A 51,261-nucleotide genomic window follows, 5' to 3' on the forward strand; every position below is an offset into this window, starting at 1 on the left:
AACCCTATATATTCAAGTCTCTTCACTCAAAACGGCCGTTCTACAAGCTAACGAGTCGCGTGCAACGTTTGTGGGCTTGTAGGTCGACTATTTAGGATGACTGGTCACCCCTGGAATAATAGGGATGTGAGTGTTCAAGTGGTGATGAACTGAGATGGTAGTTTCTGGTTGAAATAAACACCTGCTTACTTTTAGCTAACCATGACACATATCCAGTCCATCACATCCCACAGGAACACTTCCAGAACCTCTCAGGCATACAGCAGGCTGCTGTCTGCTCTCTGGTGTGTATGACATTTTTGACGTGCAAAATACTGCACATGAGTACTTACAGTTGTCATCTACTATGAGTTAAAACAGTGGTTCTCAAAGTGAGGTCCGGGGACCCCCAGGTGTGCATGAGGAGGTTCTAGGCAGGGGGTCACCAATAAATTAGTTTATATAGCATCACAATTAGTTTAACCATGTTAAACCTATATCAATCAATAAAGCTCAAACTGCGTCGCATCGCGCTTGTAGATCTGCTATTCTAAAAAAGCCTTGTCACAGGGCAGCCCGTGCCCTATAGACAATAGTAGAGACATTGCACACAACTTACAGCTGCTTCCATTTGATGATCATCATCATGCCGGCCGGCTTGGAAGTGTCTGTTTGGGTGTAGCTGTTTGCAATATTATTATAAAGTGTAGTTGGTATATTATGTGCATTATTGGTATCTAAAGTCTAAAATATGATATATATGTGGTGTACAAGTTTTAGGTATAATGGTATTGCTGTTTTATAGGATATCAGATATATAGAGATTAGTTAATTGACAGTAAATTGCTAATCAGTGTTCTGGGTGTGGCTCGCCCGTTATAAAAGGGAGGCTTCAGGTGAGGAGTCTCAGTTGTGACTTGGAGCTGACTAGTACAACACTAAGGGAGAGCTGCCAGGGCCTTCATGTGTAAGGTTTAGCCTGTTTACACAGTTTCTCAAGTTCTTAGTTTGTTGTGTTTATTTAGTTTAGCTTTTCAAGTGTTCATTTAAAAGTTTGAAGTTATTCAAAGTTATTTTTGGCCAGCCTTATTCGTATTATTGTCATTGTCTGCCTAGGCCTACTGTGTATAATATATGCTGCACTGCTATTTATTAGGTGTTTGTGGAGGGAAATAAACATAAAAAGCCGTGGATTTCTAGACTTTGAACTGTTCTTATTTGAACATAATTATTTTGAGATGTCCCATCCAAATGCATATTTATTTTATTTGGGGGTACTTTTGACATGAAAAGGTACCACTGAGAACCAGTGAGTTAAAGCTATCGTTCCATGCTAACGTACAGACAGTAGTTTAATTAGTTGAAGTTAATGTAAATAGTTTATAACTATTCGATTACCACGGCACCATGTGGTGAAGCAGATTCCATGTGTCAACCTCATCTATGGCAGTAAAGCATCTCGAATTGTGTGAATCCTCCTCAGAGCAGTAAAATCTTCTGAGGGTTTATGGGAGTCCCCCCCCCCCCCCCCCCCTTCGGCACACGTGAGGTGGATTTATGTTTGCCAGCATCTGCGATGAAGATTTTATTCTGTCATAAATCCCTCTTGTGTGTGTGTGTGTGTGTGTGTGTGTGTGTGTGTGTGTGTGTGTGTGTGTGTGTGTGTGTGTGTGTGTGTGTGTGTAGGAGTGCAAGTACAAGTTCCGTGAGTGAAGGTGCAGTGTGTGTGTACTGTATGTGATTTAGTGTGTGGTGGTCATGCAATAGGGAGCCGTATGGGTGGGGGCCGGGGGGGGTTAATCTCATCGACCCAGGCTTATCTAGTCTCATATTGTGGCTTGTTTCAATAAGAATGGTGAATATCCAGTAACACAGATCAGTCCACATCCCACCAACACTTTCATCCAGGTGTGTCGCCTTGACCATGTATTTCAACTGGGGAAAACTGTGCATGCGCATGTGTGTGCGTGCGCATGTGTGTGCGTGCGTACGTGCGTGTGCTATTTAGACATACTCCGGTCAAGCTGTACAGATTGCTTGACCACAAATGCTAAGAATGTTATTTAGATAATGTGTTGTTTAGACAGATGCTAGGTTTAGTTACTTTGAAGCACAAAATTATTTTCTTTGAACTATATGTGACTATTTGCCTATTTTCCCTGTTGTTTGTTGACTAGGATTCATGTCATTATTGTGTGTGTGTGAAGCCGGGTCTTGAATCCACAAACAGCATAAGCCATGGATCTGTTGTGCTGCTCATTATTAACTTAACATTAAATTGTTTCGATCTCTGCTGTTCCAGAGGGGCCACTTAAACACCAACTGTACACAGACTGGTGACCTCTATTTACATTAAACATTCGGATTGATGTGAAAATTGCAGTTTGTGCATTATGGAAATGCTGCATCGTAAACAGCATCTATTAGCCATATTAAACCTCTAGAACAGGTTTGCACAATTTAAAATGTTATGTAAGCGTTGGCTGGGTACACTGTGAGGTACGTCACTCAAAACTCAGTATTCCCCATTACCCTGACTTATTTTAGTGAACATCTTCATGTTAACTTTGTGTCTCATTACTTTAGAAGAGTTGACAGAGATTAAACGAAAGCGTTGAATGAAGTGGTTGTTTGTATTGATGATTATAACCTGTTTTCCTTGCTTATTTCTTTCTTGAAAATAGAAATGGTGGAGCTAATTTACCTAGAGAATGTTACCTACTTTTATACCTGTAAACCTGTGATGTGACAATAAAGTAGAATCTTGGTTCAGGATATCTTGATAGCATACTGACCTCTCTCTCTCTCTCTCTCTCTCTCTCTCTCTCTCTCTCTCTCTCTCTCTCTCTCTCTCTGTCTAGGTCCACATTGGAGCTGCTCACATTCTGACTGGATGTTGTGAGCTCTCTCCTCTTTGACGCTGTATTCAGTGACATAGAGAGGTTCAGTCATGGCCAGGACTATTCCCAGAAGAGTGTCATCCCCTCCGGAGGAGTGATCAACGCACAGAGATCTGACTCCCACACTTCAAAAAGTGAGGGTACCAGTTGAGTCAAAGAAGGTTCCTCAAATGAGATGATGACATTTTGAAGCCCTGCCAATAAGACTCTTTATATTATCTGCCCCTGTTGTCTGGGGTCTCCTTTTTACCTCCACTTGTCCTCAGTAGCCTGTCAACATGCGTCCGTCTCTGGCCACCGCGGTCCTTCCAGCCAGGACGCGCTCCCACAACACCCCTAACCTGTCGGTGGGGAGCCGCGATCACCTGTCGGCCCCTCGCCGACGCAGCCCCCACCTGCGACACACCCTCAGCCCCGACAACCTGCGCAGCCTGGCGGAGAGGGGCGGGGCGTCCTCGGACACCACCTCCGTCATGAGCGCCCCCATCGGCCTGTCGAGGGCCAACAGCGACACGGACCTCGTGACGTCACAGGGTCGCTCGTCTCTGACGGCCAACACACTGGAGTTTACGATGAACCGCGGCCAGAACCTGGTCATCTCGTGGGACATCAAGGAGGAGGTGGACGCCACAGACTGGATTGGCCTGTACCACATCGGTGAGCCTAAAATGTAAAGATAGACAGATGAAAATCGCTGGGAAGTTGTCGCTATTTCTCAGTCATGTTATGAACGTGGAATGTATTTTAGCTTGTTTATATGGATGACGTGTCGTATGCACACAGACTGAATGTCGGTTACACAGCGGTGTCCCAAAGATCGCCAGCACGCTGCTGTGGTTGAATTTGCATTATAAAACATTGAACATTGATTAGTATTGCATTTGTCCCCCAAAGGCGACAATTATTCAAGGTTTAATTAGACCTAGTGTGTTATGAGTAATGATTGCGATTATGGTTGTGATGAGGATTGGGAAATTCATTAAACAGCATTTCGATTAAAATAGTAATTGTGTTTGGAAAAATACAAAGTAGTGTTAAAAGCATTGTTGACTACATGAATCCCAGCAGCTCTATTCTGTGAACATCTTAAAAGCAAAACATTCTGCAAAAATAGAAGAACATTTGGCAAAAATAGAAGAACCTGAACCTTAGGCGAAAATACAAGAACAATTGGCAAAAACAGGAAATGGCCACTCAGAGGAAAATAGCTGATTTTTACAAGCTTATTACGAACTTGTAGATCGTCTATTGTCGCTATTTGGCATTTAACAAATCATAATGGTTTAAGTGGGTAAGTTGGGACTTAAAAGAATATCTAACAATTACAATGTGCCTCAAGCTCAGACATCATACTCGTACATTACAACATAGAGAAAAACTTAAAACACAGACCTTTAGCTTTGAAATTGCAGGCGTTCATTCAGGACCTGAGCTGACCTGACACTAGTCCTGTTTTAAATGGTTTAGAGACAACCAGCTGATCCTGGTGTTTTAATTTGAGAGCAGAGGATAGTCAGGATCCTCCAATGCAGTAGTCAATACTGAAACACAAGCTCTGCACTGAGGCTGAAGGCTGAGTCAACGGCGTGTACGATAACACACACACCATCACAAAACTACACACGCCTCCCCGTGCTAGCCGGGTCTCCAATAATGCCTGCTGATCCTGCTTAGGGACAGTTATTTGACAGGAAGGAAATAAATTGACCCACGTGCTGAAGAGTGCTGTCGCACTCCAACAAATGTGTCCATCCCGGTGAAAAACAATATGCCAATTGTGTACAGCCGGCATTATTTGTTGACACAGATTTACTTTTTACTTTTTAAGTCAAGTTGGGTCAAATCAAACTTTAACCCTATACACATCATTCACCACTGTCCAGGGACGTGGTGGGCCCATAATTCAGCCCGGGAAGTGGAGTTGCGGAGGCCCTCTATAGGCGCGCGGACAAAATTAATTTTATTAATACAAAAAAAAAAACGGCTGGCTCAGACCGGCCTGGACTGGACCGGCCGTTCGGGAGTTGTCCCGAATTTCCCCATGGCCAGCACGTCCCTGCCACTGTCCCCCAGGGGTCACTCACAACGCATCCTACTGTGAGCGAGCTCTTCTATTTTTGAGGGGAGCTAGCCCCCCAGCGTTGTGTGCTTGTGTGTACCCCATAGCGATGATTTGATTGACTGAGCACCCCTTAGCGATGATTTGATTGGCTGAGCAAAGTACGAATTGAGGATAAAAAGTGAGGACAGAAAAACGCAAATTGTGATTGTCCGGAATGAGATGATGTATTTTTTTTACTGAATGTTTGCCTATTATGACATGAGCAGAATTGTGACACTGGGGTTCATGTGGTTAACTGACTACACAAATCATCACATACAGTATGCAGAGATGCAAAGTAAATCCACAAACATAATTAAGATTTCCATGCAAATGAGAAGCTTTCTGGATGAGTGTTGTTTCTTAAGACAGAACTAGATTAAGCCGTCCTTGATCTCCCCTCATCAGGTAATCAATGCATCAATTAAACCCACATTGACCTCTAGGTTTTTTACGGTTTGGATCTGATGGCTCGTTAACCTCTACAGTGTGTGTGTGTGTGTGGGGGAGGGGGAGGGGGGGGGGGGGGGGGGGGGTTGTGACATGGCGCCGGATCTCAGAATATTGATCAGGATGCCAGTAGCACTTCATTACCTTGCCCAGGGTCCTATCCACTGGGGGCTTCACTGCACACATGCAATGATAAGCGCACAAACATGCATGCACACACACACACACACACATACTCTATTTTACTTTATTTCTCTCTCTCTCTCTCTCTCTCTCTTTCTCACACGCACGCACGCACGCATGCGCGCGCGCGCACATACACATGCGTACAGACACCTGCATGTGTGCTGACACAAACTCGATGCATACACCCAAAAGCACACATGCACATACAGTACCTGTATGCGAATACATACACACAGTAGCACTCAGGCCTGCATGGCACCTGTCCATGTGCATGCACGCACGCACGCACACACACACACACACACACACACACACACACACACACACACACACACACACACACACACTGGCAGGTCATCTCAGTCGGGTGCTTCATTACTCTGCAGGGTGTAAAACTGCTACGTGCAGCGGAATTCCCCCTATAACGTCCCCCCCTCCCCCTCCCCCGTACTCTCCGTGAGTTTGGTGTTTTTGTCCTTTGTAGTTTGGAGGTTGTGGGGAAGTTATTTTGGGAGCAGATTTCACTGATTCCAGGAAAACTCAAAGAGGATAACACACTGCGTTTTTTGGGAGACAAGCTCAGCAGAGTAAAGACACTGAGAACAGATGCTGCTCAGTTACAGTACAGCAAAGACGTTAAGTCAATTTGAATTCAGGTCAAATTATGTCGCCTTGTGACACGTGATCTTCGAGGAAAAGTGGAGCTGAACAAGTATAGACCCCTGAATAATAACTCTTCACAGACCATTGGGCATGGGCAGTAATGTCATGTAAATTGGGCAGTGGCCAGACTGGCCACATAAGTTATCAGACATACCGGTAAGTAAAGTGGCCGCTTGGGAATTTAGAAAGTTCCCGGTTCAATCCTTGGCTCTCCCTAGGTTAGTGTCGGAGTGTTCTTGAGCAAGACCCTGAAAGTGAACCCCTAACTGTTCCCAATGAGCAGGTTGGTGCCTTGCATGGGTAGCTGTCGGTGTGTGAATGAGTGAAGGTAATGCACATTGTAAAGCACTTTCCATCCCATCCCAGCGCCTCCATCCCAAGTTGGGATGGAGGCGCAATTTAAATGCTACATTGTACCATTTAGATATTATGTAGAAACCACTTCACAGAGTGTGTACTATGGGTGTCTTGTTTATGGTGAATGACGGGTGGGGGTGAGATCTTACTAAGTTACTATCTAATTTTATTTTGTTAAGAACTAAATCATGTTTTTGACTTTGTTATTATTGCTATTCAAACTGTGTGCGTGCACAAGTGTGTAAACACAAGTTAACACACGCACACGCGCGCGCGCGTGTGCGTGTGTTACACACACACACACACACACACACACACACACACACACACACACACACACACACACACACACACACACATTAGACAGCTACACGTGTTCCTACCTACTGTACACACAGCCGTAACAGATTGTATCTCATCGTTCCTAGATGAAACCAGTCCGTCCAACGTGTGGGATTGTAAGAACCGAGGTGTGAACGGAACCCAGAGGGGACAGATTGTCTGGAGACTAGAACCTGGTCCCTACTTTATGGAACGTAAGTAAACAAACGCATACAATGGGTGGTTTCTTAAATAAGGTCTGAGGGAGAGCTTCCCGGCTCGAAGTGTGACCAGTAAAATACCCACGACGGGAGCAGCATTCTGGTGTGCAGATTGTATTGTTGATGTTTTGACCCCGCACCCTGCCCAGCAGGACATGATGTGCATGTTTTTTATCACTTTGTGACACCTTTTTCATTGGTTTCTTAAATATGACATTTGGAACAATATGAGATTACATTTGGCTGATAGAGCATAATAGACATATTGTCGCTGTTGGACAAGATAATTGTCAATATTATATTTCATCTTCTTATGTTTGCCCTATTTTATATTTCACACAAAAGAAGCAGAAATAGCCTATCTACAAGAGCTTATAGCTTGTCTATTTTCACTTTCTTCTTCTTATGTTTTCCCTCGCCTATAGTTATGCCACCAGTTAAGACTGTCTGTCGATTATATAAATATTTAACCAATGAAAAAAATTTAGCCTGTGACTAAATAATAACCGCATTGACTACACAGATTGTTTTTCCATTTATTGAAAAGTAATAGTTATACGATGAATCATTTCATGACAAAGCAATTTGTGCCCCTTTTGTCTTTAGGATTGGTATTGGATTAGTTCCGTTATGTCTCTACCTGTATGTCATGTGAACTATTATGATTTTAACACATTGTTATATACAGTATATATATATATATATATATATATATATATATATATATACATACATACATACACACACTACGCGGTATACTGTAGTCCTTAGCATACAGCAGTATCCCAGGTTGTCCCAGACATAGTCATAATTCGGTGTAAATTATTTAGAATCCATTGTGCTGATGTACAGAAGTAGTACACTGGTGACAGGTTATGATGTATGATGCTATTCTCATCCCTGTATGTTGGGCTCTTTCTACAGTATATTCTATTTTTGGATGCTGAAATGACCCCATTTAAAGTCTGATCTATTTTTGAAAGAGTCTCACTGCAAGGCTTATTAAAAGGAAATGTACTCTGCTACAGAATATTTATAGATATGAAAAAGGATGTGCCATGTAAGTATATTTATAAAAAGAAAGAATGAAAGGTTACAGTATATTTATAATCGTTGAAAAGAGAGATAACTGTACTGGCCCAAAAGTTATGCTGATGATGACTGTGTTTCTTTGTCTCGTCTGTCTGTCTGTCTGTCTGTCTGTCTGTCTGTCTGTCTGTCTGTCTGTCTGTCTGTCTGTCTGTCTGTCTGTCTGTCTGTCTGTCTGTCTGTCTGTCTGTCTGTCTGTCTGTCTCTGTCTCTGTCTCTGTCTCTGTCTCTGTGTCTGTTTGCAGCAGAGACTAAGATCAGTTTTAAGTACTACCATGGAGTGAGTGGAGCACTGAGAGCCACCACCCCCTGCATCACCGTTAAGAACCCTGGAGCCCTGGTGCGTGCACATGCATGTGTATAGGCATGTATTTGCGAATACAATGCATGCATGACAATGTGCTGAAGCTTATGTTGGGTATGTGTGGATGATGTGTACAAATATGTACAGTACAAGTGTTTTTAAGTGTGTGTGTGTGTGTGTGTCTGTGTGTGTGCGTGTGCGGGGGCGTGCGTGTGCGCGTGCGTGCGTGCGTGCGTGCACAACCCGGCCAGTGGGGCCATGACAAATTGAGGAGGACGCAGGCAGTGTAATACTTTAACAATAATTTATTAACAAAATATAACTTAAAATTATGCAAACAAAACTATTCAAACAAAAGAGTGTGGGATGTGTAAGTCAGTGTGTACGTATGTGTGATAAATGGGAAAGCAAAAGTAGGGTGCTGTCATCAGGAGAGGAAGATATAGAATGGCTGCCGCACACACTTTTATAGGACTCCATGGAGCATTGATCAGGTGCTCCCAATGCACCTAATTGGGAAGATTGGGAACCTCATTGGCCGAAGCCTACAAAGATCGGTAGGGGAAACACCAGGGGAGTACCTACCGCTACACTAGACAGACACAGACAACACAGGCCTGTGCGTGTGCGTGTGCGTGTGCGCGTGTGTGTGTGTGTGTGTGTGTGTGTGTGTACAGTGTATGCATGTGCTTGCTTGCTTGTATGTATGTATGTATAATTCTGATGTAATAAATAGAGACATAATATTCCATTATTGGTGATGTATGTCTGAATTGATGGATTATGTGTGTCTTCTTCAGGTGGAGGGCGTGTCAGAACAGGTGGGCACAGACCACCCGAGAAAACTAATCAGCTTCACTTTAACAGGTGAGTTCAGAACTGTGTGTGTGTGTGTGTGTGTGTGTGTGTGTGTGTGTGTGTGTGTGTGTGTGTGTGTGTGTGTGTGTGTGTGTGTGTGTGTGTGTGTGTGTGTGTGTGTGTGTGTGTGTGTGTGTGTGTGTGTGTGTGTGTGTGTTAATGAGAGTGTGACATGTCATTGTTAATTGTAATTGTTTACTGTAAATACATGTATGGTACAGTGCAGTACTGAGTAGTACAGTATGGAGTAGTACAGTACAGAGAACAGTACAGTACAGTACATACGCGGCATGTGGCCCTCATGTGCAGAAGCGTAGCTGATCAAAGCCAGAGCGCCCACGTCTGAAACGGCCTTAACCGTTTCCGCGCCATTGCCATAGATCTCCGTCAATTAAAGCCTTATTATTTAATGCTACCCTTAATGCCATTGACGTAGCCCTACGGCAATTGCCCCTTTATAGCGCTTTTGATTGATCAAGCCATAATGCTACTCACGTTAGCATCGGGTTGCTAGCTGTTGTTGTCATAACACTGGGTCGCGCCATCTTAGATCGTGGGGAACAGGAGGTGCATAGGAAATTATCTATTCAGCTGTCTTCAAGATATTTTGTTAAAATGTGTGCAAGTGGACTGAAATATTGACTTTTACAGCACTGATTTTAAAGAATACTTCCTATTTATTCAGTTGATCGAGGTCCCCAGGTCTCTATTCAAATTCATATCCTCTTTAACCAAACCCTATAACCATATTGTTTAAAATAGCTGTTCTGCAAGCTCACTTGTACGTAGATGTGCTATTTTCAACGAATGTTTGTCCCCAGAATAGGGACTCTAGGGATCTATACTGCACTATAGTGGTTAAAATGTCACTGGGTATACAGGGATAAAATAAATAGTATTAAAGGCGTTAGACTTTTGCAGAGCAGTTTGTCAGAGTGAGCAGCTTCTTCAGGTTTGATTTCATAGAGCGTTTGGCATAGCTGAGACAGCACCTCTCTCCTTTCCGAGAGGGAGCAGTGTTTCAGAGTGACGAGGGCAGAGGAGTAATGTTGATAGCTATAGCCCAGTACAATGCGGCATGGTCTTGTTTTGGACTTTCTCCAAACTCCGGTGAGACTTGGTCAAGGATGAGTGAATGCCAGACAGGTGTAGCCTACAATATTCCAGAGAGGGTCAAATGCAGGTGTGTCAAACCGTCCCGTGGGATGATTTCGGCTACTTTTCATTGGTTCAATATTTTCGAAACAACACACAGACGTAGTAATCAAAAACCTCAAATTTAGATTTCCTCCTGACAGCAACAAAATATTCACATCCTTATTTATTACAAATCTATTACCATAATTATGTACAGTATCTTACTGCTCTTGCCACTATATCTCCTTAGCCCTGCCTGCAGCCGGCCCAGTATGTACATACAGTAGTACAAGAATAGACTGCAGTTAACCAGCCGGCACCGCTATGTGTGACTCGTCAACCCTCTGTCTGTCTTTGTTACACATGGACGTTCTATATTATGTATTATATGTATACATATTACTGGTTGAGCCAAAAGCGTAGATCTGCTCCAACATTTCACTGCTTTGCTTGGCAGATCTTCGAGCCATTGGGCTGAAGAAGGGCATGTTCTTCAACCCTGACCCCTACCTGAAGATGTCCATCCACCCTGGCAAGAGGAGTGTCTTCCCGACATTCAGCCACCATGGCCAGGAGAGACGCTCCGCCATCATCGCTAACACCACCAACCCCGTCTGGCACGGAGAGGTGAGGACGTCAGGGATCTGTACTAGTGTCTTTTCTGTTTTCTGTTATGGTCACAATGTGTCGCAGCCCGACATGTTGTGCGAAAGCCTTCCCCCACAATTAACAGTTTGACTGCAGAATTAATTAATCACAATGCCCCGTTGACTGCCTAGAATTTACTAGCCTCGATACCCAGGCTTTCATTTCGTCTGCGCGAAAAATTAAAGCCTGGATTTACGCATGGGCTGCACTGGCCTAAACGTGGGAGTCAACCCTTCCGCGTAGGCGTCGCTTCAAATGATGTGACGTCAGGGCTCTGAGCGGTGTGCACCAAAATAACACCGTGAGGAAATCATTACCAGTGGAACTTCAAACGAGGGGTTGGGGGAGAGAGACCGGGGCTGACGGACAGATCGGTGAACCAATCAGGGTGTGCGCAAATCTGAGCCGCGGCCCTCCCATCTAGGCCAGAAATGTCTAGCGTTAGCTCAGGCTAAGAATTTACTAACCTTTGAAGAACCACCGCGCCGACGTCATTGTTCCTTTTCATGAAAATCCACTTTAATCTTAAAACGTATTAAAAATGCAAATTAAACAATGAAAACGTAACTCGTGTAACCCGTTATTGGGAGGGAAGCTGTTCTACAATCAATTAACTTGTGAAACTCGTGAATGGGAGGGACAGTGTTAAGGATGCTGGGTTTAAGTGGTTAGGTAGTTAAATTGTGATATTATTACTGCACACGCATGCATTGCACGCACACACATACAGCTGTAGAAATGTAGTGTACAATGACAATGTACTGACTGTACTACTTCACTGTATCTTCCTCTTTCCACAGAAATATACATTTGTAGCTCTAATGACGGACATCTTGTACATTGAGGTAAAGGACAAGTTTGCCAAAAGTCGACCGATCATCAAACGCTTCCTGGGGCAGCTAACCATCCCTGTGCAGAGGCTTATAGAAAAAATACCTGGGTAGGTAATACTGTGTGTGCAGACACGCACACATGCACATGAACACCCACAACCACATGCGCACGCACGCACGCACGCACACACGCACACACCCACACCATTATGTTTTTGGGCCTGTCCTTTTCGGTCCGTCCATCCGTCTGTGGTTTTGTCTGTTAATAATTCATCTCGGACACCGCTTGACCGAGTGGCACACTCCCAGTAGGCCACGGAATAACCTCTGACCCAAATCTTTCAAATTGGCCTCATAGTGGCACTGTTACAGTCACGTAATAACTACCCATGAACCTTAGATCGTACAGTAAAAAATCCTCTGGATTCCTTGGATTGTGACTTAACTCAGACATTAAACACCCCCCACAGCCCAAATGGAATAATCCATGTTTTATGTTATGCAATCAGACTGATCAAACTGATTCGACTAACAATCTCTCAGTCGAACCATTATTATTTGAATGATTCGACTACCAGTCGACTATAGGCAACATTTGGCCAATCAGATTCGATTCTATACATTCTTAGTCGGGGACAGGCCTAGTTGAAAGTTAATTGATCATATTTTGTTTTCTGCAGCATTCAACCAGTGAGCTTCTCTTTGTGTCGCCGCCTGCCCACGGAGCATGTGAGTGGTCAGATGACATTCAAGGTGGAGCTTACCTCAACGGGGCCAGATGGTGAGAGTTCTCTACATGAATAATAATGTCTCCATCTTTTTATTCTCTTCTTACTTCTGCTGCTATTTTTTTTATTCTTTATTTAGGGACATCCACAATCATATTATACAACCATTTTTCAAATAGTATTTCTTTGTCCACAGTTTTTCTTTCTTTCTTTTTTTTCTTTTTTAATAATAAAATAAAATAATAATAATAAAATAAAGCATATGGGAGACATGGATGATGTGTACAGAAATGTTAAAGTACAATACAATATAATAAATACTCATAGGAAACAACAAAACCAAAAGAGAGAGACATGAGTAAGACAGAATCATTCAATCCTTGCCGCTACAAAATCTGGTCGCAAAGGAATAATATATTCCACCCAGTTAGACCAAAACTTTATACATTTCTCCTTCTGCAGTCTGAGAGAGAAAGTGATCTGTTCCATATTATAAATATAATTTACTATATCTATCCATTCTTTTATGGTGGGGGCCTCAGGAAGCAAGTAAATACTTTTCTACATGCAGATATCAGAATACCGAATAGGTATTCATCAGATCTTCCAGTCTGAAAATGTGCATGTCCCAAAAATAATGTAGTAAACTCTAAGGGCAAATTTGCACCAAATATTGTATTTAATGATCTCTGAAATTCTGTCCAGAAGGTTCTAATCACTGGGAACCCCCAGAAAATATGCCAATGGTTAGCCTCCCAAGACCCACACTGTCTCCAGCATGTTGCCTCCCCATTCGAAAAATGTGCCTTCTGTTTCGGCTTAATGAAGAAACGGACAAGTCATTTCCACCCAAATTCCCTCCATACATTTCCATCGGAATTGACATATCTCAGACCACTCATCGTTTGATATAATGTTACCTTCTGTTTGATAACAATCTTTAATCTTGAATGTTCTTTCCAGGTGCTTCTCCTGAGTCCATCATCGGCCTTTCATCACTGAACGGAGCTCCGGGGACTCCCTCTGATGATGAGGACCTTCCCCACCCCCTGCCAGGGGTGGTGATCCACTCCCCCACCGGCTCCCACTGTTCCAGGAGTATATGGGCAGGCGGGGCCATGGGCCATTCCTACCCGGAGAAGGATCCATGCGGAGCCGAGGGTGGAATCATGGGGTACCAAGTGTCGTCGTGTCCCGAATCGCTCCAGAGGTCGCTCAGCGAAGGCCTCGATGCCATTGAGGCCCCCAAGGGCCCCGGGGACCGGCCGTTTGGTGCCGCCACCCCAAAATTACACTCCAGCTTCCCGACACACACGCGGCTCAGCGCCATGCTCCACATCGACTCCGACGAGGACGAGGAGAGGTCGGTGATCCTGGACCTGCCGCCGATGCCGGGGTCACCACTGCTGCTGCTGAATGGGAACCCACCAGACATCCTCGAGGAAGAAGACCCTTTCCCTGATCTCCAGCAGGAGATGGACTCCTCTGTGATGACCTCCTCCATCACAGAGGAGCAGGGTGGAGGAGGAAGAGCGGCTGGAGACCACCCTGAAACACGGGTACTTATCAAGCCTGCAACAGTACTGGTTGAGTATCACAATACTATTGGTCATAATTAGAGCCCAACTAATGCCAGACTTTTGAGCCCGATGCCGATCCCGATTCTTTTAAAAGTCTTAGACCACAAATTACTGATGTTTTTAGTACCGAATAACCAAAATAATCATTTGAACTGGGGACCCCCCCCCCTCACCCTGACATGCACTTGTAGGAGTTGAGGTGTTACATTTAGTTTGACCTGGTTCCACAGATAAATATTGTGAATAGACTCACAAGATAGTAGATCAGCTTTCACAATCTTTGTTTCCTAGGTAATATTTCACAATTTGGGCAATGTTTGACCATTTCTTATTGTATACTGTAGTTTACAGTTAAAGCCCACTCGACACAAAATCATTTTCACTTCCTTCTTCTGTAACTGACATTCTAGGTGGCTCCTAACGTTGCGGTGGCGCCGGCCTTGGAGGAGGTCTCAGAAGAGCCAGAGGTGTTCTCTGAAGTGGAAGAAGCGCCGTTCACAGAGGCCGTGTCCCACGCTGCTCTGCCAGAGGGAGCGGAGGTGCGCGAGGAGGGGAGGGGCCAGGCCGAAGACGCCTCGTCAGAGATGGACACCTGCTCCATGGCGACGGCCCCACAGACAGCGTTCTCCTCGTCGGAGAGCTGTCCAATCACCATGACAACCGCCGTGGTGAGATCACATAATGGCCTCATGTGTATTCTAGAGACAATTACACATGTTACTCGTTGTATTTTCAATGTGTACATTTCTTTGATCAAGTATATTACATTTCAAAATGCGAAAAGAACATTTATCTTTAGTCATACAATGAACAAGAAAATATGTAAATATATTGTGAGCTCACAGATCTGCTATTTCTGAAACATTTTTGGAAACCTTCGCCTATTATATTAAAAGAAATCACAGCCGTGTGAAGTGAGGGGAGCTCTTATCATCGTACATCATCATGTCGATTTGCTCAGACACATATGACGTAAATTCTCCATTCATTGTCAATGGGAATTTAGGTTTGTGTAAGACGAAAGTCTACACCAATAGCTGAACGGCCCTCAAAAATGGCTAATGGAACCACGTCAATCTGACTCGGACATATCCATAAACAAACCTGATATGCCCATATATAGGCATATTATGGAGTTTCAGTTGCACAGAGCCACAGATCCGACCGATATGCCCATGCAAAAAACTACTTTCTGCATGGCCATGACAGCCCATGCATCCAAACAAAAAAGTCTGATTGCATTAAACAACGTTAAACAACGTTAAACTCACTTTGCCACTCGAATTGCCACTCACTTTATGCATGCGCATGCCCTCTATTGTAGTTTGTGTATGCGGTTGTCCAGAAACGTCGATCCAACCAATATGTCCATATTTACTCATATATAGATGTGCAGTTGTCCAGAACCGCCGATCTGTGTTGGGAGCCCTCGAAAACGAGATGGTACATCTCAAGGGGTCTTTTTCCTAATAAAGAAACTTGAATCATCAATATATGGGCATACTGACGACACATCAGGGATCTCCTCCATATGGGCATGAACAAAGCCCCAGAAACTATGACTCAGACATGGTCGTAACGGCAGTGATGTAGGTGTGAGGGCCACACAGCGTCCCGAACCTCTAGTACTGTAAATATGTCTAAAGCTGTGATGCCACCAGACACATCGGCTGCATAATTGTAGATAGATAGATTGTAGATAGATAGAAAGGAACAATAAGGTAAAAATCAAATAATGACCTACATATCTGCATGCTTGACTCATATGGATCACATTCTCATTGGCAGTGAGTGGGAGTATGGCTTCTTTGTAGACCAGCGGTCATGCATAATCAATATCGTTACACTTACAGAATCCACAAAGTATTAGTTCCTTATAAGTTCCATTTCAAACTCAAATTTAAGCTTGAAGTGGGCTTTTAACGAGAGAGGGAGTTACAGCTGACATTGACAAAGATGTTCCGTTTATTGAATATGGACAAAACATAAACACAATATCTCAAACATTATTTAAAAGGTGAAGGTTTATGTAAACTGTATGACTGAGGAAAATGATATGTGTTAACACTGGTATGGTACTTTAAACAAATATTATCCTCCTGTTTCACTTGTGATTTGGGTTTCTTTTATTTGTTTCACAGGAAGGAGAGGAGGGGGCGGAGACTGTGATCGACCCAGGAGGAAAGGCCATCACTGACATCCCACCAACCAATCAGGATGTAGCTGATGAAGGGGGCGGGCAAGCCACGACTAACGAAGACGAACGAGAGGCTCTGCCGTCCAATGGGCAGGAGCCAGGGGAGGCGCTAGCTGAGAGGAGGCACAGTTTGCAAGCAGCGGGAGGCGTGGCTGAGGACCAGGAAGGGGAGGGGTCAAAGCGACTGGAGGCAGCCGCAGCCGGGTCAGGGGATTCAGAGGCCGGTGCTACCACGGAGACAGATGGAGAAGAAGGTATGCAACGTGAAGAAGGCTTGAGTGTTACTAGCCCAATGGCCACCAGGATCTATTTATCTATTTATCGCGCAGGTTTTCCGCTTGCAACCCTTATTTTGAAGAGCCAAATATCCGTAACCGATGTTACGATGACATAATGCTGTGTGGTGTCTTGACCGTTTTTTGTTCTCTCGCTCGGTGCAGAAAAAAACCTATTGTGAATTGACAAAAATGTTATAACTTTTTTTTATTTATTCATTAAAATGTCCTCTTGGCCTGTGTAACCTGTGTTAATAGACTAGCCATGTGCTCTATGTACACAGGGTCCCAGGTTAACGGCCACACAGTGCGCTCGCTGCCCACTGTGCGTCATGACATCCACAGATACCAGCGGGTCGATGAGCCACTTCCTCCCAGTGAGTGTGTGTGTCTGCATGATCTGTACCGTTTGTATCCATCCATTAGGTTTATCTGCATGATCTGTACCGTTTGGATGCATCCTTGGTGTTTAAGTGTGTTTGTGTATCAGTCATAGAGCCAGACTGATGCCACATTCCTGGGTCCGATGCCGTTCCCGATTTTGGAGAATGCAGCACTGTCTGGGTGGGGTGCACACAAAAGTATGACTAGATGTTAAATTGAACCCCAAGGTGTTTTCAAGTGAAATACTCCTTTAAGCCCTATTCAGAAATAGCAGATTTACAAGCTCACAACATTTTTGAAAATATTCGCCTACAATGACATGCCCAAAATAGGACACATCGGCTGCATAATTGCACATACTGATGTTGTCAAAATAATGACAGATATTTTGGCCAGAGTGATATAAATCTGCGGGGCTCTAAACAGTTGCCTACTGTGCCAGCTAATAGCTCTTAGCATATTAATCAAACTGAAACTTTCTGTCCGTCCGCTGCCCACAGACTGGGAGGCTCGTATCGACAGCCATGGGCGGATCTTCTTCGTGGACCATGTGAACAGAACCACCACCTGGCAGCGTCCCACTGGGCCCCCGGCCCCCCAGGGCCTCACTCGCTCCAGCTCCATTCAGCAGATGGAGCAGCTGAACCGCAGGTATATGTCCCCGATGGCAGAGGTCTGACAGGTCGGACAGGTTCCCTGTATGGAATTTGGGACCAGTGTTGGTTTGAATCCCGTGGATCAGCAGGGAATGTCTGGATAGAACAGAAGTGATAATAATACACGCTATTTGTACAGTGTCTTTTCATAGCCTAAGGATGCTTAAGAGAGTAAAAAAAGTTAAAATTATTTGGAAGACTACTCAAGTGCAAATAATACTCCAGTAATTGTTTTTACATTTCTATACTTAGACACACCTACGTACACAACTTAAAAAACGTATAAAAGTGAAGGAGAATTGCTCTCCCCTCCCTTAACACTTAGAAAGCCTGAGACGGAGGTCTCCGCCTTATTAATGAATGAATTACGTCAGATGCCCTGGATGGAGATGAATCAAAAGACGGAACATTAATCATTCCATAACCGAGCGCACCGCTCTACAGGCTGGGAGCGTGTCTATTGGGCAACATTCAATGTCATTTCCGGTTGGGACATCCATCCCCCTCCATTTTAATGGATGGGATCGAAAATCTTAAAACGTGAATAACTCTTTGATCTAAATCAATGCTTCCAATTCTAAACAAAGTGTGTTTTTGATGGCCCATTTCGGTCCGGTCGCTAGTCGCGTTAGAAGTAATCATACCTACGTTGGTTGCTGATCCTCCAACGGATCTTTTGGCTACATCTAGCACCTTCCAAGATGGCTGCGTGCCACCTTGAAATGGGCTCTGAAGCTGCAAATCGCTGGGCGCACTGATTTACTGGTTCCAACTACATCCGGGCATTCAAGGTGTTTTTAACAACTGTTCTGGAGGTACCCTTGAGCAAGGCACATTTGTACACTTTCATAGTAACTTACATTAACGGGGTTTTTGCTGTGCAGCTCCATGTAGATGTCTCAGATGTAACTGTGCTTCTCTTTCCAGGTACCAGAGTATCAGGAGAACCATAACTAACACTGAACGCACAGAGGAGACCCCTCCCGTGGACATCCCCGTTGACCCAGATGCTGACCTGCAGCTGCCCCACGCCATCCCTGGTCAGATATTTGTCTCATTTTGTGCAATAATGTTAAAATAGGATGATGAAGTGTTTTTTTCAAAATGACTATGCATTGTAGAGCCCGACCCATATATCGGTCTATAATATCGACCATTATTGGAAGTTTTGGTTACATTGGTATGTGCAATTATGCAGCCAATGAGTCCTGATCTTTAACCACTTTCAGCCTGTCATCGCTATTTTTTTGACATGTCGGTATAGTAGATGAACAAGCTTCAATTACACACAAAGCGTACCGTAGTGAGCTTGTAGATCAGCTATCTTTGAAAAGGTTTGAATAGGCTTTAAGTGCTTGAATAAAATCAAATTCAATTTATGTTTATAGTTTTTACACCGAGCTTGGCAAATAAAAGCTGTCAATAAACAGACACTTGAGCTAGTCGTCACTTTCGTCACCTTTCTCCCTATTGGAAAAAGGCCAGTCAATGAGGGGTCCCCAATGGCTTCCCATACTCTGAATGGATAGTCCACAATGTCCTCCCATACTCTAAAGGGCAGAGCTCCAGTGCCATATTTTGTGCTATCATAAAATGAGCTTATTTTAATGATATTTAGGACACAAGGGGTTTGTACATTATGTGTGTAATATTTTTGAGTGGTGTAAAACACTCCAACAACTGGCTTTGTTAGTTTACGTGTCCATGTGTCCACGTGTTTGTTCCTACCAAAAAAATGAGCATGGTTGCTATGGTCACTCAGTTCACACGGGTGTGATTTCATTACGTCAGACATTACGTCAGACCACAGCTGATCAGGCTATATAATACCTTACACCACTCAGTTCACACGGGTGTGATTTTTTTTTAATATATTTTAGTCACGGCATGTTCATGACCAAAAACCTGTCATGGAAATTTGGTTTCACTTTCTTCCTGGACTACAAAGTCACACCTCCATGCAGCCTTGGATCAGGGGAACCAACTATATTAATGTTATAATATTATCAATAAAATCCTGTCAATTATTTGGGGTTAGGGTTTGCAATATCCTCATGGCCTATACCAGTGGACCCCACCCCTCAGGCTGAGAGCCGGTGTGTTACACATCATCCTTCCAGTAAAATGAAAAAACATAAGCTTGTATTATTAGTAGTACGTTTGTTTGGTGGTTCATAGATGAGGCAGCGTATTTTGTTAACGCTCGGTACAGATAAAATGCGATAAGATCAGATAGAACTTTATTGATCACTGAGGGGAAATTCAGTACTGTGTTGTAACGTGTGTGTGTGTGTGTGTGTGTGTGTGTGTGTGTGTGTGTGTGTGTGTGTGTGTGTGTGTGTGTGTGTGTGTGTGTGTGTGTGTGTGTGTGTGTGTGTGTGTGTGTGTGTGTGTGTGTGTGTGTGTGTGTGTGTGTGTGTGTGTGTGTGTGTGTGTGTGTGTGTGTGTGTGTTGCAGAGTTCCGCAGAGAGTCGCGTCTCACATCTCGCACACGTCTCTCCGTGCTGCTTCAGTCACCCAGCGCCAAGTTCCTGTGCAGCCCAGATTTCTTCACAGTGCTGCATTCTAACCCTGTGAGTTTCAGCCCCGAAAATTGGAAAGAACGGGAAGGTAGGCATCGGGGGGTGCAGGGTAAACGCCCTGCCCACCACTGTGGACTGGGGTTCGAATCCTCTATTGGCCGGAGACTCCCAACGAACACAATTGGTCGTGTTTGTGGGTAGAATGGCAGGCGGGAAGGTCAAAGTCATAGTCAAAGTCATAAGATTTTTGTCACACACGTTACCGCAGTGAAATTTGTTCTCCGCATTTGACCCATCTCTTGGAGCGGTGAGCCGCAGCGTGCGCCACGCTCGGGAATCATTTGATTAGTAGATTTGACCCCCAATCCAACCATTTGATGCTGAGTGTCAAGCAGGGAGGCATTGGGTCCCATTTGTACAGTCTTTGGTATGACCCGGCCGGGGGTCGAACCCCCGACCTCCCAGTTTCAGGGCGGACACTCTAACCACAAGGCCACTGAGCTGGTCAAGGTTGATGACTTTTGCTGCACTATCGATTCCTACCAGTTAGTCAGGAATCAGGATGCCTGTTCAGTGTTCAGCAGGGAGCTGAACTGTGATGAATAGCATGTTCCTCTGCACTGTCAGTTGAAAAGAAGCTGCTGGTGACATCATGCGTATCAGAGGAGACTGTAGGAGTCAGCAATGACAGGGACTCTGAAGGGGAATTGGCATAATCATGACTAATTTGGAAGGCAAGAGAAACAACACATTTAGATTGGATCACTTGTAACAACATAGAGTCAACAACACTATGTAGTGACTTAAAGGAACCTCCTCAACTGTTTTTAAACATATCTCCATGTCTTTATAGGAAGGAATAATCCATGGTATTACGTCCATCAATGCTCTCTGTATCGCTAAAACAGGAAATCCAAGACACCACCACGGTATATGGGATAGTGCAGACTGTAGAAAAACTACAGTCATTATCCCCTCTGCCAGTATAGGGCATGGGATAACACATTATTTTAACCAATCTGTATGATAGAACCCCTGTTTAGACGTTTATTACATAGAAATGAAGCTAGTCTCAAACCTGGCCACTTCAATTGGGCACATGCTTGTGTTCTCCATGCCAGCTGTGGAAACAAGACAGCAATTCAAGGTGTGAGTGGTCAGTTCAGCTCCACCATCATACCAGATAGGCTACTACGTCTCAGCATCAATGGGGCTAAACAAACGTAATTTTTGTTTATGCATTTTATTGTATGTACAGTAACCTCACTCATATAGGCTAATTATATAACATTAGCAGGAGTCACATGAATTTTCCCTCTTTGTTTTTGCCTCTGAGGGCACCACGTCCTTTTTTGTGTAGAAACAGGAACTCGTTTTGGCTCCGCCCGTTTCTTAGTCCACTTCCTCCCGGGTGCTTCTGTTTATTCCTACTAACAATAATACAACATGTTTTTAGGGCAGTGGTGCTGACAGATTCTGCTGTCAGCAGAATCTGTCTTGAGAGATTAAGAGATTCCTAATAATGACAACATTATGGAACACTGAAGTGGACAATTACAGTATACTGTTGACTCTCAGGATTAGATGTACTACTGACCCCAGCCTCCTCATATTTTTGAGTGGTGCAACCACTCCCTTACGGAGCTATGTGTGTGGCTGGCTGGGTGGGTCTGAGCACGAAAACAGCATGGTTGTTTTTCACCATTTGTGCGCAACCTAACACACACACAAACACACACGCACATATTAACTGTATATATGATGATTTTGGGTGTGCCAGTACAGTACAGTGACAGTGCAGTACGGTACAGTAGATGGTACAGTAGAGGGACCCCCACACGGTAACTCTGTCATTTCTCAACCGTTTCGGACGCGGGGCGGCACGGCGGAACCGGCCCGGCCCCCTGGGCGCGTTCCTGGATGTTCCGGGGACCCCCCGGGGATCCCCACACGGAGTTGCACCAATCACTTCACACAGGTAATTTTAGTATTACAATAATCAGTAAGATTATTGTAATACTAAAATTACCCGTGTGACAGAGTATTGGAAATGCAATTTCCAATACAAGCACAATAATAGTTTTAAAAATATATATTAATAATTCACAATTTTGTTACAATAAGCTACATACAATTCAATAATTGTATTATTGTAACAATACAATAATACTACGTATATCTTCATAGTTTTAAATGCAAATCAAACATAAAAAACGCAAACAAGGGCTCATCCGTCGCCCGTCACTTTCCGATGACCTTGTCCTTTTGCCCCGCCCCCTTACAGAGTGCCTACCGCATGTTTACGAGCAACACCTGCCTGAAGCACATGATCAGCAAGGTGCGTCGCGACACCCATCACTTTGAACGCTACCAGCACAACCGAGACCTGGTCACCTTTCTCAACCTGTTCTCCAACAAGCAGCTGGAGCTACCCCGTGGCTGGGAGATGAAACACGACCACACTGGGAAGGTAGGGTTGCGTGTGTGTTTGTGTTTGTGTGTGTGTGCGTGTGCGTGTGTGTGCGCGTGTGTTGAACTCATGGAGAGTTGTATGAGAGTTGGTTTACTTTCTCTTTGCTTTGTCTCTGGTAGGATACTCAAAGAGCCTTAAAGACAAAGACCCTCATTTATCAATGGAACGTACAAACCAGCTTATATTTGAGCCCAGGAATGAGCTTATGCCCACGTCCAAGTGGGATTTATCAAGAAATCGTATACAGCCAATCCTACCGTACATTTGGTCTCACCTTTATAATCTCATGGCTGAAACTGACCGTCATTTAAATAACCCGCATTCTCGAAACGGCCCGATTTTACGACATGAAAAACCAGAATACGACTAAACAACGTATAGAAAGCCAATAAGAAAGAGTTCCCCCCGCCCACCTCACTACCTCACATCCGACTACATACACACACACACACACACACACCTACTTGCAAGCCCAACTGTAAGCAACTGTCTATGCTCTCGCATACCAGTACATTCTTGTATAGCCTAGGTCTGATCCAGATCTGCAATATCTGCAAAATCTTATCTGAATGACTGTTAAAGCACTTGTTCAAATGAGTGAATGATTAAGCACCTAACTTATAACATTGCATATAGGCTGTTAGATTGTTTCCATATCTCTTGATTTTAATTGCTTGTCATTTTCACTTGGAAATAAAATGGAAGTGTATGTCCATGCATGCCTTTAGAAAATGTTATATTTTCACAGTGTGTTAGAGTGTGTTAGATATACATTTTGGATGCCTGTCAAATTGTCAAGACAATGCTTCTCCGCATGACTACGATGAAACAAACAGGTGTATTTTTTAAGTAAAGCCATTATTATTACAATTTGGGAACCCATTCGGTAAAAAAGCAATACGAGATGTTTGCCTCTGGGTGCACCACCTCATTTTAGCCTACATGTTTAGGGCAGTGGTGCTGACAGATTTGAGAGATTATTATTATTTTATAGGTTTTGGCTCAAATAGCCTTCATTAAGATCCACTGAATATGACAGCTAACACATCATTATATAGCGACCTCAGTCTGTCAATCATCATCAGATCACAATAGATCAATTAAAAAAAACAAGTATACAGTACACCATATTGACACCATAGTAGACCGTTTTGTTGTCCAATAAACATTACATCTCAGAATACATACATACATTGGGTTTATGTATGCCCAATGAAGAGCCCAAGTATTGACATTGGCGTCTTATCACACTATTATCTCAGTCTATGCCAGATGTTTTTCATACCGTTCTGAAAGAATCCAGTGGCTTCCTGATACTATGCTCCACAGCCTTTTTTTGTGGATCACAACTGTCGCTCCACCACCTTCATCGACCCCCGCCTACCCCTCCAGAGTTCACGCTCCACTGGCCTCCTGGCTCACCGCCAACACCTCAGCCGCCAACGTAGCCACAGCGCCGGGGAGGTGAGAGAGAGACACACACACACAAGGGCCTTTCTCGGCCCCACCTCTCTCCCTGTGTTTTAGGATCCAAGATGGCCGCAGCACCAGGAGGGGGTGGGGCAGAGGTGAGCGGGCGGCGTCGACATATGCCCTTAGTGGGCTGCATTCAAGACACTTGCCTTGTGTCTGTCACCTGACTTGTGTCTGAACACAGCTTTGATGGATGTGTTCTGCCCCCCTCCCCCCCATCAAACAAAATGTTTGGTCAAACCATATGGGGTTCCATTGGAAATGCATTGGAGTGGCCATTAAACACAGACACAAGACAAACGCAAGACAGGTGTCTTGAATTTGTGAGCGCAGCCTAGTAAGGCCACCCCCTCCTGGTGCTGCGGCCATCTTGGATCCTAAAACACAGGGAGAGAGGTGGGGCCGAGAAAGGCCCTTATTCTACAAATACCTTCTAAATCAGTTCTCAAACTTGTTCGTGTCAAGGACCCGCAAATCGACGGGATATGGGGATATGGCCGCAGACCCCCCATCGATTGATGAGGGTCTGCGGCCATATCCCGGGCCCCCCATCTGAAAATGTTTGCACCAGGGACCCCCAGAAGAGAAGACTTCAAAATGTTCCAAACATTTTCCAATGTTCTAAATCCTAAGAGTTTTCTGAAAGATGTATGATCCTATATGTGAATATCTAAAATGACACAGCTGCTTTCCTGGCATTAATGAGTTCAGTTAATAAAGATAAGCTGTTCCTATAGTTTAAGTGGTTAACCTTCAGAGAATTGGTGTCACAACGACCAGGATTCCACCTGACCATTAGGCCCCGCCTTGTTGCAGGTGGTTGATGACTCTCGGCAGAATAACCCTCCCGTGCCCCGCCCCTCCAGCACGTTTAGCGGATCCAGTCGAAACCAGTACCAGGACCTGGTACCTGTGGGTGAGTGACATGCATGCACGCGTGTACTGTAGGCAGGCATGCACGCACACACACACACATCACTACAACTAATGAAATAACGAATACTAGAATTGACAAAACATCTTAACCCAACCCAACCCAAGCCATCCAGGAGATATCTCGAGGAAAGCTATTATTACCATCTGGGCCATCCACGAGAAACACGAGATTTGATTAAAAAATGAAAAAATATATTATTGGTAACTTTTTTTCACTTCCGCACAGGCCTCCCATTGTAGAAACAGCCTACATGATAATCTGTGGTGCACGCGCGGGCAATTATTATTGTTTTTTCTGCTCAAAATGGGATAAAGTACCATGTTTGGGACCGTATAAAACATTAATCCAGCTCGCGCTAAGAAAATGTATTGTCCGTCAGCCTAGAGTGAGGCTAGATTATATGGAGGGCTATCACTTCTGGGTCGGGCGGATGTGGCTCTTCTTCTTTGCTTATGTTGGTAACAGCATTGAATCGGTTAATACAAAATATAAACAAGGCTTTACAAAAAACTGAAACTGTACTGTGTGTGTACAAAACTAACTTAACTAACTAAAATCATGCACGCATGCATGCATGCACGCACGCACGCACACACACACACACACACACACACACACACACACACACACACACACACACACACACACACACACACACACACACACACACACACACACACAGAGAGAGGCTTCCATATGTTGATTTGTCTTCATTTCCGTGTCTTCTCCAGCCTATAATGACAAGATAGTGGCGTTTCTACGGCAACCAAACATCATTGACATCCTACAAGAGAAACAGCCTGAGCTCATCAGGAACCACGCCCTGAAGTACGTGTCTGTCTGTCTGTCTGTCTGTCTGTCTGTCTCTGACTGTGTGTCCGCCCGTCCCTCTCTCCTCTCTCTATCCTTGTACTCTATCAACTCTATTCCCATCACCATCAGTCATCTTAAACACACAGTTAACCTTTCATCCTAATGGATCTCCTCAGATAACCCCTGACTGTGTGTGTGTGTGTGTGTGTGTGTGTGTGTGTGTGTGTGTGTGTGTGTGTGTGTGTGTGTGTGTGTGTGTGTGTGTGTGTGTGTGTGTGTGTGTGTGTGTGTGTGTGTGTGTGTGTGTGTGTGTGTGTGTGTGTGTGTGTGTGTGCGCGCGTGCGCGTATTTCAGGGAGAAAGTACAGTTTATTCGCAGTGAGGGCGTCTCTGGACTGGCTCGTCTCTCCAGTGATGCTGATTTGGTCATGCTACTCAGGTGTGTGTGTGCGTGTGCGTGCATGCATGCGTGTGCATCCATGAACATTCTCACATGAAAATGTCTCAGGTGTTCATGTTTGCTTGTTTTTTCCACAGCTTGTTTGAGGAAGAAGTGATGTCATTTGTGCCTCCTCATGCCTTACTCCATCCAGGATACGCGCTCTCTTCTCCTCAGAGCTCACCTGGTGAGTGTGTCTGTGTGTCTGTCTGTCTGTCTGTCTGTCTGTCTGTCTGTCTGTCTGTCTGTCTGTCTGTCTGTGTCTATCCATCTATCCCTCTCCCTCCATCTCTCTCTTTCTGTCTGTCTGTGTCTCATACAGGCACACAGAGGGCTAATGCTCGGGCTCCAGCTCCATATAAACGTGATTTTGAGGCCAAACTGAGGAACTTCTACAGAAAGCTGGAGACCAAGGGATACGGCCAGGGACCAGGGAAAGTAAAGTATGTTGCTGTTTACAGTATGTTATTCTGAGCTTCATTTCTGGTTATATAAATCATGCATGTATAATTGACATCTGGGAGACATGGATGTAAAAACTCCTGACTCACCATCGCAGAGACGCAGGTGTTATTCATGGCTCTATTTTATTTGCTAATTAACTGCTCTGCACTCAACCTCAAGCTCCTGCCACCCATAAACACACACTACTCCAATGAGACACATAGAGACGCACGCTATGCTAATGTCAGGGGGACAGTAAAAAACTAAAGGCACTAGGTCTGGCTTTCCCTGTGAATTATGAGGGCAATGGCAAGAGAGCGGTGGATCAAACCGTGTGCTGCATCTATTGCATCAAGAGTGTGTTACGTAAATGGAAGTATTTCAAACATTGTGTGTGTGTGTGTGTGTGTGTGTGTGTGTGTGTGTGTGTGTGTGTGTGTGTGTGTGTGTGTGTGTGTGTGTGTGTGTGTGTGTGTGTGTGTGTGTGTGTGTGTGTGTGTGTGTGTGTGTGTGTGTGTGTGTGCGCGCGTGTGTGTCTCTCTCTTTCAGACTGATCATCCGTAGAGATCACCTGTTGGAAGATGCATTTAATCAGATCATGTGTTACTCGCGTAAAGATCTGCAACGCAGCAAACTGTACATCAGCTTCGTAGGAGAGGAGGGGTGAGGAACACCTTTTATATATCTGTTACAACTCATTTATAGGAGAGGAGGGGTGAGGAACACCTTTTATACTCTGTTACAACTCATTTATTGGAGAGGAGGGGTGAGGAACACCTTTTATATTCTGTTACAACTTATTTATTGGAGAGGAGTGGTGAGGAACACCTTTTATATATCTGTTACAACTCATTTATTGGAGAGGAGTGGTGAGGAACACCTTTTATATTCTGTTACAACTCATTTATTGGAGAGGAGGGGTGAGGAACACCTTTTATATTGTTACAACTCATTTATTGCTATTCATTTAAACAAAGAACACTGCTTTGTAATGCAATGCAGGAAACACTGTTCTTGAAGCAATGTGTGTACTGTACTGTAATATCTTTACAATTTGTATTAGGGATGCACCGATATGGAAATTCTTGGCCGATACCGATGTTAAAATAACAATTTAGCCAATAGCCGATACCCGATACTAATACCGATATATGTTTATTTAGTTTTTGTTGCTTTTATTTCCCCCTTTTGAGCCAGAGAAACAAATACATATTCAATACAAGAAATAAATGTTCAGAATCTACAGCTTGGTAGACTACAGATTTGTAAACTTTATTTTTACATTTCTTCACATGACAATACACATGTATGCAAGAAAACACAAAAACACACAAACATATACAAACCCCCCCCTCCCTCCCCCCTCCCCCCTAGGCTAAAAAAAACAAAAAACAAAACAAAGTGGTGGGACAAAGCAGCGGACAATCATAGATCAAAAAGAGTCAAGACAGGGACAGTCGGACACAGTCCGGATTACAGTTCACTGAAATGGAAAGTCCTCAACAAACTCCACAAAGGCACTCCAAGCCAGGACAAAGTTTTTTTGGGCTCTGTCCACTCTATACCTGAGCTTCTCCAGAGGCAGGAATGATAGAACTTCTTTCAGCCATTGTTGAAAGGAAGGTGCCTTATCCGACTTCCAATTGAGGAGGATTAGTCTACGGGCTAATAGGGATGCAAATGCCAAGGCATTTGCTTGCGGAGATGTGAGTGTACAGTTTGGGGGGACTATGCCAAAAATGGCGGTGTGGAAAGAAGGTGTTACCACTGTTCCACACATATGAGAGAATACGTCAAATATCCGCTTCCAGTAGGTAGTGAGGGAAGGACACGTCCAAAACATGTGGCCTAACGAGGCTGGGGGGTAGACTACAGATAACCAACACACCAACATAGTCAATGCAAAATGTATGCCTCAACAATCGGCTTAATGGCAGTTTTATTTGCCGATACCGATATTGACCGATAACGGCAATATCGGCCGATACCGATTATGTGGCCAATACATCGGTGCATCACTAGCACTTTTCAAGCAATGTATTGATATATATATATATAAATAATTATATACAGTATATATATACAGTATATATATACAGTATATATATATATATATATATATATGAAGAATACTTTGAGTATTTTACTTATTTTACTGAGTATATACTCCACCAATGACTGTATATGTATTGTGTATGTAATGTTTTAGGTTGGACTACAGTGGTCCGTCCAGAGAGTTCTTCTTCCTGGTGTCCAGAGAACTGTTCAATCCATACTACGGCCTGTTTGAATACTCGGCCAATGACACCTACACTGTCCAGATCAGCCCCATGTCTGCCTTTGTGGACAACCACCATGAATGGTGAGACTTGAGAGCATCTGTCAGCCCCCCCCCCCCCGTCTGTCTGTCTGTCTGTCTGTCTGTCTGTCTGTCTGTCAGCCCCCACGTCTGTCTGTCTGTCTGTCTGTCTGTATGTCTGTCTGTCTGTCCTTCTGTCTGTCAGCCCCCCCTCTGTCTGTCTGTCAGCCCCCCCTCTGTCTGTCTGTCTGTCTGTCTGTCTGTCAGCCCCCCCTCTGTCTGTCTGTCAGCCCCCCCTCTGTCTGTCTGTCTGTCTGTCAGCCCCCCCTCTGTCTGTCTGTCTGTCTGTCTGTCTGTCTGTCTGTCTGTCTGTCTGTCCTTCTGTCTGTCAGCCCCCCCTCTGTCTGTCTGTCAGCCCCCCCTCTGTCTGTCTGTCTGTCTGTCTGTCTGTCTGTCTGTCTACCACATAGTTGCATACACACATACTGTACGTGTGTATGCAACTATGCATCCATAACCACAGTTAACCACAGTACATGCTGTTCTGTGGGTGATGTTATGAGGTTATCTCCTGAACATCCATTCTGTTCAACTCTGATGTGTCTGTTCGGTGCCGTACCCAAAATAGAAGGGCTATTTGGAGGAGATGGAATGTGAAAATTTGGCTCAACAAATCAACTGGCTCATCAGTCAATTTGGCCTCAATGGATCTGACACTGATGCATGGATGTATCATGGATGGATGTATGGATGGATGGATGGAAGGATGACATTAAAATAGATGAACGAATATACAGGACTCTACAGTAGTAAAGATTTATGCGCAATGAATAGAGGCCGGGTTAACCCTGATTGGCTGTAAACGCTGGAGAGTTGGTTAAGAGGCCAAGAGATTTGTTAACAAAACACTCTCTCTCTTTCTGTCTCTTTCTCTCTCAGGTTCCGTTTCAGTGGTCGTATCCTGGGATTGGCTCTCATTCATCAATACCTGTTGGACGCCTTCTTCACTCGGCCGTTCTACAAAGGTCTTCTTCGCATGTGAGTCACCTCAACTTGCCCTCTCCCTCCCTGTATGGTGTTCTGAAACACCTTGCTGAGAGGACAAGTATGTCATCCAGGTCCTCTCAGCCAGCAGCTGGCAGGGTTTACTGTCAGCGGGGGCAACTCTTAAATTAATTACTTTGTTCAGGCAACCTAACATCCTCCTAAATGTCTGAATGCACCAGTAATTTAGAACGTTTAGGGCACGGTTTGTTAAGAGGCGGGGTGTTAAAATGTGCCTCAGCTCGGCAGACTTTAATTTGCGATTAGATTAGACTTTATTGTCCCAGCGTGAGACTTCTTTTTCAACACAGAAACACAGGGCAATAAACACAGTAGCACAGAGGCAAGGCAATACACACAGTAGCACAGAGGCAAGGCAATACACACAGTAGCACAGAGGTAAAGGCAATACACACAGTAGCACAGAGGTAAAGGCAATACACACAGTAGCACAGAGGTAAGGGTAATACACACAGTAGCACAGAGGTAAAGCCTAAAGGTAATACACACAGTAGCACAGAGGTAAAGGCAATACACACAGTAGCACAGAGGTAAAGCCTAAAGGTAATACACACAGTAGCACAGAGGTAAGGGTAATACACACAGTAGCACAGAGGTAAAGGCAATACACACAGTAGCACAGAGGTAAAGCCTAAAGGTAATACACACAGTAGCACAGAGGTAAGGGTAATACACACAGTAGCACAGAGGTAAGGGTAATACACACAGTAGCACAGAGGTAAAGGCAATACACACAGTAGCACAGAGGTAAAGCCTAAAGGTAATACACACAGTAGCACAGAGGTAAGGGTAATACACACAGTAGCACAGAGGTAAAGGCAATACACACAGTAGCACAGAGGTAAAGCCTAAAGGTAATACACACAGTAGCACAGAGGTAAAGCCTAAAGGTAATACACACAGTAGCACAGAGGTAAAGGCAATACACACAGTAGCACAGAGGTAAAGGCAATACACACAGTAGCACAGAGGTAAGGGTAATACACACAGTAGCACAGAGGTAAAGGCAATACACACAGTAGCACAGAGGTAAAGGTAATACACACAGTAGCACAGAGGTAAAGGCAATACACACAGTAGCACAGAGGTAAAGGCAATACACACAGTAGCACAGAGGTAAGGGTAATACACACAGTAAAATATGTATATATACATCCAGGAAACAGCCGTCCACTCCACATCATGTCAAAGTGATGATTGATGTCATGCCGTGTTGTCATGGAGCCTAGGTGCCTGGACTGAAAAGCAAGCGGTCCTGGCCCAAAACACACTTTTTGATGATGACATTTAACCTTTATTGGATTGTGATCCCACTGATTGTGAACATTTTCTTTTCATATCATAGTAAGCTACGATTTGACACAATTAGCACCAACCTGACAAACACACAAATGACCTGCCTGTGACCTTTGCCCCCTGTGTAGCTCATGTGACCTGAGTGACCTGGAGTTCCTGGACGAGGAGTTCCATCAGAGCCTCCAGTGGATGAAGGACAACGACATCGAAGACATGCTGGACCTGACCTTCACTGTTAACGAGGAGGTGTTTGGACAGGTGTGTTTGTGTGCCCAGGAGTACAGTTTAGGCAGGTTAACCGAACATTGATATATTATTAATTACTAGTATTAAAATGTTATTATCTTTTTTATGTCCAATGTATTTGTATTTAGTTCAGAAAGTTAACATAACTATAACCTTTCAGGATTCCAATTAAAAAATTGCAAAAAATTATTCAGGATTTCAATTCAAATATAGCAAAAATAGCTGATCTAGAAGCTGCGACACGTTTTGAGCTTGTAGATCAGCTATTTTTGCTACGACAATAATATGCAATGCGAGATTTAGAGGAAAAAATAGAATCAACTAGAAAAAGTGCCCCTCGGGGCACAGGTCTCCACCAGGGCAGGTCAGGTTGTGGCCTCCTGGTGGCGCTATAATAGGCCAATGTGAAAAGGGTGCCATTTCTTCATACGCCTTTGATGGCAATTGGATGATTTGAGGCATTTTGTTCCAAAAATGTGTTTTGCAAAAATCAACCTGTTGGTGGCGCTATAACAGGCCAATGTGAAAAGGGTGGGATATATTCCTCAGCCTAGTAAGAAAATGTGTGAAAGATTTCACGTAAATTGCATGCTGCGTTCATGATTTGAGGCTTTTGTTCAAAACGGGGCAATCTTGCAAACTGTGAAAGCCAATTATAGCCAATTAGGATGGAATATGAAATATCGGACAGATCCGACTTGAGCACATGACCATAGAGATACTGTGTAACGATTTGTGAGATTTTTGGACAGAATCTGGAGGAGTAATATAAAAAAATGTGTTTTACAAAAGTCGGCCTCCTGGTGGCGCTATAAAAGGCAGATGCGGAAAATGCAGGTCAAAGGTTTATCCTTGGCCTCTAGGGAGTGTGCATGGAACGTTTCACGCAGATCGGTGCAGTTTTAGGTAAAACATGTGAAAAGCTGCCTCATGGTGGCGCTATAACAGGCCGTTCTGGAAAATGTGGGGCAGAGGTTCATCGTTGGCATCCAGGGAGTGTGTGTGCAAAGTTTGGCATCGACCAGGTTAACGGTGCCGGAGATTAGCTGTTCACAGACGGACGGAAGGACGGAAGGAAGGACGGACACACACACGGACGGAGTGCAAAACATACTCTCTCCCCATGCCTTCGGCCTGGTGGAGACAAAAAGTTAGCTGTGTTTGTTTGCTGATGAATTAGATGTTCTCAGTTTTTCAAATTGCACTTTTTACACAATCGGTCTGAACTTCGCAGACTAGGGGCTCCATTTTCGCCACCGCTAAACCCCTTATCCCTAAACTTCTTTGCCTTTTTTTTTACTATTTTGAAGAACATTTTTGAATAGTTCAACTAGCCAATCTACATTGACACGTTGTGTGAGCTTGTAGACTGACCATTTTAACTATTCAAAAATGTGTTTGCAAAATAGTAAAAATAGGCAAAGAAGTTTAGGGATACGGGTTTAGCGGTGACGAAAATGGAGCCCTAGGACTCAAAATCGACATCAGACCCAAAAATCGGGCATCACAGTTTTTACTCCAATCACTCCTCCCTCCACTCACTCACACTTACACTCACACTTACACTCACACTTACACTTACACTCACACTTACACTCACACTTACACTGTACGCACGCACGCACGCACGCACGCACGCACGCACGCACGCACGCACGCACGCACGCACGCACGCACGCACGCACGCACGCACGCACGCACGCACGCACGCACGCGCGCGCGCACGCACGCGCGCGCGCACACACACACACACACACACACACACACACACGTTGTTGTTGTGAGGTCTTTGAATGTGTGTGGTTGTGCAGATCACAGAGAGAGAGCTGAAGCCGGGTGGGGCAGGTATCGCTGTGGCCGAGAAGAACAAAAAGGAATACATCGAGCGCATGGTGAAGTGGCGGATTGAGAGGGGCGTGGCCCAACAGACGGAGAGCATGGTCCGAGGATTCTACGAGGTACTATACCGCACGTTGTTGTTTTTTGTTTTAATTCAAATTCAAATTAAAATATTGTTTTTATTTTTAAGGTCAAGCCCCTTATTTTCCCATTTCCGAGGGGCTCCACAAAGTGCCACACGGTGGCTCTCACTTCATCCATCTGTTACAACACATGTCATCTAAAAGAGTAAATTAATAAAGTAAATAAATGTAAAAATGTAATAAAATAAGCTATTAATTATATAAAACAAGAATCAAATATAGCCCATAAAAAAAACAAAAAAATAAACAGGTAGATTTGAGCGAATCAAGACATTTTGAAAACAGGAAATGAGGTAATTGATCTAACTGAAGTAGGTAAATTGTTCCAGTCAGAAGGTGCTTTGAACTTAACTGTTTTGATGCCAGAGGGCGTTATACTAGGCCTAGGCGGTAGAGGTGGTAGGTGGCGAGTGACAGCTAAATGTGCAACATGAGCAGAGAAGAAGAGGTCTTGTTGTGCCTGAAAGTGAAAGTACTCAAACCCCCGGCTCTGTTGAGGCTCACAGAGGCCTAGCGATGCGATCATTGATTAGCGGGAGCTAGAATTAACTCCTACTGTGGCTGCGAGGGCACTGCTATGAAGTTGCTGTATTCAGTGAAATCACAGTAACAACACACAATATTATGATGACATGCAAGATGAGGTCACATTCACATTTGTGTGCGTGTGTATGTGTGTGCGTGCGTGCGTGTGTTAGGTGGTGGATATGAGGTTGGTGTCTGTGTTTGATGCCAGGGAACTGGAGCTGGTGATCGCTGGGACAGCAGAGATTGACCTGGCAGACTGGAGGAACAACACAGAGTACAGAGGAGGTACAGTATGGACCATTGTCTCTAGTATCTACTGTATATGGACATACAGTATATATATATATATATATATATATATATGCTTCTAAAGAAGGCCTATCTCTCTCTCTCTTTATATATATATATATATATATAAAGAGAGAGAGAGATAGGCCTTCTTTAGAAGCATACCACACAAGCACAGAAGAGTGGAGTCTGTAGCGTGTTGTGAGGCATCAGGTTAAAAGCCTTTTTAAGGAGCTGATCAATACATCTGAATGGCTGCCAGCTGCAGAAAGACCAGAGAACAGGAATCGACAATCAGTGATTCACGGTGAAGCCCTTTTAATAATAGGGGAATTGACTGATTTTGTGCGGACGGGTTTGGATCCTCCATATTAAATGCATTGGGAGACTCTTGGTTTACTTATGATCCTATTTCTATGCAGTTGATGTATTACCTTGTGTTGTCCTTGCTTACTGTAAATCACTCTGGATTAAGAGTGTCTGCTAAATGCCTACATTGTAAATTGGAAGGGAATGAGGAGGAAGGGAATGAAGGAAGGAGAGAAAGACAGAGACAAACACAAATGAGAGAGAATGAGAGAGAGAGAGAGAGAAACAGAGATAAGAAGAAAGGGGGGAAAGAGCGAGGGAGACACTTTCTCCCGGTCGTTGTTGTTCACTTGACAAATGCACCGTCATCCTTCAGGTTACCATGACAACCACATGGTGATTCGCTGGTTCTGGGCAGCAGTGGAGAGATTCAACAATGAACAGAGGCTGAGGCTACTGCAGGTAAAGCACGTGCACCACCACATGCACACAGTCTGCCACCGTGTGGCCGCTGGTGGTACTACGAAATCAGAATCAGAATGCGACTTTATTGTCCCATCTCAGGTTTACAGGTGTAAAACTGTGGGTGAAATACAGTTTTGTGCAAGCTTCCATCGTTTTTGTTATTTACATAAAAAGAGAAAGGGGAGAAGAAGATGGGGGCTGGGTGAGCAAGGGGATATGGGTGAGAGATCAATAAAAAACAACAATGTATTTAACCACATTGGTTCTTGAACATAATGTCAAAGATCCCGAATTTAATTGTAGGCCTATTTGGCCATTTTAAAAAAAGTAGGGATAAAAAAGGCTAAGGATAAGATTTGTGTTTCAAATGTTTCAAGATTATTAAAAGGATAAAGCAATAAAATAAACAAATAGCCGAAGTACAAAATAGGATTAAAGTGGTTGGAATACTGGATAACTCACCCCGGTGGAAAAGGGGCTTGCTCGTTTTTCCTCTCAGAGCTTTCCCCAGTGAGGGGTGGGAGGGGCTGGGAGCGGGGGGGCAAGGCGAGAGCCCTGTAATGTATGCAGATTCAAGCACAGTTAACACACTGCCTTACATACACTACAGAAAACAACCTTTAGTTGCCTTATAGGTTCAAGATTCATAACTTATATGCTATTGGCTGTTTGTATTCTTTTTGGAAAAATATAAAAAGATACTCCTATGGAAAGGCTATATTATTTTACTTATATTGATCATTTAGTATTATGTAAGGTTTTGCCCACTAAAATGTTTTAGATAATCCCCACATAGCCTACAACAACTTCCGTGAAACGACTTCACTGTCTGCTGTCGTGAAAGTAGAGAAATTCAAGTTTCCACACCAAAGTAGTAGTAGTTGTTGAAAAAAACGGGGTCGCGGAAAAGGGGTGAGTTGTCCTGTTACCAAGTGGTTCAACTGATTTTTATGCTATGTTGTCATTTTGCTGGGGACCCCCTGCAACCCCGGAGGGTTCCTGGACCCCACTTTGAGAACTGCTTCATGGATCTTCTGAGCCGGGGACAATATAAACAACAACAGACAACCGCAAACTCATAATAAACAGGCAGATTGCTCAGGAGCCATATCCCGTCTATCAAGAAGTAGACATTAGTGCATTACAGGTTCATTATTCATATGTGTCTAGTTCGTCACAGGTAGGCCTACACACAGTATTTATGTCTTGTGTCTAGTTTGTTACAGGGACATCCAGCATCCCCTATGAGGGCTTTGCATCTCTGAGGGGCAGTAACGGACCCCGGAGGTTTTGCGTTGAAAAGTGGGGAAAGATCAGTTCCTTACCCAGGTAGGAAGTCACTATCACGGCATGTTGCATTTGAATCTTAACCCCCTTATGCATGGACAATTCTTCGCCATTGTATTGACTCATGGCCTGTTTTTTTTTGCTTTTAATGACTATGAAAGCACTAAACTGCTTTTAAACTGTGCTACACAATACACATAGTTTATGTTCAATTGTTATTTATATGTTATATCTCTGCTGTCGGGAAGAAAACTATGTCCAAAATATATACTTATCACGGGGGGGGGGGGGGGGGGGGGGGAATTGTGACGTGACTTTATATATCGTCAGATATTTGCATGTGTCATTATATCACCATCACTTTACTCAAATCCAGCTCAAGTGGAGTTTTTTGACCAGTGAATATGGAGGTAGTTATGTCCATCATTGATTAGAACGATGAAGTCAAATGGAAAAAGAAAACCTGAGTTATTGGATGAAGATAAAGATCTTCCGCTGGGCAGCTGCTCTATGTGCCACAGAGGGAGGTTAAAGCCCAAACCACACCAATGGGTCGCCATGCAACTCCTTGCAACCATACTGTTGCGCGTAGACACATGTAGTTGCAAGCAGCCATTAAATTGAATCACTTGGGTCGACATGGGGCGCCAATGTGCAACAGGAAATATCACACCGCTGGGACGAACGCTAAAACCGTTTTGTTGTGTCTCGACCCATTGGTGTGGTTTGGGCTTTAGCCAGAGTGCTTTTTCATGGGATGCAGACATTTGTCCGACATACAAAAAATCCGACCGACAGGACTCCGGCGAACTCCTGTCGGTCGGACCTTTGGTATGTCGGACCAAAAGCCTGCACCCTTTTTAATACTTTTCATATTTTCAATATTTATTTTGTAAAACCCACAGACAGTGGGCACTAGCATTGATTTATGAAGAAAATAAAAAACGTTGTGCGCTAGATGCTAGACACAGCGACGATATGTCGGTATGTTTGAGTCAATAGTGTTTCTAACCCTCTTTCTCACTCTGTGTGTGTGTGTGTGTGTGTGTGTGTGTGTGTGTGTGTGTGTGTTTTTGGGGGATGTACGTGTGCAGGGCTCACACATGCTTCAACCGTCTGGATCTGCCCCCTTACCCGTCGTTCCCCATGCTGTATGAGAAACTGCTCACCGCTGTAGAGGAAACAAGCACTTTTGGACTGGAGTGACCCTCAAAATGGCTGACCCGTCCAGGTGACTGTGGAAGGACAAGAAAACGGAATTCTACCATTTTGTTGGTCGAGGACTTAAAAGAAAACAGACACACACACACAAACATTGTTTTGAAAAAGGAAACAAAAGGCAACTAACTTTGTGGACTATTTTGACCCTGCTGTTTGCGCCTGGCATTCCATCACACAGACAGGCTTCTTCCAAATCCCTGCCCTTCTGTCACACCCCCGAAGGGACCTGATCCATTCTGTCACATCCCCCAACGGGACAGGACCCGATCCAAGTGCAGAGGCTCTGGAAATGTTTTCCTATGTTACGAAGGACACCCATTTCTCACTACATCGCTCTTTATTTGTATAGCCACACGTGTGCTTTATCTCTTGGTTACAGGATTTCCAGCCCTTGTTCCCTCAAAAAACCCACCCCCACTAACCCCAGGGGGCCCAAGCTTGGACCTCATACCCAGAAGACTAGCTGCCCCGTCCCTACCTGTCCCCTCTCCGGACCTCCAAACTGTGGTGTGTATACTCTGGGGTTGCAGTGTTCCGAACATGGACTAATAACTGTCATACACAGAGATGCATACACAAACGCACCCACAACACGTAACACTTGAGCGTGCAGACGAGACAGACAGACAGACAGACAGACAGACAGACAGACTTGCTTCTACTAACTGTGAGGTCACAGCTACAAACAATTCCTGAAATGGAACTCAGACCCTTGTACACTACAAAGCTGAATACATACAGTATACCACATCGAACCCATACAGTCATACTGACTGTGTGTACACACACACACACGCACGCACGCACGCAAACACCCACCCACCCCCACACACACACACACAGACAGAAATATAGCCTCTGTTTTCTATAGGCTGCATGAGAGATGATAGCATTCCATATGGTCATATGTACCCTGGATCACTCTGGTATACAAACACCAAAACACATAACAGGGTTTCAATCTTTTTATTCAACTCTCACCATAGCAAGTGGATGGAACTATTTTCACACACAGGAACAATGTGTCACGAGTATGAAACAATGATGTACAGTAATGTGGTGAATGTATCAAAACAGTGAGTGAATGTATGAACTTCAAGCACCTCCAGTCGGCCTGGTGAGAGACTGACTTAGCAATACATTTCTACAGGGAACTGAAAGAGAATCTTTAGACTCATATTATGTGCCCTAATGAGGTTTCTACATGGAATATATTTGGTTCTATAAAAGGAACAATATAGGTGACAAAATGATTCCATAAGGAAACCTTTTAACCACATGAATCCTAGTGTCCCTATTTCTGCGGCAAACATTCCGCTAAAATTAAGCAGATACACGCTTGTGGATCGCCTAGTTTCCTAGTGAAATCAGGAGGGGGCGGTCAACTAGGTATATAGGGTTTAAGTGGTTAAGGGCCTTGTGAGCCACTGAACCCTTTTTGTTTCAGTTCCATATAGAACTTGGTGTTCAATGCCAGAGGAGGCGCCACCTCTCCAGCAGGTGGTGCTCAAACCTTTGTGTCAGCTGAACTTACCGGTATGTGTTTCAAGTCTCTGTGATGGGCCAGTGGCAAGAATTTGATGATTGCCTCTGGGGGACTTGGTCCACAGGCTGACATGTAGTGGGACTTACACTGCAAGTGTTGAACAAACCCAAGAGTGAAAATGGAAACGTCCATTTTTACACTCAGAAACACTGGATTGTACTGTGGAGAGGTTTGACTGGCTCAAGGTGTGGCAAAGCAAAAAAGGAAGAATACAATGAAATACAAACGATGGGCGTGGCATTTGGATGCAAACAGGTGCAAGACATCAACACAAGCGGGAGCAACACTGGGTGCTATCGTGACCATTGTACTTCTGTAGTGATGGGTCAATTGTTTCCTACTTACTGAATGACCTGGAATATTGTGGCTAGTATCCTCTGGTTGACAGTATGTGTCCATGCCAGACATTAAGCATGTGAAGAAATTAATTAATTTATTAATTTCACACTTTATTGTGCAGAACCCGAATCCAAAGGACCCTTGCACTCCGTCTCTCACACAGTCTGACACGCACACACGCGCGCACACACACACACACGCACGCACCCGCACAGGCACACACATACTCATTTTCTAAGGGGTGCATGCAAGGTAACTACTGTACATACAGAGTGGTGTTGGAGCTAGATCACAGGGGCTGGAATAGTGCTAGAGAGCCTCCCAGATGTTATTGTATGTTGTGGAGGCAGCCTTCGTATCCCAGCCCTGACCCAATACTGCATGCCAGGATCCTCTGGGCCAGCCCAGCTCTGTGAGCTGCACCAGGTTAGAAGCCCCTAGATGGCGTTGTGTTATAGCTCAATATTGCATGCCGATAATAGTGAAACACAGTGTCCTTACTAGCTTTTTTGCATGAGGATATCGCTATCTGTTGTGGAGGAGGGGTGGGGGAGCTGGATAGGTTGTGTCACTTACTGGAGGCATGCGTCCCTGTGCTCACCCTGACACTGTCATACCCTGGCACTGTCATAGCCAACGGTACATATGGAGCCATTGTAGAGGTCTCACACTCTTTGTTGAACTGCTGCAACACCTTTACCCTGTTTGGATTCGTTTTACTCTCTTTTCAGCTGCCGGAAATGACAAGGAATGTTACAGTAACTCCTGCAAGAGTGTTGTTTAGTGTTGTTTTGCACTGCATTAGTTACTGCATAACATGTCAAATGTCATTGCTTCCATAATTACTGTAGATGCAGAGGGTGAACTTCAACAATGGCTGCTATAGTGTTAAAGAAAATAAAACCTGTGTGTGTTTGTGATACGATATCATGTGATGTCACATATGATATTATGATATGTTACCTCTATGACAGTGCAATGGAAAGTGTCACAGACAGCACGCCCTTAAAATGTTGTATGATTACTTTTGTGTTTGTCCACCTATCTTAGTAATAGCTTGGACATGATTGTGTCATTTATGCTCCGTCATACCATGGCGTCACGGACCGGAAATAGCGGATCTAGGAGATCATTTCGGTGCACGACGTCATCGTACGACAGACCATGAATGAAGGTTCATAGTTCCTGGAGACACAGAGAATCAATAGGGCTGTTATGATTTAACGAAAGCTAGAGCACCTGTACGTGTTACCATGTGAGCAGTCATGTTTGTCTCTATCTTTGTATATAGTTGTACATGTATGTCTGTCCCATTGTCTGTATAATTATATATTTTGCACCGAATGTACCAAAGGTTTGGGGCTTGCATAGTCAACCATTAGGCCTATATTGGCATCACCTTCTTTCTGGCGTGTGCCATATCACCTCATCTCTGCTTGAGGGCCATCTTTAACTGTCCTTCACGTTTGGGTTGAAATGGCGTGGCCAACCAGACATTTTCCATACCAAGGCTTGTTCTGCTGCAAAAGAGATTGATTTCTTGCTTTCTTCCAAATGAGGACAAAGCTCACCATGTCCCCAGCTTCCTCGCTCGGTCCATTTGTGACACAGCTGGACCCCTCTTTTCAGAACCCCACTCTATGCAAAGCTCCTGTATGTATGTATGTCTCCATTTCACCCCAATGATTGTAATAAAAGAGAACAAATGGCAAGTTTTAATTAATGACAGACGAGTCTGTGTGTTCTTGTATACAGTATATGGATTTCTCTCTTGATATGGACATCAGTGTCTACATTGAGGGTTTGTTTTACAAGCTCCTCCTTCAACATTCCCTACTGACATGGTCTGCCCCAGACGTGCTTGTGGTCAGGGTTTGAGGTAGGTTGTCGGTCTAATGACAGTCGGACCAAGTTCCAGTAGGCTTTATTAATTCTTAATTCTTGATGAATGAATGTGAAACACAAAAGACACAGTAAGTATATCAATATCGGTATATCGATCTGAATTTTAAAAACTGTTTTTTTTGCTACAGGCTATTTGTGTGTTTACACTGGCATATGCAAAGCTACAGTTTAGCATACATTTTCAGTGGAAGCCAGCAAGATACAAAGTGACAAATATGCTGCATGGCTTTCTATCTTTGGACCATGGACTTCTCATTACTTGCGCAAGCAGAGCGCGCAAGTACTGTGGTCGGCTGGACCAAAAGTGGTATATATTGTATGCATGGTATGCATGGTTATAATTGGCTGTTGATGGTGACGTAATTAAGATATGTTTCAATGTTGGGTAAAAGGTAACGTATGTATGTATGTATGTATGTATGTATGTATGGTGGTCCCTTATTGGTGACATAACTAAGGTACGCTTCAAGGTAGGTATAAGGTCAATAACGGGTCTAAAGGATTTAGAACAGCAGTTTTAATAGACATTAGTTAGTAGCAGTACTTGCGTGCTCTGCTTGCGCACAAGTAGGCCATGTATGGCCTACCTGTGTGCAAGGTGCAAGTTTGCACCTCGACAGAGTGCATTTCTAGTTTACTGCTGGAATCGATTCAGTCTGTAGTCCCGCCCCTGCCACCGGATACAGCGGGGACACCCGAAAATGAACCCGAAGAAAAATCAGCTAAAGCTAATCTGGCTACCATCTTTGTATAAGTCATCAGAAGTGTTAATATTGTAAGCGCGAGGTAGCAACGATTTAGTAATGACGTTCTGTTCAAACACCCCAATCTGAGAAAGGATTCAGAGAAAAAGCGTTTTAAGATTGCAGTTAGCTAGTTTAGTTTAGTTTATTTGATCATCTTCACAGTATCAATACAATTATTCATCAACATAGGGAAACAGTAACATAGTTGGAGGTGATCAAAAGGAATAGGCTGAAGCTGAAAGCTTATAAGTGCCTATATCCTACCAACAAAACAAAATTTGAGTTACTCAAATCGTTTCAATAATCGAAGGTTTTGCAATAATCAATCCAAACATGGCAGTCGACGACGGGGAATCATTTCATTGACGGACCACAGGCGAGCCGAGCGTTACCTAGCGACGGGGGCGCTGCTAGATCGTGATTCTGAAATAAAGCACTTTTAACAAACACCGTTTGTGACAGCCAAGTCTATGGTCTTTTAATGTTTGTTTACGGCACTAAATGAGATGTCCTGTGACAGCCAAGTCTATGGACTTTTAATGTTTGTTCACAGCAGTTAAACATGTGACGTCATGTGGCAGCCACAGTGGACGCCCCTCACTTCACACAAGTGTGATTTTTATTCCAGTTTTTGCTTTTGCTTCCTTGTATTGTGGCTATCTAGCCGCCCAGAGTTCAGCACCACGGCCAGCTCCAGCCCCTTGGCCATCTAGTGCTCACTCTACCACAGTGGTGGCTGGCTCTCCTTGGTGCTAGACCAGTGGTTCCCAAAGTGGGGTCCGGGGACCCCCAGGGGTCCTTGAGGGAGTTCCAGGGAGTCCCCAGTTAAATGATAGTTTGGAACCAAATGTGACGGAAGGAAGGAACCAAAACCTTATGGGTCTGTAACTCTGAGATTGTACAAATGACAACATAGCACGTAGCCTTTTGGGCTCTCTCTTAATGAACCAATACCCTAGACCGGGTAGAAGTTTTGTTGGAGCTTGTCTATTTAATTAATTACTCCCACCCTGTAGTTATTACGAGCCTCTAAATAAATTCTCACTTTGTGCACTTGGAACAGTCTTCAGTCTACTACACAGTAGGAGTACGTATTCTCCAGAGACATTTAAAAGAACGGAATTATACCTCTAAATAAACAGAATACTGACATATGCTACAAACTATATATACACACACACACACACACACACACACACACACACACACACACACACAATGAGAGTAAAGGCTTTGTATTTGAATTAGAGAAAAGTTACGGATAAAGGTTTATCAGGGTTGGACTTAAAATAAAAAGGATTAAAATAAATCACACTTGTGTGAAGTGAGGGGCGCTCTTATCATCATACATCATCACATTCCGTGCTCAGCCAATCAAATCATCACATTCGGGGGTGACACACAAAGTTGGGCATTAGAGTGTCTAGCGCCCTTCAAAAATAGAAGTAATTTCATAAAATGAGATTAAAAAAAAAAACTTAAAATAAAACAAAAAAGAATGCTTAACAAATTCACTTCCTCTGCCTGCTTAGGATCCTTCTTGGTGCCTCAAACTTCAGAATTTGTGTCATGAACATCTCATCAGTTTCCAATGGGTAGGCTATAGCCATTTGGTATAAGTTGATGATAATAGTAGGTTACATAAGAGTAAAAATATTTTTGTTCTGGTTCCACAAACATTTATAGCACCAATATAATCAACAAAAATAATATTGAATGAACATCAGTGACATTCAGGCCATTGAGAAATGTCCCAAATCTCCCAATGGCTGGGCCTGTCATGCCATAAAAAAATAAAAAACACCACACGGGCGCACCCCTCTCTCACATGCACAAACATACACGCATGCAAGCACGCACCTGTTTCAAATCTCAATGAGTTTCTTCAGGCATTCCACCACGTCCTCTCCCCTTTCCCAAGGCACAACATTGGCCTGGAAGTTTTCCATCTGCTTCAAGAGCTGGTGCATGGTGAAGTCCTTCCTGGGGAAAGCCGTGTCGTCGGGGCCCAGGGCCCTGGAGGGACAGATGTCATTGGCCCCGTCCCCAATGTAGAACACCTTTTGGAAGGGTGCCTTGCCTCGCTCTTGCCGTTTGATCAGGTACTTCCTCAGGATGACTTGCTTGCACATGTTCTCTGGGCAATGTGTGCAGTTGTGAGAGTGGTACGGTCGCAGGACGAGTTGTCCGTCCACGAAGCTCGCCGGGTTGCTGAAGATCCTCTGGAAGAGGTGACGGATGTTGTTGTATTCCAGCCACTTCTCAATGAAATACACGTTAGCGTCAGAGACCACCAACAGCTCAAAGTCATTCTGGTGGTTGTCGAGGTACTGGAAGAGAGCCGGCATGCCAGGGGTGGGAGAGATCTTCTCCACCACCTTGCGGATGGAGTCCTCAGACACGTCCCGCTCCGCCATGTAGGCCAGCGCATTCTGCATGTACTCGTAAAAGTTTTTCTCTTTCAAAGCCATCAGTGTATTGGGAAGCTGCTGGCCCAGTATTGTATCCACCACCGTGTCATTGCTGTCCTCGTTGACAATGGTGCTGTCAAAGTCAAGCAGCATCAGGAAGCGTCGTGTTGGAGACTCGGCAGTGCTCGGGCTGGAAGTGGCAGCCATCAGCAGAAATAGCTACTTCAGACAGTTACGTGATACAGCTTCTTCTGTTGTTATTGCGCGGGATGAGCCACGTTGAGGGTTCTGCAACTACTGACCGTCAACACGGACAGGATGAAGTGTTTCCATCTTATTTTCAGGGGATAGCTGAAAGCATGCGAGCTAAAAGCAGGCTAATATTGTGTGTTAAATGATATTATTTTTTGACATTTTACTTTAAATGACAATTACATGGTTGTGTTGACAATGTGATGTCATTGCATGATGACGTCAACAAATTATGTGCAAATTCATATGCACAGAGAATGGTAGATTTTTAGAACTTGGTAATTTAAATGGTCCATGGAAAGACTGCTACTATACATACTTTATTTATTAATTATAGTAAGTATTGTAGCCTACACAGTACACACTATATCCTACTAAACATGCTGTGTACAGTCTCTGCATACTGGACAAGCTGAAGGCGATCGGTTTTGATTGTACATCATTAAACTGGAAGAGAACAATCAACGGAACCATGTCTTCTCCCCTCCCGGTGAACTGTGGGGTTCCCCAAGGAAGCATTCTAGGGACGTTACTGTTCCTACTTTACATTAACGACATGAATGCTGCCTGTAACTGCAAATTGTTCCTGTTCGCTGACAACTGAGCACTCAAAATGCAGGTTGAGGAGGCTCTCAGTTCTGAACTCACCAAAATTCAAACTTGGCTTACTGATAACAAACTCTCACTACATCTCGGCAAAAACAGAATCCATTATTTTTGGGTCCAAACATGCTCTCAGTAAAGTAAATGATACAGTATCTGGGCTGTATTCTTGACAACAAACTGACAGGTGAAAGCATGGCAACAAGGGTAATCAAAAAAGTAAACCAAAATCCTCTTTTGTCAACAAAAGTGCTCTCAGGACTCCTAGCTTGGAGCCCTAATTCAGCCCTCCTTTGACTATGCTTGCACCTCTTCTAAAACATCTCAATGTCACTGAAGACTAAGCTCCAAACCTCCCAAAACAAACTAATTCGACTACTTCTCAGCCTGAGGCCCATGACCCATCTTTTTGCAACCCATACTCTAGGAGTAGGTTGGCTCCGGGTAGAAAACAGTTAAGCAATTGAAATTGGGATTGACGTTTACAATTGTAAATGCAGCTTTGTCCCCTATGCCCTCAGTACCCGCATACCTGAGCGACACCCACAGCCACAATACAAGAGGTTGGCACTCGACAGAGTGCAGTGATGTGATGTTTCATAGTTTATTTTAAATTAATGTATTAATTACTAATTACTGCATTAAAACATCCTATTATGTATGGAAAAATCACATCCGTGTGAAGTGAGGGGCGCTCTTATCATACATCATCATACAGCTCATTCTGGCCAATCACAATTTGCATCCTCACTTTTGTCATCAATGTTTGTGATTGAGCGCACACTCAAAACACTCAAAACTAGTCAATGGAAACTGTAGCAAAACAATGTTTGTGTTTACACTCTAGTTTGTTTACACAAACACTCAAAACTAGTCATAGGAAACGGTAGCAAAACAATGTTTGTTTACACAAACCCTCAAAGCTGGACATAGGAGGGGATAGCGCACCTCAAAAACTCACAATTGGATTGGAGAGGGGGGGGGGGGGGATTTCGACCTCAGGATGCGGTCCTCATAATGTGTCCTCAGACACTGCACAACACTCATAACGAGATTTCCACCTTCTCCTCGGCGGCTGGAGCAATTGAACTGCATTTGCACACAGGCATTGATAACGCATTCCTGGGGAAATGTGTGTGTAGTTGCCTAAATAGGCAATATAATAGCCTACATATTGTGATGTCACCGTATATTGTCCAATCATATGAGGACAATATAAAAAGTGTATAAATATATATCTTTTTTAAATCATTCAAATACTTTGGGTATGTCAAATCCCTGAACGGGCATGCATTAGTAATAACTAATTACTAGGGCGGCTGTGGCACAGGAGGTAGAACATGGTCGTCCAATGATCCCTGACTGGGTCGGCGGTTCGAATCCCCCCTCCTCCTCCTTGGGTAAGACACTGAACCCTACATTGCCTCTAATGAGTCGGTCGGTGTGAGCTTGCCACCATTGGTGTGTGAATGTGGGAATTGAGGGCGCTGGCGTCGACTGTTCGCCACTTCACCTCCCAATGTATAAATGAATGAACCATTGTAAAGCGCTTTGAGCACTTGGAAAAGCACTATAAGAATCACACCTGTGTGAAGTGAGGGGCGCTAATATATTAACTATACTAACTCATGTTGATTAGGTGATGGTGATGGTGCAAACAAACATGAAACGCCATTAAAACTCATTCTAGGCCAAATACGTTTTTGTCTTCTTTTAACAAATGGCTATCCAATATGTTTTTTTAACATTGGGGGGAAAAAAACCTTTTTTTAATCTTACAACTCTCTTTCTAAAAAGATAGAACAAATCTACGTTAGCCTGTGCTGAACTATTGCTACTGCCATTTAGCTATGTATGAGCTAATAGAGGGAGAGGGGGGAGACAGAAAAGGAGAGAGAGAGGTAGGGAGAAACTCTGCACATACTTAGGGCATGGACTAGTGATAGTTAAATTACAGAACTCCCATACTTGACATAGGCCTATTACATAGATAATAGACAAATTAAATGTTTGACAATTCCTTCCTTAACCTATTCCAAATTGACCATCTGCATGCAGAGTAGGGTCACAATATGGGATGCACATGCAGATTAGACACTCCAACGGACCGACATGCGGAAACAACAGTCGGACATGCGGTCGAACATGCGCTGCTCCCGTGCTTGCGGTTAGGGTTTGAGGTAGGTGAATTCAGAACACCGGAAGCCTTAGAACAGGAAAATGAAGCCATAATGTTATGCTATATGTAAATTAATATAGAAAAAAAGTGAGTCACCTTAGTTTTCTTCTGGACTGGAAAAGATGCTATTGACAGTCCACATCCAATACTGTACAATACATGTATTGCCTATACTAGAAATGACCTGTAAAGTTACTTTATTGTATCATATACACAATAAGCAAGCAGTGCTGCTGGATCTGACAGTTCCGTGGGAAGATCGCTTGGAAGAAGACTTTGAGAGGAAGCTCTCCAAGTACGCATGACTGGTCAGCGACTGTCAGCAGGCAGGTTGGAAAGCAAGGTGTTTCCCTGTGTTGGATTCAGATGATTTGCAGCCCGTTCCTTGGCCCTCGCCTTCAGTAGTTTAGGCATCGAGGGAGAAAGAGGAGAGCCATCCACAGTACCACCGATGCAGCAGAAAGATCCTCTAGATGGCTGTGGCTCAAAAAAGGGGAGCCATGGAGTCATGGTAGCTAGCTAGCCATCTGGACACAAGCTGGGGTCTGATCAGCTCCGGCTGGGTCACCTGCAGGAGGGCGTATGATGTTGAAAGACGCAATTGCAAAACGTCCAATGATTCCTGGGACATCACTGAAGATGTGTCCAGTAAGCATCAGATGTACCGTATATAAAACAGCACATTACTATATAAAAAAAACGTAAAGAAACACAAAGGTCTCCACCTTTGCAGTCTTTTCCCTCTCTGACTCGCAGTTCTTGTCCTTTAAACATCTGTTTCGCAACTGTCCGTTCCTTTGACCAAAGCATCATTGTTTCCACATTATTTCCTAATGGAAATCAACTGTGCACAGAAGATTCTATTGTTAGAGATTGGCTTTGCAGCCATGTCCCTGGTGAAGTTCAGTTGGTAGCAGTTCTCTATTCTCCTGTATGATGCTGCTTAGTTCCTGGTTGGTACCACTGAGCACATTCCTATTCTGCTTTCTTTCACAAGGGAGCCTTTGTAAAGATGATGATCTCATCGTCCCCTTTATTCTGTTCAATTTCCTGGAATTTGTTCTCTGCTGTTATCATCTATGTTGGTAGTCATGGCTGCCAGTTCCCACCTGATGTCGTGTGGGAGACACGACTGCTCCAGACTGTGGTGAATAACTGCTAGCTTGCATAATGTCTTCAGACTTGGACTTAAGTCTAAGATGTACAGGTGAGACACTTTGGTGTCATCTTCATTTGTATCTTCATTATCTTCAACATCCACGGGAATGGGTGTGTATCTGTATATGTATCCTCCAAAGATGATGATACGATCTCCCACCATGCAACAGCACATACTAGACATCCAGCAAGTGCTTTTCCCCTTTGGCTCAACCTTCTTCCAGGAGAAGGTCTTTGGATTGAATTCCCACAGATCGTTGAAGCTTCGGTTCAGAAGAGAGTTGAAGCCACCAAATATGTACAGCTTCCCATTGTAGTCAAAGGCTGAATGACCTGCGCGTCCTTCTGGAAGAAGCTGTGCAGAAGGCATGTTAAGCCAACAGTTGGTCTGTGTGTCAAACACACTGATGGTGTTGTGGTTGATCTGGTCTGCTGTGCCCCCAAACACAAACATCTTTTTCCCGATGATGTTGGCAGACTGTTGTAATGAAGCAGGTGCCGGAGTGCCTCTGGTGTTAATTAAAGTCCAGACCATTGTGGCTGTGTCCAACTTGTAGATGTCATTAGTCCACTGAGTTAGCCATTTGTAACCTCCGAAGACATACATGACCTTGCCCAAGTAACAGGCTGAGTGGCAGAACCTCGCCTCTGGAAGAGTCCCAGAAATCGTGGGAATGACCCATCTGTGGGTGTCGACATCGAATGCATAAAGCACATTGTAGAGCTCCCTTACCCCATTAAACCCACCCCAGATGTAGATGATATCTTCTATCAGCACAGCTGTGTGACCCCGGCGCATGGATGGAACCTCAAAGGGATGATGTTCTCTTCCAGTTGTCACTAGGGGCAACTTTATCCAGCGTAAAGATATTACGTTGAAGATGAGCACATCAAACTGATCCACCATGTTGTACATATAGGTCTCCCCGTAACAGTACCCTCCAAAAGAGTACACCTTGTGCCTGACTGCCACAGCAGCATGACCAGTTCTCTTTCGCCCCGCTTCGAGATGGACCAGCCACCTGAACATCTCACAACTCTTTAAAAGAATGGAGTGGGTGTGTGCAGTACCAATTATGTTAGTATATACAGTGGAAAAAAACGTCACACAAAGCTTGGCCAATCTGTGAAACCGAATGGTTTTATGTGCATTATCCAGGTCAGGTGATCAGTGATGTTCACACTGAGGTACTTCAAGCTTCTCATTCCCTCCACCGGTGCCCATCGGCAGTGGAATTCCCCTCCCATCCACTTGCATGGAGTTGCTCACCCAGCACATACACGTGATTCAAGATACCGATAGACTGTCTGCCTCTGATTGGCCTACCGAACGTCTCCTTCTGTGACGCACGCGGAACTGCTTGGCCTCTGCTTGGCCTGCAGAATGGCTGGGCAACGTTGAAGCTGCCGTGCCTACTGGTCGAAAGTGGTACTGCAGGCCCAGGTTACATTTATGAATTAATCATGACGTAGGACATGACGTAGAGGTACCACAAGGACAGCACGAGGGGTACTATGATAGGAGCCAACCAATCATATCAACGATCGAGGGGTAGGCTACTACCCGGACGACTTCCTTGTGGCTTCAAAAGTGATGAATAGTCATGTGTCACATTCGCGAGCATGGAAATGGTGCCGGTGTCACAGTACCAGTAAATGGTGCCGGTGACGGCCCCCTCGCGACTTTCACTAGGTCTACTTGCGGGACTGTGGGGGACGAGGATTTACTATTCTGTCATATTGCAGAAAAATACATAAACCACATAAGTCCAATAATATAAGTCCAATATTTCAGTTCAAGCAAAAACAACCAGAAGTGTACCTTGTCCCCTTCCAGCTAGGTGCTAAAACCTTCTGTGGCATAAATTATACGAGAGGTCCCTCCGACTGAAAACAATACATTATAACCGTTAAATCTCTCATTCCATTTGTAAGTCAGCAACTCACTGTCTTGTTCCATGTTTGATGCCTTGTCCATCCTTTGTCTGTCCTTTCCTTATCTGTCTGTGACCGTGGACCATGGTAGCCTACTATCAAACAAACATTTCCGAAACCTCTGTGGCGCTACCTTGTTCTGTCCCCTTCATGCCTTTCCTTGAAACTGAGGCAGTCAGACCCAGACAGAGTTTAGGTTTAAACCCCTGCCATGGCTGAGCTTGATTCAATCAA

General features: G+C 44.1%; 2 protein-coding genes across 7 annotated transcripts; one reads left to right on the plus strand and one right to left on the minus strand.

The window, feature by feature from the left end:
- The first annotated feature begins 895 nt into the window (after window positions 1-895).
- Window positions 896-41,551, plus strand: hecw2a (HECT, C2 and WW domain containing E3 ubiquitin protein ligase 2a). Of its 6 annotated transcripts, XM_079518127.1 has the most exons (32): window positions 896-946; window positions 2,841-3,013; window positions 3,149-3,536; window positions 7,065-7,172; window positions 8,513-8,607; window positions 9,372-9,438; window positions 11,024-11,193; window positions 12,015-12,154; window positions 12,728-12,828; window positions 13,739-14,361; window positions 14,766-15,023; window positions 16,497-16,806; window positions 17,112-17,204; window positions 17,712-17,862; window positions 18,795-18,907; window positions 20,325-20,440; window positions 22,674-22,859; window positions 24,192-24,326; window positions 25,152-25,251; window positions 26,004-26,100; window positions 26,440-26,523; window positions 26,622-26,710; window positions 26,846-26,966; window positions 27,517-27,630; window positions 29,177-29,329; window positions 30,206-30,304; window positions 31,756-31,885; window positions 33,685-33,831; window positions 34,554-34,668; window positions 35,357-35,442; window positions 36,662-36,774; window positions 37,827-41,551. In XM_079518127.1, the coding sequence occupies exons 3-32, from the start codon at window positions 3,158-3,160 to the stop codon at window positions 37,936-37,938; spliced, it is 4,605 nt and encodes a 1,534-aa protein (XP_079374253.1). In that variant the 5' UTR covers window positions 896-946; window positions 2,841-3,013; window positions 3,149-3,157; the 3' UTR covers window positions 37,939-41,551. The 6 variants fall into 6 exon arrangements, with proteins under 6 accessions (XP_079374253.1, XP_079374255.1, XP_079374254.1 ...); XM_079518129.1 differs by having other exon boundaries at window positions 2,841-3,536; window positions 24,255-24,326; XM_079518128.1 differs by having other exon boundaries at window positions 2,841-3,536; window positions 13,739-14,334.
- Window positions 41,552-44,354: 2,803 nt separating this feature from the next.
- Window positions 44,355-45,107, minus strand: LOC306934856 (putative phosphatase phospho1; the record flags this gene model as incomplete). Its single annotated transcript, XM_079517665.1, has 1 exon — window positions 44,355-45,107. One exon carries the CDS (start codon window positions 45,105-45,107, stop codon window positions 44,355-44,357), a length of 753 nt encoding a protein of 250 aa, XP_079373791.1.
- Between the last annotated feature and the right edge of the window lie 6,154 nt (window positions 45,108-51,261).

Source organism: Electrona antarctica (assembly GCF_951216825.1).
Source record: "Electrona antarctica genome assembly, chromosome: 13".
Lineage (NCBI taxonomy): Eukaryota > Metazoa > Chordata > Actinopteri > Myctophiformes > Myctophidae > Electrona > Electrona antarctica.

Coding starts and splice junctions, on each gene's coding strand:
- hecw2a (XM_079518127.1), top strand. CDS start 3,158: ATGCGTCCGTCTCTGGCCACCGCGGTCCTTCCAGCCAGGACGCGCTCC. Junction 7,173..8,512: donor TGGTCCCTACTTTATGGAAC/GTAAGTAAACAA, acceptor GTCTGTTTGCAG/CAGAGACTAAGATCAGTTTT. Junction 11,194..12,014: donor ACCCCGTCTGGCACGGAGAG/GTGAGGACGTCA, acceptor CTCTTTCCACAG/AAATATACATTTGTAGCTCT.